Source organism: Phragmites australis, chromosome 17 (assembly GCF_958298935.1).
Source record: "Phragmites australis chromosome 17, lpPhrAust1.1, whole genome shotgun sequence".
NCBI classification, from domain to species: Eukaryota; Viridiplantae; Streptophyta; class Magnoliopsida; order Poales; family Poaceae; genus Phragmites; species Phragmites australis.
Window position 1 is genome coordinate 18179851 of NC_084937.1, and position 72089 is coordinate 18251939.

The 72089-nt window shown below is 43.6% G+C and overlaps 2 protein-coding genes and 2 long non-coding RNA genes across 6 annotated transcripts; 3 read left to right on the plus strand and 1 right to left on the minus strand.

The window, feature by feature from the left end:
• The first annotated feature begins 9320 nt into the window (after positions 1 to 9320).
• On the plus strand, positions 9321 to 10213 carry LOC133897777 (uncharacterized). Its single transcript, XR_009905964.1, has 2 exons — positions 9321 to 9354; positions 9856 to 10213. It is a non-coding gene; the product is annotated as an uncharacterized LOC133897777 (long non-coding RNA).
• Positions 10214 to 30522: 20309 nt separating this feature from the next.
• Positions 30523 to 32225, plus strand: LOC133897742 (uncharacterized). Of its 2 annotated transcripts, none has more exons than XR_009905956.1 (4): positions 30523 to 30651; positions 31628 to 31672; positions 31761 to 31844; positions 31959 to 32225. It is a non-coding gene; the product is annotated as an uncharacterized LOC133897742 (long non-coding RNA). The 2 variants fall into 2 exon arrangements; XR_009905957.1 differs by lacking the exon at positions 30523 to 30651 and adding an exon at positions 30885 to 31294.
• Positions 32226 to 33592: 1367 nt separating this feature from the next.
• LOC133897737 (RING-H2 finger protein ATL48-like) lies at positions 33593 to 36157 on the plus strand. Of its 2 annotated transcripts, XM_062338555.1 has the most exons (3): positions 33593 to 33798; positions 35694 to 35900; positions 35997 to 36157. In XM_062338555.1, exons 1-2 carry the CDS (start codon positions 33681 to 33683, stop codon positions 35879 to 35881), a joined length of 306 nt encoding a protein of 101 aa, XP_062194539.1. In that variant the 5' UTR covers positions 33593 to 33680; the 3' UTR covers positions 35882 to 35900; positions 35997 to 36157. The 2 variants fall into 2 exon arrangements, with proteins under 2 accessions (XP_062194539.1, XP_062194538.1); XM_062338554.1 differs by having other exon boundaries at positions 33596 to 33798; positions 35694 to 36099.
• An 11668-nt stretch (positions 36158 to 47825) lies between these two features.
• LOC133896583 (CST complex subunit CTC1-like) lies at positions 47826 to 56353 on the minus strand. Its single transcript, XM_062337180.1, is given in 15 exon segments — positions 47826 to 48193; positions 48303 to 48416; positions 48620 to 48822; positions 50122 to 50213; positions 50291 to 50890; positions 51013 to 51351; positions 51450 to 51710; positions 52921 to 53025; positions 53619 to 53819; positions 53904 to 53981; positions 54507 to 54566; positions 54693 to 54771; positions 54885 to 54959; positions 55036 to 55154; positions 55232 to 56353. Coding segments are annotated over 15 exon segments (3783 nt in total). The 5' UTR covers positions 56321 to 56353.
• Between the last annotated feature and the right edge of the window lie 15736 nt (positions 56354 to 72089).

The window sequence follows — 72089 nt, forward strand, 5'->3', positions numbered from 1 at the left end:
CGGTGGCTGCTTCGGGCAGTAGCACACGGTGGTGGCCAGAGCGGGTGGCGGTGCTCGTGCTGGAGTTGCAGGACCGACGAGGCGGGCGGCGTGGCGGCTTTGAACGAACGCAGCGGCGTGCTACAAATGGTGGTGGTGGGGTGGCACTAGTACGGGTCGGCACCTGCGGGGCCAGTGCCCATGCGGGGCAGCGTCGGCGTTCCTCTCGGAGGCTGCATCAGCGCACGATCTGGCGGCGCATGCAGCGCAGGGTAGCTACAAGGTGGTGCTTCGGGCAGAGATCCGGCGATGATTCGGCGACGTAGAAATTTCAAGGCGGCGACATGGAGGAGGCAGCTGGAGTTGGCGATGGGGCATGATGGAGAAGGTCGTCGGCTTCATACTGGTGGTATGCCTCCTTCTCCCTTTGTTTCTAATCTGTGTAAGGGAGTTTGGCCACCGGATTGCCGGCCGGCGGCACTTGGTGGTGGCTGTAGGCCCCACCAACTCATTGTGCAACATGTTCATGTGCTGGTACTGTTCACGTCATGATTGCTATTGTCGTGCAGATCGAAACCGCTACGCTATTCATGCATACATGATGCTAATGATCATGCGAGATGCAACACAGAATGATATTCATATGAACTCGCTACTGTTCTTACGAATTTGCTACTGTTCAAACAATTCAGATCTATTTTGATGGAAGTAAACTATAGCAGCGAGTATACGTACTGAACAGATCGTACCTTTCAATCCTTGCGAGTGAGACAATCCGATTCTCTAGCTTGTCTCCGGCAGAGTCTTATGTTGATAACATGTTGAGCAACTGCTGCTACCTGGTGTAGTCCAGCGATCCCTCAAGAGAATAATTACAGAAGAAACATAATGTATGGGAAAAGCTGCTTATTCTTTATTCATCTATGTTTACATGAGGGGTGTTGCCCTGTATATATAGTGCCAAAAACCTCTAAAAGATAGAATCAATCTCCAAGAGATAGAGACATATTCTAAGAAGGCAAAATCTTTAGAGATCGAGACGGGCCCAAATTCTATCATAAAACTCCAGGTTTCCTAACATATTCAAAGGGTTGCACTGATCCACCTGACGAGATTCTTAACGTTAGGTCTAGATCTTGTAAGACTAATTCAAAATCAAGATTTTTTAAAATATTATTATTTTATACATAAATTTCAAAAATAATATGCAAATTAGGAAAATTACAAAAATAATACCTAGTCCCGTTCTGGTAACGCGAGAAAGGGGTTCTCGCGTCCTCAGGATGCGAAAAAGGAGTTTTCGTGTCCTGAGGGCTCTAAAACCCTTTCTCACGGTACCAGAACGCAGAAATAGATTTTTTGCGTGCAGATTGTCCACAAAAATTTGTTCACGTTAATAGCACGTGAAAATATTCTTTTCAAGTCTTGACGCCGTGAAAATATGTTTTGCATGGCAAAAAATACTTTTAACGCCATAAAATTATTTTGCTTTTGCATTATGCAAATTAACACATTTGTTGTACGGAAAATTGGTAAATGTATTTAAATTTTATTGTATGCATGAAAAACTATTTAGCGAAAATTTTATTTCTATCATCAAAAAAGATATTTAGCGTGAAAATATTATGTCACTTTTTTATTTTGTGATTCAACTTATTCCTTATACGGAATAGGAAGATGAAAAAAATTGTAGAATCACTTTATCACTTGTCCAACAATGGGATGTAGCTGATAAATATTACATGGAAGGCTATAATTTTTTTTAACAATAGTAGTTGTAAAGCATATGTATCATATAACCCGGTACGGATGTTACATATGCTGATGAACATTACATAGGACATGGGGTTTACTATCGTAGCGTGAATGGACCCTAACAATAAAGAGATCACGACAGCAAACGTTGGCATGTATGTTACACCTAAACACTAATCTAATAGCGTGTTGCTGCTAAACCTAACATGTCTTAGGGAATAAAAAATAGAACGGGTTATAATAGATGCTATCTACTAAGTGCACCTAAGATATTTGCCCTTTCGTAGGGTATCAGGGCCCTCTGCCTTAGCGCGACGGGTCCTCTCTCATTTCCTTTCTCTCTGCTTCACATGCTTCAGCCACGACACGCTCCTTGACTGCTTCCTCATGCGCTCCTCCTCTTGACACTTTAGTTGTAATTCCTCTTATTGTTGATCATACTCTAGGTGTGTATAAGCTTCCTTCCTCCATCGTATCTCCATATCGATCTACCACTTCTGGTGCTCATTTTACTCCATGTCCATCCATTCCATGAAGTCACGTATAGGTGGAGGAGACTGGACAAATGAAATAAGAGTGGAGATTCGTAAGATAGTGCATGAACTCGTATGAAAAGTGTCACATGAGTGATCTATGTCGTTGTACCAGTGGGTACTCATACGGTCCATGTCGAGGTGGGTCGTACTTGTAGTTGGCACACATGAAGAAGCTTCTGCAATAGGTGTAGGAGATGTCCTATGACCTGCGAAGCCTACAAGGGTCACCACAAAAGCACATCTGTGGTTTGACCCCCTGGGGGATGAAAAATCCCCCAGCATTTATTGGGTAGGCTTGGTGAAGCTGAGGAAGACATTGCAGTTGAGAGGGCTGAGAAATGAGTGGTCTATCCATAGTTGAGGGTGGGGTTATTTATGGTGGTTGGGGCTGGTATATGGACTGAGTGCATGAGCATGGCTGGGCTTGGAGCACGGGAGTATTCTACACATGGAGTGGTTCCTTTTATATCGTGTAGGAACAGCCTCAAATAATGATCAATGATACAAGGGCATGTGTTTTGTCACCAATTGTGTGAGGTAAAAAAGGTTTGTAGCATAACGGTCGGTGATAATTCATTCAAGTAATGTTACATAACACAGTTATGTTTAGATGGTCGAGATGGAGGAGCCTTTTATTGATGAAGGACATCGGATACTCTATTAAGCTCATCATCGTGTGTCACGGCAGGAAAAAACCTGTGCATGATTCAATGCTGCAGTGTAATGAGGTGATGGGTCACCATAGTTCAATAATAGGCCGGTGCAGTCTAGTGAATAGACTTTTCATTGCTACCCTCTATAGGCCAGTGCAGTCTAGCCGATATGTTTTTCAGTGCTACCACATCTATCCACTACTACCAGAACTTCTTGTATGTAAACAAAACTCAATAGATTCTCTACTCACACATCTCATGATGTCAAATTGAATCGAAACAATGGAGTATCCTCATTCTCTCAATGGCCTCATCGATCCACCGTATCCACACCCCCATTTAGACGTCTATGGTAGAGATTACTATGGAAGCCATAATTCTTATCCTTGCTCGTTTTGGCCGCCATGTCAGAATGGAGATGACATTGTAGTCTAAATTTCTGAGCATTTTGGTGATGTAGGTCGTCGATTCTTTCGTTGTCTACCTTTTAGAGTACGAACAAATAATACTCACTTTCTTTCCTATTTTCTAAACACCATTTACTTACCTCATGTATCATTATTTCCATATGGATGATTGTGGATTCCAATACTGGATTGACCCGCGGGTAGAACCACACATTGAAGAATACATCTGTCACCTGCACATTGTTATCGAGGAACTATAGGAACAATTGCATCAAGAGAGAGCCAACAACGTCATAAGGCGCTATATCCCACCTCGCATACGAGGTCAGAGGAACAACTAGGAGTAATATAGATGTGTTCTAGCGGTCGAATGTACTGTTTTAACCTTAAGTAATATTTTCTTGTACCGTATTGTTTATAATTAAATGAATCATACCCCGCCATGTAACATTGTATTTTGTTTGCATGAGTAATAGTAGTAGGGTTCATAATGCGAAGGGTTTTGATTTGGAAAGTTGCAAGTGAACGATTTATTGCTTGATAGGACAACACGCAAAAACGTTCGAAAGCGGATAAGATTGCACGATGCTACGTTTTGGGATGGAACGAGAACACAAAAGCATGGCTGATAACATAGTACCGACATTAACATCCCACATGACATGACAACCACATAATAGAAATAACATAAAAATGTCCAAGTACAGTGTAATGGTACAGTCAAGGGGCTAATGAAATGGAAAGTTAAACAAATTACTTTTATTAAGCATAAAAGCAACACAGATTACTCCTGACCCTTACCCCACCCCTACCCTAGGCCCTACCTTTGGCATGCTTTCACTTACGTGCTGACACAAGAACATCTACCTCCTCCACCTCCCGAGGATGCTCATATGCGGAAGGTGTGTACCAATTGGGCGCATGGCGCTCATATCTGGGCAACTGGTGGAGACTATAGGTGCCTTCTGCCTCCTACTACATATCCTGAGTGAGCGGAGGTGCACTGTACAACTAAGAGGGGCCCATCACTTTGGAGGACCCTCTTCGTAGTTAAAGAACGGGTTCTTGTTAGAGTGCGGTGAACTCCCGAAAACATGTGTGGCCGTTTCCATGCGGATCATACCTACATTATATTGTGCAGAAACATGTGAGTATTGCCACATAATATGTAATAAATCAAACATTATGGAGTAAAGATTAGGCACATACTAGGCGCAGGAATAAACACAGGGGCGCCAAAAGCAGAACCTCCTAGCTGGTCAGTTCAGACAAGCTGAGGACTATCGTAGCCATGGTCGATCCACCCAGAGCCTCTTACTTGGTCAGGGCGCAGAGACTAAGTAGTAGCGTGGAGCTGGTGGCCGGTCCATCCAGAGCCTCCTACCTAGTCAGAGCGTGGAGGCTGCAGACAAGTGTACAAATGGTGGTCGAAGGCGGACGATGGTCGTGGGGTTATCTACGTGGAACATGCGACTGACGGGTCATGTACAATGGTGCACTCCATGATACGTCGTCCCTCGGTGACCAAACGGAAGAACGCTTCAATGATATCATCAATCGCCATACCACATGTGCCATGCTTGTGCAGTCTGGTAGATGAACTCGTCGCCTCCTCGTGAATCTCTCTCCCGGTGTCGGTTTGCCATAGAAATCATTACCACCAGTAGTTATGTGAATATAAATATTGATGAGAATTTGCACATTTCACGTACCGCAAAGTGCAGTGTCACTCATGCGTGTCCTGAGTAAAGGGCAGCAGTGGTAGAAAAGGGTTGATGTGGCAAGTCTCGACATGAAGAAGATGTGTGTGAATTCATGAAGTGTACCACTGGAGGTATTGCTGGTAACTATAGTTGTCGTAAGGCGTACCATACTCGATCACATTGTCAAAGCATGGCCCCACTGCTGCAACAAGGGTTGCAGCCTGTTGGGCATGTCAACTAAGCTCTTATGTGGTCCCTCCGTCAAAAACCTAAAATGTAGTTTCAATTAGACAAATGCAACACATAAAATATGATGAGGTAGATGACATTATAACTTACGGGTGTACTGTAGTAGGAACACGGTCACCTAACGGAACGGGGACCTCCTAGCGCCATCCAGACTAGCGCATAACTCGATGCACGGCGTAGTCCTTGATGAATATGTCGAACACTAGCTTCTTCCTTGTCATCCAAAACGCCAAGTCCCTATAGCACAGGGCGGAGATCCCACGGTCAGCGAATCGTCAGAGCACAAAGTCATTTTTGTACTACTCCTAAATGACCATCTCAGACCGCAGGTGGTCGAACTACTGTGTGAAAGCCTCATAAGCGAAACGAACCTGCACTCCAACCCACTGCAGCTACAAAATTACGGTTCCTCTAAGTTAGGGAATGACTACTACACATACGAACTTGCAGTTAGTTTGAAGGACGTACCTATCGGCGTGTCCAAAGTGATCCCATAGTTGGCTTGTCGATGTCGTCGCAGCCGTACATATCTAAGGTGTAGTGCATAGGCAACACAAGAGATCGTTCAACCTGAAATCGCTCGAATAATCACAGCTGAACTAGTTGAGGCATACCAATCAGAAGAGACATTGAGTGTGTCTTCACGCACGCCTCGCACAAGCCATGGTACGTGGCACGAAAAATTGCTAATCCCCAGGACACCTAAGGAACGTCATAGACGTCTGTGTCAGCAATAGCCCGGGTATAGGCTATCCAATGTGCATCCACGGTGTTGCCGTGGGTAGATGTGAACATCACCCAACCGAACAACCATAGTAGGTAAGCCTCCATGTGTCGAGCAACCGGATGGTTCGTGGGGTCCTCGACCATTTCCTCCACCTACATACTAGCATTGATTATTAGTACCGATAATAAATGTACAAACCTTTTGCAATATGAAATTAAAGAAGCAACTAACAAATATTACTAACCCTGAACTGCCCTAGCCACTACTTCTTCAGCATGTGCTTTTGATTTGCTACAATTGGTAACACGTCTCCTGCCAATGACTCATATAGAACTTCCTGAACTAATAATAATTGGGAAAACAAAAAAAGACGGATTGAACCAACCTTACCCAACCGACCACCAAGTAGGCCTGATCTAAAGCAGTCCATGTCATAGTCTTAGACCTTTTTCTTACATCCCCACCCCACAGCCATTCTCCCCTCCTCCCTCCCTCACCCCTGGCTGCCACCTCTCCTGGCTGTTGCTGACCTGCTACTGCTGGGTGACCAAGGAGCAAAGAAGGGAGAGAGAAGGAGGAGGCCCTGCTGTCCAGGCCGTCTCCTCCCTATGCCCTGCTACTGGCCTCCACCCTGCGCCCCTTGCTTTGTCCAGCACCACCCTCAGCTGCTGCTGCTGCTGTGCCTTCCTGCTACAGCAAGAGAAGAAAGGGGAAAGAGGAGAGGAGGAGAGAAGAGAAAGGGAGGAGGAAAAGGGGTGCTGCTGCAAGGATTTCATGGGAAACCCTAGTTGAGGTGCAGAACCATCTTTCCCCCTGCATTTGGATGTTTTTTATGGTTATCAGTCATGGGAATTAGAAGATTAGGAGAGAGATTAGAGTTTAGCCCCGTTTTCGGGTTGCTGTTTCCTGGAAGATTGTGCAGTTCGGGTAGGGCATGGTTTTCCCCTATCTTAGAGGTCAAACCAGTTTTTCAGAATAACTTGGAAGTTGTAGAGGACTCATTGAGCTTTTCAATGGTGTGTAGTATGTAATTTTTCGTAGGATATAGCTCCGATTATGTTGTTCTGAATTTCTGTTGTCGATTGTTGACAGAGTTCAGTGTCGAATGTTCAGAGCTTGTTTAGGCCATGATAATGATGTTTTCTGTAGATCAAAGTTATACCAAAGTTGAAGCTTGTGTTGTGATCCACATATCCACAAAGTTTTAGATTTTTTTGGTCGATTAGAACTTCAGTTATGGGCTGTTGAATCTAGCGGTCCTGTTTTCCTGTCAGATTCTGCAGCAGAAGTTCAAAGATGAATTAGATAACCTTGATGAACTTTTATGCACAAAATCATGATAACAAAGTTGTAGAGCATGGTGATATCTATCTACTGTAAAAGTCTCAGGTTTTTTGGAGCTATATTTTGGGCATGGTACTTATCTGAATGTTTCTGTCAATTTTCATGTACAGTTTCAGTTAGCAGTTTTCCACTGCAGATTAGAGATCCTTCATGATAGGATTAAAATAAAAAGTCTTCGTGAAAGTTCTACCTTTAATTCTCTAGTTTTCAAAGATGTTATGGTTTGCTATGTTTGATGCAGTAAAAAAAAGATATGAAATTGTGAAGCAGCCTTCCTGCTGTTGGCTTATTTTCAGTTTATCGGTATGCCGCTTTTTGTCGGGTTGCTTGGCTTGGGACCACGTTCCTTGTTGTTTATATGTTGTATTGTGTGAAGTGGTCCTGATGTATGAGCGTTGAGCAGGTGATACTACATCAAGGCGTGCATAGCTTGGTTTCGTATTCAGTATAGGGAAGTGAGCGTGACGGTTGTTGTCTTAACTTTAACTTGTTATTTTTGCTACCTCCACTTATAATAATGAAACACAATGATTATACTCATTAATTTGAAATATTATACCTAGTTGCTTTGATCTGTGAATTTAGCTTAATCTTTTGGTTATAGTTGATGGAGTCTTATGCAATAGTGATGATGCCATGTCGGTCTAGTCATTTCTAGCACAACCTCATCTTATGTCTAATGGTTAGTTTACTTGAGCATAATGATGTTGGTTATGTAGAAGCTTATAGAAGAGGACATACTTTGACTTGTAGGTGGGCATTTAATTCTTTTTTAGGGATATTTCATATGTCTATAACTAGTTGGAATATAACCATTTGAAACCCTATACATGTTAAATGATAAGCTAGCAGAAGCATAGTTGTTATCTTTCTGTGCTCTATATATAATTAAACTTGTAATATGTGGTTATAAAATGGGATAGGCCTTACTCTTTCAAAGTAAGTTTATTGTTGTTATATGTTTACGTTCATGTCATCTGCACTTTAACATGAAGATGGAATGGTGAAAGTGGCTTATATTAATTATCTAGAAAATACTTTTATGTTGATGTATGTTCATGGTTGTGGACTATGTGGTTTATATTCTATCATTTGAAGTATATCATGTGCATTGCACTGCATTGCATTTCATATGCATTGGAAGTTATGTCGTAATCGTACGTTGCTCGAGGAGGGGTGTGATGTAAAAGAAGACATGTTATTGTATTTCATATGCATTGGAAGTTATGTCATGATCTTAGGGTCACGACCATATTGGTACACATTGTACGTTGTCCGAGGAGGGGTGTGATGTAAAAGAAGACATATTATTGCATCCATATACGTTGCTGTATGGAATTGAATGTTCATATATGTTGAAAGTTGCATTGGAAGTTGATATGAGAAGCGATGCTTCTCCGTATATATCTATTGTGGTATGGCTTGCGGATTTATGAGGATATTGATGTCTTATGTGGATTTGCATTGTACATTATTCATGTGCATCATATTGCATTGCAATGATATTCCATATACAATTTGATTATGGAGAATTGTATACATATGTTTGAGTAGTCTTATTAACTGCAAAAGATATGTCGTTATGAGTGGGTCATTTGTGTAAAATTGTCATTTTTTATTAATGTGGCTTGATCTCTAGTCATGATAACTTGGATTGTGATATTCCATTACATGTCCTATTTACCTCTTAGAAGTTAAAGTCAATCATACTGTTGATATCTTGTCATATAGGATATATAGTTCTTTATCTAGCTTATGTTATAGTTAAGTTTGCTATGAACATGTGATTATTGAATTTTTAGGAGTAGCTATTTAACTTGCTTAAAAATGAACATGATAAATATTGTAATATCTTGTATACCTGTTTAAGTTTTAAATTGAAGCTTTAAATATTATAGTTTAAATAGCTTGTTAAAGTAGTTCACTTGCTGAGATTACACGATCTCACACTTGCATTTTTCCTCCTCAGTTTATCTTCTAGAAGCTAGCATCAAGGAATGGGTTAGCAACACGTCATCCACTTTTGCACCATCACAAATAATTTAGAGTGATGTTGTGATAATAAAGTAATAATTGCTAGTGTCGTTGCTCGATAGTTTTAACAATGTCCTCGAGCAGTTAAACTCTGGTTCTTTTAATGCTAGGATGTTCTAAAATATTAGTGTGCAGGTTTATTCATAAAATATATTGTGTTTTTTGGTTGCTTCTGCATTGCCTCTGTTATGAGGAGTTGCTACTGAATTTTTTTATAGTTCGGGATGCTTGAGGTGTAGTTGAGTAGCATTCTAGACAATTGTAGGACCTGAGGTGTTACAGTTGGTATCACAGTCTAGGCTTTAGGTCCTAGTTAATTTAATGCTAAACCTGACACATTTGCACCTGTAGGATAGGTATGTGTTGCATTTTATTGCATACGCCTTGTTTATCTCTGCTTATCCTTGTTTATTGCTTTAAATAAATATTATATTGAAGTTATTTAATTGATCCTTTATATGCATACAGGAGTTTGGCTGCTCACCCTGGGTGATTTGTCATTGATTCACTTGTAATGTGTTGTAGTTTGTTTATGTTGGAGTGGTGAGGATGTTGAGAGGTCAAAATGTTGCCACAACGTGTAGGACCTGAGAAGCTTCAGAAGACCAGTAGTATAGCTGTTGTTTGGTACTGCAGATAGGCTAAGTGGAGGGGCCCTATGATGCCTCTTTTGCACTATCAGGTGAGTTTGATCGAGTGTTAGGTTGTGATCCAAACATTCACATACAGAGCGAAATATTTTGGGTATGAGATGGACTGGCCCCCATGCCTTGTACCCTAATTATTCGTTCTCGAATGTCGGGGAGGTGGATCGATGTGTGTCTTACCTTAGAAGCATAGTGACAATGCTTCCAGCCTAAACCTTAGAATGGTCTAGGCATCTTCCTTGCGAAGTCTAGGCAGTCTTTTTGCCGGCCGTAGTGTCATGTTGAGAGTGGGACCAGAGTGATGTTCTAAGAGGTAGTCCCAGTCGTTTTGCTTTAGTTGTACCATAGTTGTTGTTTTAAGATATAGATGAGACCCTAGGTTTAAGCCTAAAGCCTTGCTTGTCCTCTATCTAAGATTTTCTATTGTTTGAGAGTTTTCTTCCGTAGTTTGATTGGCTATGCAGTTTTTGGTGTGGTTGACTTCTGTAGTCCTAAAGGCTACATGTTTTTTGAAGTGATGAAGTTCTTACTATTCTATACATGTTTGTTATGATGAATGATCATGTGGTTAACGTAAGTGAAGTAATGATGAAATGATGAATGAACATACTAACAAAAAACAATATCTACATTAACCAAATATATAATTGTAACAAAAAACAATACTAATAAAAATACATATTTTTTTACCTTATTCCTCCTCCTCCTTCCTTTTCCTCCTCCTCCTCCTCCTCCTCCCTCCTTTTTCCTCTCCTTTCTCCTTCCTCCTCTCCTTCTTCCTCGCTTTTCTCTCCCGCTCTCTTGAATCAAGCACTCAGCTGAAATCATAAAATGGCACCGAGGGAAGGCAGATGAGAACTACCTGAGCACGTGTCAAGTTTTCGCGCCCCCAGCCCGCGACTACTGACAAATCATTAGTTTTCGAGCTCCCAGCCCGCGACAATGCCTTTTTCATAGCATGGGGGAGCGAAATCTTGCTCACTATGCACACGTGGGAATTTCACAGGTGTTTTCGTTTTTCCAGGGCACGAAAACTCCTTTTTTGCATCCTCTGGATGCAAAAATCCATTTCTTGCAGTCCTTGCAGAAAAGAAAAAGAATTTCACGTTCTTCCTTTCAGGAAGGGAGGATTCGACGAAATTAATAAAATTCTCCGCAAACGTATTGAACAATATAATCAGTACCAGAACGTGAATTGGTATTATTTTTGCAATTTCTGTAATTTGCGTATTATTTTTTAAATTTACATATAAAATAATAACATTTAAAAAAAATCTCGAAATCAAACCTTTTTGGCTGTTTTGACTTATAGTTTATCCATGGTTTATTAGCAGCTCATGCACGCCAATGCCTCTCTTTGCTTGGTAATGTCAACCCAAGTACTACCACACAACTTTACCTTATTGAGGGATCCTATCATCTATGGGCTGGCCTACTACTTATTAGACAAAAATGTGAACAAAAACAAATTTTTTTAAAAAAAATTGTCTTTTTTGTTTCTCATTGTACAAGTCATTATTTGAGTTGAAATTTTTTGGAGAGCTGGATGGTAGTATCTTCTACACCACAACATTTTTTATGACTATTTCGATAGTGTTTTGAATTTTAAGAGTATTGTAACGTAATATTTTTTATTTTTAAACCTATCATCCGTTAGAAATTTTTAAAACAAGCATATATAGTTGTAATTTTTTATTTTAAAAAATAAAAAATCTCCTACCACACAACCTTACCTTTAATATTTGCAAGACTACACGCCTGTTTCAAGAAATGGTAGGAATAGGGTACCATAATCCGTTCATTGGGTAAGAAAAAGATGTCACCCGATGAATGAGCGAGACCATGTGGGCCCCGGCGATCAGGGCATTAAAAAAATCGAAGAAAGCAACTTGTCTCCCGTTCATCGGGTGAGACAAAGTTGTCGCTCGAGGTGACATCTTTGTCTCGCCTGGTGAACGGCCGACATGTTTCTTTGACCGAATTAACTTAATTTGCGGTAGAATAGGCAATTTTTTTGTTATCGAATCGTCCAATGCTATTAGATGTTTGTATGATATTTTGGATACCCGAATTTGACAGAAATAGATAGTTGAACATGGTAATTTTAATGGGAACTGCGACATATATGGGCGTTGGTATATACGGTACACGATCATTATACACCTGGAGGACACTTTTGTATGCATCGATTCGTGGTGCACCTGCCCGTGCCATAATAGGGATGGTCCTCCTCCGCCTCGTGCTCATGTTCCTCCTCCATCAATGCAATACAATGCTGGAAGTTATTGGGACTCAGGTGTCTCCTCGCAGTTCACTCTAAGTCAATACGACTAGAAGCACTATTAGGATAGCATTGTAATTTTTGCATCGTCACATCGATGCTCATGCTTTTTACCATCCCTAAGGCATGTTAGGTGAAACTCTGGTACACCACTAGGTGTATCGTATATGTCATTGTATGTTCAGTTGAAGTGTTTATTATGATTGTTATGGAATGATTGTGGTACAAGTTTATGGTACGAATAGGATCACAAAACAAAACATGATACATTAAAGATATTATAACAGTAACAATAACATAGTAGCATGAAGAAAATAGCATTACACTGGCACTATCATAGTACTATAACACCAATAATAATATAAGACCATGAAACTAACAATAACCTAATAACCTATAGGTTACGTCCACTCTTGGGGACGACCCCCTGGTCTCAACGACCCTTGGGACCCTATACCTCTATGCTCTCACCTAGTCAGCTGAGTACGTCAGCGGTTCCGGTGGCATGATCGTCCACATAGGCTATGCAGCAGGCGGTGGAGTGGTGTAACTATCCTGGGAGGGTTGTATCCCCGTAAGTGGCGTGCCAGGTATCTATGATGCACTGAGCTCATCACTCTCTCTGAAGATGTACGAGTACCCATGGACCTGAGTACCCTCCCTGATGAGCAACTCCATGTAGCTATCATTTGCCTATATGTCCCGTAGATCATCGAGCTCTGCACATGGAACAACAAAGATCACATGTTATCACCGATAAAGTGTTACTTACGTAACAATTGAATATGCATTAAGGCAGTATCGTACCCGAGCTGAGGACGCGAGAAGTCGAAGGACACGGGTCCACGCTGAAAGGCTGCATGGACCTGCTATCAGCGTAAAAGTTGTCACTGGCACCGATGAAGGCTGGCCTAGACTCTATGACACTGTAGCGGGGGTCACTGGCCCTGGAGAAAGAATGCCTAGCCCAGGCACCACAATAGTGAGGGTCAGTGGCCCTGGAGAAGGATTGCTTCCCCGAGGGGCCACCGTAGTAGTGTTGAGAAGTCGGGGTGGAAGATGGCCTCGACGGCTTGGTGGCAAAGGTCGTACGTACCGGTGGGTATGACGACTCAGCGAACGTCGCAAACGGATGTATCTGGAGAAGAGCGAACGCTCGTGCTTCTGCCTCAACTTCCGAGGATGACCTATAGCTAAGCGCCCATAACACTTTGTTCACCTGCCGGATAATCCAGCCTTCACCTCGTCCCTAGGGACCTCGAGGCCACTATCGATTTGGAGCTTGGTCACCCATGCCTCGACCTCAACCTGGTGCAGAATGTCCCTTTGTAAATAAAAGTTTCATTTCATTACTCAATTTTTTTGTAGCAACAAGTGTAGTAAATGAGGAGTCGCATAGTATTGTATGTAACTCAAGTGAACTTGTCTGGTCCCTGTGTGTCAAATACGTGTCACAAACATTGGAGACGTGCCATGGAAGCTTGGTCGATGTGTACGTGATCCGGGTGTGCGTCCTAGCCATGAACGAGGACAAGTACTCCGCGTACGCCTCCTTACGGTGCGGCCAATCCTCGTTGACGATGTTCTCGATAGCATGGTCCTATTTGTCAACCCACATCTACACACAAGTCACATACATGCTCGTGCTATGAGCCCCCATACATGTCAACCTGAAAAAACATAAATAAATGAGTTAACATGTTGCACTGTGTAAAATGAAAAGATAAGTATATTGTTACGCACTTGTGTATGTTGGTAGGCACCATCCTAGTAATCGGGAGCGGAAACGGCTGGAACTTTTTGAACTGCAGCATCACGCGTTGCGGTGAGTACTCCTCGACATAGATTTCATAGACAAGAGTGCACCACATGAGCTAGTACTCCTGGTCTCGTAAGCACATCACCAAAAGTCCAAGTGAAGCGCGTCGATGAACATCCTCCTTCGTGTACAACCCCAAGCAGATGTCGTTCACTGTTAGCTTATCGAATTGGTGAACGAAGTTCAGGTATGTACGGTGTGTCTGCACACTAGACTAAGATGGTTGTGCAACCAGACTAAGTTAGACAAATAAAGGAAGAAAGAAATTAACAAATATGTGTGAAGTTTAGAGCTCTTACTCTCTGTCTGCACCACAATGATCCCATCATTGGGTTGTCGGTCCGCAAGGAACATGTAGGCGCTATGGTCCACAAGGGTCTGCTGATGGTGATACGCTTGTAGGACCACATTTGAAGTAGCAAGAGACACCCAGTGAGAATCGCGTTGTCGTCTGTCTTTGTGCATGCATTGCACATGCCATGGTAAATAGCAGCAAGAACAGTAGAAGCCCAGCTATATTTGTGGGACCTCCGTCGGGTCGACATCCACCACCTCTCTGTTATAGGGAATCATGCTCCTCAAGACCGTGTTGCCATGGGTCTCGATGAACATGACCTACCTAAACAACCACAGGAGGTACGCCTCCAAATGGCGAGACACGTCCTCATTGCCTGCTAGTGGGTGGATGTTGTCCACCTGTCAAAAAAAAACAATTACAAATATCTTCATCCATTAGTAACATACAGGAGATGACAAAATAGTACAAAACATTTGTACCACAAACTGAACGAGAAATGTCTTCGTTGATCCGTGCTTCTCGATCCTTGGAAAAGCCTTGAACGGGATTAGGCCATCCTTCCGTTGAATAACGGAGAAGCATCCAAGCAGCTCATCGTGCCACGCCAGACCCACGTCCCTAGCCTCAACAGCAACACCCGCGCAAGGCATGACCATCAGGAGCGAGACGTCCTTGAGTGTGGGCGCCATCTCATTGTACGGGAGGTGAAATGTGTGTCTTAGGACACCACCTGTTGACAAGGGCCGCGAGCAGGGCCCAGTCGTAGCTGAACCTCGTGGTCACCTCCAAGCCCCCAACCAATGCATCCACCTCCACCAACCAACACAACGGAAGTAGCCCAGCAGTATGCAACCTGCAAACATAACAAAGTTAGCAACATTACATTGAAATTGTACAAACCTCAGCATACAGCACGCGTTAACCCTCATGAGATCCTCCAACACATGAGATCGTAGTACTGGGAGCTCCTTAGTCTATACCGCGATGCGATACGAACGGTGCCTAAGGTCAAGTTGAGGGTCAAGTAGCTCCAGCTACGCCATACCTACTTAGTGCATAAGTTATTTATAGTTTTATAAGGAACCAAACACAGAGTAAGAAGTAAGCGTCCAACATATAACATAACATAATTGATTGTTCAAAGAGTACACAAATATTTTAATGAATACCAACTTAACACGTTATAACCTCAAACATGCTCGCAATCTCAGTGCTACAATATTGTGCATATGAATATCCATCACAACATGAATTACAACATATAACTCAACGAAGCCGACAATCGACGACCACGAAGACGTCTCCCATTTGTACCTGAGTCAGAAGAACATGTTTCTGTGGGGTTAATACTTGGGACACTAACAATGCATTTCTTGTAAGTGTGCTCGGTTCTGTTGCACTTGCTGCATCATTTCACGTGACGCCCGACTTCTGCTTCGTCCATGTCATTACAGAGCCTCGTAGTCTTGTGTTGTTCCTTCTTGTGCTTAATTTTCCTAGGATCAAGGATGAAAACACAATCGGGCCTAGGTTCCTTCGTGAAAGATCTATAAATTTTGAAACTATAGACCTCATGGTTCCAGGTATTGAACAGAGCTTCCTTCTTGAAATAGTAAGAGATGTACATCCGAGTCCTCATCCCCGTCACAGCACACGCGGTAATCACATGTGAGCATGACTTTTTGTAAGACCCCCATTACCAGGATCTCATGTGCCTCTTGTATCAGATCCTGTATTACGTAGCTGATACACACAGTATAACAGTTATAGTATCACAGTCAACTTCGTATGTAAATAGTAAGGTTCTGGGTACAAAAGGCTTACAATCCATACCGAATATTATAAGCCTGGCATAGCGACCAGCAAAACACACAACGGAAGCAAAAGCCCAAGCCACAAGCAGCGAGGGGGCGAACGCGACTTCAGAGACTATTCTTCATCCCTGGCTTCACCTCCGGCGGAGTCGGCATTGGGTTCTTCATCTGAATGACAGCAAGAGTGAGTACAGAAGGTACTCAGCAAGCCTTATACTACTTCAAAGTGTTGATACATGCATAAAGGGTTTATTGAAGGATAGGCTTTACGGTTTAGATTTAAGCGTAAAGCAGTTTATGCAGATATCCAATTGTATGAATTATGATCGACTTCAAAACATTTTAAGTAGTTCAAAATCCAGTGACGAGCTGTAACTGGGGTTCCTCGATCCTGGGAGAGGCTATACCTCACTCCGCAGTCCCTTCTAATCACATCTGGTGTACCTCTAGTACCACACAGCTTCTGGCGGATCAAGCTAGGAACCTCATCACACGAACATCTAGTCCACACACTCACTCATCAAGACACACTCTCCCAAGTCTAGTCAAAAAGGTTCTGCCTTTGCATATCCATGACTGTGGACACGGCTATTCGAATAGATTTACACTTTGCAGAGGTTGTACAACTTTACCCATATGATATGCTCAGCCTCCAACCGTTGCAAGCGGAGGAGAGAATCATACCGAGACTCTCCAAATACCTTTCCTGTCGGGCTTTTCCACGAGACACGCCAAGTCTCAGAGCTGCATGTTCCGAAGGCCAGCCTCCCTTTTTAAGCCTAAGCCGGTCCCTGAAACCTCCAAACAGCGGGACAGATGGACCCTTGGCTGCTTGTTGCTCTCAGCCTCCTGGTATGATGCCCAACTCAGTCCGGTGAAGGAAAAGTCAAGTCCTACCCATACAGGACGCATGGTTGCACAGGGTCGCTAAGGCATAACAGCGAAATGACTCGGTCCTTAAGCGGTCGGGCCAGGCATCTTCATGGGCAATGAACACCGTCATGTAACTCAAGCCCCCAAGAGCATCCTCCCCATAAAACCACTCTACCTGCCCACGCCAAAACAGTTTTCACCTATTTTTACACATCACCCTCCATATCCCACATGATATCAAGGATTTCACAACCATCACGGAATTCATAACCATCAAGGATTCATGGTATATGAGTTATCATTGATAACAGTAAATCTTGTCACCAAGGAGAGGTGTTTTTAAAAGTGACATCTCCGAGGAGACGTATTCAATCCTAAGCATGCTAGATATCATGGCGTCGTCTATCGTTAATATATTTAACAACAGGTATTCCTAGGGTGATATGTATTCTAGATGATGACATGTAAGGCATGGCGGTGTTGATAGGATTAACTACTACAAGTAGTTTGAAAGAAAACGCAATATATAGCACATGCAATAACAAGTCTGGTTTTAGTTGATCATGTATATTATTTGAAAACATAAGCTCAATATGATCAAGGAGAAGGGGGGGAATCGGCCGGCAGCGAGGGATTTCGGTGGGGTGTCACCGAAAAGGTCGTTAGGGTTGGGTTTTTGCCGAAGTTTCACGACGACGAGCGGACGCCGGCCTTCTACGTGATACGGCGGACTTGACGGGGAGCATCTCATCGTCGACCGGCAATGAAGACGGCGCCAGGTCACCACCCAAGAGGAAACAGCGGCGTGACGCAACTGGACAACACCTCCCTTGCACGGGGAAGGGCCAATCCTGCAAAGAAAAGAGGTCTAACGCCTCTAGAGCACACGGCACGACGACCAGTGACCACACAGAGCGCATAAGCACGTCGGCGGTGACGTTTGCACGACAGCGCGCGGCAATCCCACGGTGGCACATGGCAACAAGCAAAAAAGGGGGCTCAGGAGATGCCTACATGCTATCTAAGGGGGTGCTAGGGGAACCAAGAGGCTCACCGTGTGCAAAAACAATAAGAAGCAGGACGGCGACAGGCGACTCGTCGAAGAGGTGGCGGCGGTGATGCTCGGCTATTGGCGCAAACGGGCTCCCGTCGGGCTCCCAGCGATTGGACGGCGGCACAAGGACGGTGAAGGCTCCTCGGTGCTCCCTGGCAACACGTCATCGGCAGATGGGCGACGAAGAGGTCGCAGCGGCAACAATGGTGACAGCGGCAACGCTGTGGCGAGGCGAATGGAGAAAGAGGGAGAGAGAGAGAGAGAGAGAAAGAGAGATGCAGGGCTGCTATTTATAGAGAGGGGGAGAGATCACGGAGGTGGTGCGCGCGTGACGTTTGGCGGACGTCGGTGAGCAGGGCGGCGGTGAGGTGGCGAAACTGCGCCCACCATATTTCCCGCAGTGTGGGTGCCGGCCACGCGCACACAGGCACGAAAGTCGCGGCATGGGCATGCGAGCATGGGTGGAGAGGGGATGGAGAGAGCGGAAAAGTGGAGGCCGGTCGGGACGCGGGATATTTCCCGTAGGAGAGAGAAACCAGCGGCCTGCGACGAGAGAACCGCGCTGGAGGGAGGAGAAGGCGAGAGGTGCACGGGCACACAGTTGGATCAGTGATGCATGGCCCAGCGGACCGTCGAGGACGCACGAGCGCGCGTGCGCGTGAGTGGGCTAGCATGGTGCGGCGAGCTGGGCAGCTCAGTGTTGCTGCAGGCTGGGCGCAGCGCGCGCGGGAGGAAGAAAAGGAGAAGCTGGGCCAAGCTAGCTGGGCTGAAAGAGAGAAGAGAGAGGAAGGGCCGGTGCGCGGGTGGAGAGAAGAAGGCCAGCTGGTGGGCTGAGAAATAGAGAGGGGAGGGAAATTCGGCCCGGGTGAAAAAGAGAAGGAGAAAGGAAAAGAGAAAAAGGAAAGAGAGAGGGAGGGATTTTGGGAATAATTCAAAATGGAATATTTTGAATTTGAATTTTGACTTGGGATTAAGATCAACTACATTTGGAATATTTGAACTTTAATTTAAATTTGGAATAAGATCTTTGGGGAAGGATTTGAAACAAAGGATTCGAACTCAATTTGGATTGGAGCTGAAAAGAATCTAAGAGTAGATTTGAAATTGAGAGACATTCAATTTCAAACCTCCACACAAAGAACCAAACAAATCTCAAACTAATGCATATTAACTAACTTAATGAAGAGACTATTTTGAAATTGATTCTAGTGCACTTTGAATTACCTATGCAACTTATAAATATGAATGTACATATATACTGGTATATATGCATCCACTTACCTATTCTCTTAACCCATAGTTATCTTAATTAATCCTAAAAAGATTTAATTTGGAGTGAATTTTGTAATTAATTAACATGCTCAAACTCAGGATGTCACACTTTTGTAGTAGCATCGGCTTGTAGCAAGCGCAAATGCACCTGTCATCAAAGATGGTGCACTTTTGGATAACTCTCTCACACTTGCCCTCCTCCTTCCTTTGTCCCTGTGCAGAACTTCGTATCTATGCTGTGCAGTTCCCATAATATTCACCCGGTGCATCTCTACTTTCTCCATCTTGTCTTCCATGTACTTAGTCTTTTTCATCCTTCGTCCCATAAATCAGACAAACATCATTCAACGTCATGTGCGCTATTACATAGCGTTTACTGAAATACTTGCACGTCTCTTGAAGTATGAACTCTACAATCTCCACAAGTGGTAACCCCCTCACACCTTTCATCACCTAGTTGTAAACCTCTGCTAAATTTGTAGTCATAATTATGTACCTAGCCCCGTTTATATCGTAGAGTAGAGCTTACTTCTCATTTTGCTCATTCTCAATCCACTAGCTAAATGACTTGGTAGATGATCCAATCCTCCATGTTATGCTAACTCCATTGTCTGTTTGTAGGGATTCAAGAGGTATTTGTTCATCCTCTGGTCCCCTCACGGGCCTCCCTGCATGCTCATATTTTTGCTTCTTCATCAGCTCATCCAGTGTCTTCTAAAGAGCATCAAACTTCCACTGCTAGTTCTAACCGCATAGCCTCTTGAACATGTTCTTGTGGCTAGACTCAAGTTCGTCTATCATGCAAGTGTGGTCAACCACAATCGACACCTCCTAATACTCAACCCACTTCCCCTTGAAGTTGTGCACCTGCCACGGGCAACTCTCCTACATGCACTTGACATCATATTCCTTCTTGCTTGACTTGATAACATAAAACTGTCATTGAAGCAATGTCTCCCATTGCATCACAGCATCCTTCATGACCTGATTGGTAGGATACCTAGCACCCTCGATGACCTCATTCTGCATATACTCCCATGACACATAATTCCCCTCATTGACCGCAAGGTTGTTAAAGTTATGATTGTTCCAGTCCGCGGGAACAGGAGCACCATCCTCATCATCCGAGATGTCATACATAGAAGATTCGTTAGCCTCAAGATCATCCTGCTCCATCTGTTCAATTAGAGAATGGATATGTTCTCCTATGTTTTCCTCACTGGTCGGTTCAGTCAGATAATCCGATGAATGTGTACCATCCTAATCAACATCCTCATCACCCTCCTCCTCGACGTACCCCCTCTGTGCATCTCTCCAACTGCATCCTTATTGTCGGAGGATTAACTCCAGTCGCAGGGATCCCGAGAGACCCCTTTTTAGAGATTCGGTCGGGGGGATGATCCTGAGTCTGTTCGTCGGAGAAATAAATGGGAATGAATGCAACAGCCGGTGGTGAGGGTGTTGCCTAGTGCAAGAAGAAGTAAATGCACCGGAATTTAGATAGGTTCGGGCCGCACGGGGGCGTAATACCCTACTCCTGTATGGATACTATAACTGTCCTGAGGGAGTCCCTCAAGGATGTCGCTGATTACAAGAATCTTGATCTATCTAAGAGCCTGGGGCTCCTTGTTCTTCAACCTGCCTAGTGCTGCTCACTTCTCAGCCGTGTTTCTCTTGCGCTGTGTTCTTCTCAGCCTCCCATTGCCTCTCAACGGTCGTATCTTGTGTCGCGCGTTTGTGTGTCGTCTCTTCTCTCTGTCCCTTTGTGCCGCCGGCTGCTTTAAGTACCCGTCGGCCGCAACGTGCCCCGAACGGAAGGGGGGCACGAGTTCCGAGACACCATAAATGGAAAGGGCGTCATCATTTCCTCTAGGCGAAGTGACCGGGGGTGGAAAATGCGTCGCACGCCCGGTCGTCCGTCACAATAAATGCCCTGGCAACGGGCGCCGTGGAGAGGGCCCACCGGGCAGCCGCAGAGCAGCCCGGCGTGTCCGCCCTGTCTTGTTCTCCTGTCACAGCAGCGCGGCAGACGGAACGCCTTGGTCCTTACGACGTTATCCTGAGACAGGCTGGATGGCACGGAACGGGACCCGTGCAATTAATAACCCCACGCCTCTCTGCCAGAACGTGGCAGGAACTGACGCTGAGCGCGGCGGGAGCAGTTGGAGGTGACAGGCCACGCACGCTCATTAAATGCGGCCTCGGGCCTTTGACTGGTTGACACCTCATCGGTGGGCCCCTCGGGGGCCTTTCTGGGTCGTCGGGGTACCGAGTGCTCGGGGGGTACTGTTCACCTCCTCGAGCACCCTCTTCCGAGAACGCCCTTTCTTGTCCTCGGGGAACCGAGTGCTCAGGGGTACTGTTCACCTCCCCGAGCACTCTCTCCCGAGCACTCTTGTATGGATCCTCGGGAAACCGAGTGCTCGGGGGTTGCCGCACGCAGCCCCGAGCACTCTCTCCCGGAACTTAGCTCTCCTGGTCGTCGGGGGACTAGGGTGCTCGGGGGTGACCGTACACTTCCCCGAGCACTTTCTTCCCGGTACTTGGATTCCGTGGATCATCGGGGAACTGGGGTACTCGGGGGCCACCGACTGTGGCCCTGAGCGCCTTCTCCCAGGACTCTCTCTTTCTCACCTCACAGGAGAGACCCCGCGGGATGGCGCCATGTGGCGGATGGCTGGCCTGGCCTCGGGATTTGGGGACCCCCGATTCCTGATACACCGACACTTATTCTTTCATTGCACAAGAAACATAGGAGATCAACCTTTGTACACAACATCCTACAAGTACCTCTTTCACACTTCATCTTTCCTGAGCAGGTACACCTCCCAGTACATACCGTCTCTCACTCGGTTGCCCACAATGCTAATGGTCAGCTCTTGAATCCTAGGGTCTATTTTGAAACCATACATCAACCAGGCATACAAGTGTATGACACTTTTGTGCATAGGTCTGGAGATACATTTTTTCATTAACTGAAATACGGACAGTACTACCCCTTCCAGACCATATATTAATTTATTGTCCCTATAAAAAAATGATAAGCTACCACAGATCAGACATACCTGGTGGCATAAACTAAAACCCTAACGTTATTGCAACAAAACAAAAATAATTATGTAAACTGCATCTACAATGTAAAATTCATTACAAGTATGACCCAACATGTATTCTATACTGCAACAAAATATTATCAGGTCGCTACACCAAACAACTTCAAATCCTACATCTACTACCTAACTTATGACTCGCTATGTCTAAATCATATATCTAATAACTAGCATATATCTAAATATCATCTAATTGCTAAAATATATGTACAAACATGCTCTAGTTGCTAAACTATTTATAAACCTAGATCTACATTCTAACATATGTCTAAGTAGCTATCCTACCGAGTTTGTAAAAGTCTCCTAGATCTAACCTCTAACCTATGTTGTAACCTAGCACTAGTGACTATCCTACCGAGTTTGTAAAAAAATAGAGAAAACAAACATACATCTTTACTTTGGTAGGACTTCGTTGCAAATTCTCTCTTCCCCTCCCCTCCCCTCTCCTCTCCTCCCTCTCAACTGAGTTCAAAGCAAATAGGGGCACTGAAGTCGATAGTGCCATGCCGGTCGAACTATATACCCAAAAGATATCGTCCACTGTTCAGACAAGATCTTTTGTAGACCCACGAACGTCGTAGAAAAAAAAACTCGTCCGCTGAACAGACAAGACCTTAAAAAAAACTATTTAATATGCTCTACCATTGAACCCCACAGAATCTCGCCCGATAAACAACCAATAATAGCATATTAGTACCATTTCTTGGAACGGATGTGTATATATATTGATGTGGTACCGATATGACATACAAAAGAAAAAGGTTGTTCATGGGCTAATAAGTAATAAGTGGTAGTCCGGCCCATAGATGATAGAATCCCGAGTTTTTTTTATTTTTATATTTTTTTGAGTTTAAATTTAAATAAATAGATTCCCGGCGAAAAGATTTACAAAAGTAGGCGCCCACCGCCCTCTCAGATGGCTGCAGCCCTCTGAGAGGGCGGGTACGGGTGCTAACCGCCCCCTGAGAGGGCGGTAGGCCTTCCCGCCCGGGCCCCACAGCTTACCGCCCCCTGAGGGGGTGGGTAGAGGTCCTTACCGCCCTCTCAGGGGGCGGTAAGGGCTCCTCCCGCCCGCCACCCCGCGCCGGCCCCCCGCGCCCTGGAGTCTATAAAAACCCCCGAAAAATGGAGAAAAAACCATAAAATTTGGAAAAAAAAAGAAAAGTTGAGAAGAGAGAGGAGAAGAGAGGAGAGGAGAGGGGAGGAAGAGAGATCGGCGAAGCCCTGCTGCATTTGGGCTGCGGATTTGGAAAAAAAATTCAGGTAAATCTTTTTATCCTTTTTATTGTTGTTAATTAGTGCAGTAGTAGTATATGACATAGATTTTAGATATTTATGATCTAGGGTTTAGAAAATTGTAAAATTTAGTTAGAAAATTGCACGATAATAGTTGAATATAGAATATTATTTTTAGTATATTATTTTCAATTTGTTACCTGTAGTATATTATTTTTAGTATATTATTTTCAGTATGTTGTTTGTAGTATATAGTTTATAGTATATTACTTGTACATGCGGACGTATGAGTCCACAGTAGATGATAATTTGCGAACCTAGGGTAGCATTTAAAAACTATTTTATCCGATAATCAGAAATATAGTTTGTTGTCTTAACATGTGTTATGTTTGCGGGTGTTTCCAGGAATAGCAGATAAATTAATTTTTCAGATATATTATGGTGAGGGTGAAATTATGTACGGTCCCAACGGTGTAGATCTCTCTGGATTTCGCCATGTTATGAAGGGGCTTAGTAAAGCTAATGAGAGGACTATTGTGGGGGTGTGCAAATGGCTCATGCGATTTTTCCAACTGGATCCGCAGCAATATGAGCTGAAGTTGAAAGGTGTTCTGAGCCGTGCTAGTCATGGATACTTTGGTGAGCTTGTTCCCATCGAAGCCACATCAACTTGGAGCAAGTATGTAGATATATGCTGTGAACGTGGCATGCCGCTTGTTTTATTAGCTGCGGCGTACCTGAAAGATCAAAATGAGGTGAACTCTACAGAAGCAGTAGCAGGACCAAGTGAGGCAGTGGAAGATGAGTCAGAGGCGGCTAATGTAGGGTCCAGAGAGGAGATTGGTGATGTTCCAGAGCTGCAGCCGATGGGTGTAGCTGATGAAGGGGAGCACATCCCTAGCATCATTGAAGATATGGATTTGGAGGATGAAGAGTTGGAGGAAGGCCTTGCCGATGGGGATTCTTCTGATGAGGGTAATGCTGCAGTTCCTGCAGAGTGGCGGGATCAAGAATTTTCGAAGTTGGTGGTTAGCGAGGCTGACTAGACACCGTGGCAATACCATGAGAATGAGGTGTCACAGGGTGCTATGTACCCTACAAAAGAGGCAGTTATTGATGCTGTGAAATTCTGGTCGTTGTCTCTTCGTAGGCAATTCAAGGTTGTTAAATCAAGTAAAAGAGAGTACGATGTGAAGTGCTTGGTTCCTTAGTGCCCTTGGCGGGTGCACGCATTCAGAGGGAAATGGGCAGACTACTGGCAATGCTCAATAGTTAAGGAATATAATTGTCATATTGAGGAAATAGAGTTCGCCCACCGGAACCTGTCTTCTGCTTTCATTGCAAATGTTATGTACGGAGAGATTGTGGACAACCTAAGATATGAGCCACGATCAATAATTCGTGCTATTGAGCAAAGGTTCCAGTACACAATAAATTATGCGAAGGCATGGAGGGCGAAACAAAAGGCTATTGAGATGAGGTTCGGTACATATGAAGATTCGTATCACAATCTACCTCGTCAATTAGCCACAATTTGTGCAAGAAATCCAGGCAGCTACTATGATATCAAGCATTACCCCTCTACTGATGTTGAGTACAGTGGAAAAAGAGTGTTGCAGCGTGCTTTCTTTGCATTCGGTGCAACTATCAAAGCATTTAGATATTGCCGACCCATCATATGCCTAGATGGAACATTCCTAACTGGGAAGTACAAAGGGCAGATATTGTCTGCAATAGGGGTCGACGGTAACAACCAAGTCCTGCCACTAGGGTTTGCGTTCGTGGAGAGTGAGAATGGGGACAGCTGGTATTGGTTCCTAGAGCGGGTGAAGCATGCAATTGTTCTTGACCGACCAGATGTGTGTCTCATTCATGATAGACATGCAGGATTGTTGCAGGCTTTGCTGGATATGCAACACGGTAGCGTGCGACGGGGTGTACCAGTACAGTGGCCAGATCTCAAAAGCAGGTGGTGCATGCGCCATATGGGTGTGAACTTCTACAGACAGTTTGAAAACAAAGAGTTAATGAAGCTCTTCAAGAAGTTGTGCAGTCAGAACCAGCAACGTAAGTTCAATGCATTATGGGCAAGACTTGATGAACTGACTCTTAAACAAACTGCGGAGGCCGCACCTAACCGTGAGGAACCAATAGCTCTCGGTCGGCTCCCAACCGATACTCCGCAGATTGTAAGGAGATCGGGCTCATCTATTAGGAGCTTTTCACAGTGGATACGCAATGAGCCGAATGAAAAATGGGCTCTGTTGTACGACAGTGGTGGTGCCAGGTATGGAGTAATGACTACAAACCTTGCAGAGGTTTATAACTAGGTCATGCGAGGAATGAGATCCCTACCACTAGTTGGAATTGTAGAAGGCATTTTGCATGGCACCTGCAAGTACTTCATTGATCGATTTACAGCTGCTAAGGTTGTAATGGAGGACAATCGTATGCTTTATGGCTGGATGCTATGTGAGTACATGGAGAAGGCAAATAGGAAGGCCCACATGCATCGCGTAAATCAAGAGGACACAGCAGAGCACAGGTTCAGTGTCCTGTGTCGGGATAAGGGTCGGAGGGGGGGTAGACGTGAGCGGCATGTTCAAGAGTGTGTGCTAAGGAGTGGGACATGCATATGTAGTTGTCAGAAGCCACAATTACTCCACAAACCTTGTACCCACGTCATAGCTGCGTGCGCAGAGCACCATATGCTTCCAAGGCAATATGTGTCACAATATTTCATGAAAGATCAAGTACTGAACACCTGGAACCAGGAGCTGTATGGTTACGGCATTGTTGACACTTTTACAAGTAACCCAGGGCCTTCAAGAATATATGTGCCTGATTTGGGAAAGATGAAGAACGCACCGGGCCGAAGACAATCTCGGCGGATTCGTAATGATATGGATGAATCCGAGGCTGGCCCTAGGATTAAGCGATGCAGTCAGTGCAATGAAGTAGGTCACACTTACAAATATTGTCCCAAAAGTGCAGGCGGTGATGCACCTGTTGTCTAGGTCAGCATGTTTTGTACCATTTTAATATGTGTTAATTTCGCATATGATTAATTTGCATTCGAAGTATATTGTTCTTGTATTTATTTATCAATGTATTAATGTATATGTCTTTCAAATGCAGAGATGGCTCAGCCTTCGACCTGGAGCTTTTGGACCCTGCCGTGGACAAGAAGCATCGGAGCTTCTTATCCGCCGAGCACCAGACGGAGCTAGGAGTGTTTCGCCCACGAGGCCCCGGAGAGCTGCTGACGGTAGACGAGCGCTGGACCCACAGGTACTTAGAAAAGCTGATGGTGTTACATATCATTTCGCTGCTGTTGTTACATATTATTGATGTACTGCAATACTTATAGGTTGAGAGCGGCCGGACTCCTACCGCTTTGCCGGTTGGTCGAGGCCCGATCGACGGAGAACCCTGAGGTTGCGGCCCGTCTTTTCTACTTCGATCGGTCGCTGATAGCAGCACTGGTCGACCGTTGGAGACCGGAGACACATACGTTCCACCAATCGTGCGGAGAGATGACCCCAACCCTGCAGGATGTCTCCTACCTCTTAGGCCTTCCTTGCGCGGGAGCTGCGGTTGGGGTGATCGATATGCAGGCTGACTGGATGAACGACATGCATCAGGGATTTGGGCCGGTGGAGCGAAAGGTGGATGCACCCCCCTACGTGCCTGAGTTCTTAGCCGATGCACGAGGGCCAACGAAGAAGTGGATCCTACAGTTCCAGGTACGGTAACATGCAACCTATCGATTACTAACAAATTATGTCGTAATGATTCTTTCTGACACCAGTCATATATGCAGCCGGCGTACATCCACCCACAAGCCAACGCATACGCGGTCTCGAGACATTTGGAGGCCTACCTCCTTTGGTTGTTTGGGTGGGTGATGTTCACTAGTGGCCAAGGCCACCTGGTTACGAGGACCCTTGTGACGTACGCCCGGTTGATAGCGAACGCGCATGCAGAGGACGTACCGCAGTTCAGCTGGGCATCAGCTGTTCTTGCTGTGACGTATCGGGCGCTCTGCGACGCATGCACGAAGAAGGAGGCGCTAGCCACTTTTGCCGGGTGTCCACTTCTTCTTCAGCTATGGTCGTACGAGCATTTCGCCATAGGTAGGCCGGTGGTGGATCGCTCCCCGTACCCAGAGGAGTAGTACGGCGAGATAGACGAGGACGCGCCGACAATGGCCTCGCTGTGGTGTCGTCGACGGGTACGTAATTTACATTAACAGTTTCATTCGTACTATGTTACTCTCTAAATATCTGTATTGATGTTTGTCACTCAGCCACACTGGGCCCACGAGCAGCCTCACAGCGCGTACGAGCATTTTCGTACCCAGTTTGATTACATAACCTACTCCAAATTTAATTTCTTAATTTCCTTACACCCCTTCTTTTTTTTTCTTCAATTACAAAAATAATACATTTTAATAGGATAAAATGAAAAAAAAATTAATTTTACATGAAAAAAACCCCTAGAGGGCGGCTAGGGGCTAACCGCCCCCCAGGGCCTAACCGCCCCCTGAGAGGGCGGTAGGCCTAACCGCCCCCTACCGCCCTCTCAGGGGGCGGTTAGCATCCGTACCCGCCCTCCCAGAGGGCTGCAGCCCTTTGAGAGGGCGGTGGGTGCCTACTTTTGCAAATCTTTTCGCCGAAAATCTATTTATTTAAATTTAAACTTGAAAAAATATAAAGCCGCCGGCCCATCCGTCCGTGCAGGCCGCCCGCCCGTCCATCCAGGTCGCCGCCCGCCCCGTGTACAAGTCTCCGCCCTCCCCTCACTTCTCGAGCTGTTCCTCCCAAGAGCTTGTGAGGGTGGCGTCCGTACATCTCGGGGAAAGATGTTTGCGCGCCGCTTGCTCCGATCTAATACCTCCGCCCCAGGTGACGATTCGTGTCCCTCTGTCGTTGTAGAGGTAAAAAGGCGAAATCTTTCTTGGGTATAGTCGGTAGAATCGCAGAGGCATGAAGCCGCCTTCTCTTCAAGTGAACTAGAATATCGTTTTCGAGTACGTTTACTGTCCTTTTGCCTTTATGCTTGTGATTACGTGAGTTTACTTACTGTACCTGGTTCTTTTCCATTACCTTTTCAGTTCCTCGTTTATCACGTTTATCACAGCTTTTAGGTGATATCGGCATTCGAATGGCTGAATAGTTCATTCGCAAAAAAAAAAAAAAAGAATGGCTGAATAGTTGGGTTCCCAGTTTTTTGGGGTCTGTCATTCTTTTATTTGAACTTCAAGTAGAAAGTGTGCAATGCTAGACATTGAATGGCTTGAGGTTCTGTGACACGAATATTCGACTACTTGGTGTCGTTCAGACTTTAGACATCACCTGCCAAGCAAGGTTTGCCGTTGTCACAGCTGACATATGATCCCGTTTCCTCCTCATTCACAGCTGACATATGTAACTAGCACTGGAAGTTTGCAGGGGCATGCAGATAGTTTGCCAGCAGCATCAGTCAGACATTTTAGTTCAGCACCCACTCCTACAAAACCTATTTTTCAAGACACCTAGGATTGATTTGTACAGCCGGTTCGTAGGAAAAACCGCTTGAGAAAGTGGCTGCGGCCCCGTGCCGCTGAGGACCGCCTGTGAAAAGTAATTTTTACAGGCGGTTCCTTACGTGGACCGCCTGTGGAAATGGGATCATTTCCACAGGCGGTCCACGTAAGGAACCGCCTGTGGAAATTACTTTGCACATGCGGTTTATTAAGTCAACCGCCTATGAAAATACTTCATAAATACTGCTTCTTCTCGGCCAGCTCCATTCAGATAGACTTACCGTTCGAAACAGTAAGCATTTACTGTGGCGGCCGATTTGGAAAATAGGGGGAAGGTTTTGTTTTTTATTTCCTTAGAGGAGCCAAATAAGGTATGTATATCTCATCCCTAGCTTGCATTTTTTTGAAGTTTAAATTTAGATTTAAGGCTAAATTAGAGTTTCAATGTGATCTAGAGATGCTCATGGTTCTTGCTATTTTGATCATCAAATTAGCTCAAATTTGTTGCAATATTGATTTAATTGTGTAGATTCATATGATTCTAGTATTATATTTTAAAATTGTAGCTAGAATGTGATGTTTAGTCTTAGGAGGTTTCATCATGCATGAATGAGGATATTTTCTCTAGATCTAGATCTAGATCTAGGGGAGAGGGAGAGGGAGAGAGAGAGAGTAATGAATTCACATTATTTTGAGTCATAAATTTACGTTAATGTAGATTCAATTGCGTAGACATATTATAATCATAATAATCTTTTTAATTCTGATTTTCAAATAATTATTTAATTAATTAATGTATCTAATTTTGTTGTTGAAGTTAAAGATGGACAAAGCATGGATGTATGATGCGCCAAGACATGGAGAAATATACATCAAAGGACTCTCTGTTTTTATTGAAGCCGCAAAGAAGGACGCTTTAATTAAGAAGACAAAGGAAATGTACTGTCCATGTTCTGACTGCAAGAACCAGAAATTGTGGGACAAATCAAGTGTAATCAAATCGCACTTGATCTTGAGAGGTTTTGTTGAGAATTACAAATGTTGGTCCAATCACGGTGAACAATGTACAAGCAAATCAAACCAGGACATCGCTGCTGATCAAGTAGATGGTGATGATGAGGGAGCAGTCGGAGAATTACAAATGTTGGTCCAATCATCCGTCCGTCCAGGCCGCCCGCCCGTCCATCCAGGTTGCCGCCCGCCCCGTGTACAAGTCTCCGCCCTCCCCTCACTTCTCGAGCTGTTCCTCCCAAGAGCTTGTGAGGGTGGCGTCCGTACATCTCGGGGAAAGATGTTTGCGCTTCGCTTCCTCCGATCTAATACCTCCGCCCAGGTGACGATTCGTGTCCCTCTGTCGTTGTAGATGTAAAAAGGCGTAGATGTAAAAAGGCGAAATCTTTCTTGGGTATAGTCGGTAGAATCGCAGAGGCATGAAGCCGCCTTCTCTTCAAGTGAACTAGAATATCGTCTTCGAGTACGTTTACTGTCCTTTTGCCTTTATGCTTGTGATTACGTGAGTTTACTTACTGTACCTGGTTCTTTTCCATTACCTTTTCAGTTCCTCGTTTATCACGTTTATCACAGCTTTTAGGTGATATCGGCATTCGAATGGCTGAATAGTTCATTCGAAAAAGAAAAAAAGAATGGCTGAATAGTTGGGTTCCCAGTTTTTTGGGGTCTGTCATTCTTTTATTTGAATGAACTTCATGTAGAAAGTGTGCAATGCTAGACATTGAATGGCTTGAGGTTCTGTGACACGAATATTCGACTACTTGGTGTCGTTCAGACTTTAGACATCACCTGCCAAGGTTTGCCATTGTCACAGCTGACATGATCCCGTTTCCTCCTCATTCACAGCTGACATATGTAACTAGCACTGGAAGTTTGCAAGGGCATGCAGATAGTTTGCCAGCTGCATCAGTCAGACAATTTAGTTCAGCACCATCTCCTCAATCTGACTCAACTGAAGAAAATGGGTACACAATTATTTTTTTATCTTGTCTGGAATTGTCTTAGTTTTATTCTACAAAAAAAAAACATGCATTAGGTTATCTACTGTGAATTCCAATATTTTGTTAACTCCTTTATGAACAAACTGAACTGTTCTGAAATTATAGTTGCTTCGTTCACCTCTCTCTCTTTACCTCTTCCCCTCTTCCCTTTTTCTACATTTCATTGTAGTGGTTCCACAAAAATACTGTTGCTCATGAGCTGAGAGTTGGTGTATTATGCAATTGCAAGGGTCCACATCAAAGACTTGAATCTTGTCCTTATTGCTTATCTTGAGTTATTTTATTTTCTATCAACAGGTTCAAGCAGTGGTCAAGTATGACATCCTTTTCATAGCAGATGAGGTATTTAACACTCCCATAAAATCGAACAATGTCCGAGAAAAAGATAATGTCTTTTGTGCAGATTTTGTTGACTGATAGTTCATTCTAGGTCATTACTGCATTTGGAAGGTTGGGAACTATGTTTGGATGTGATACGTTTAACATCAAGCCGGATCTAGTTTCATTGGCCAAGGTGAGTTTTTCAGTACCATTGTACATTTTTCAGTACGCAATCTTTTATATATTTTTACGTCATGTTTACTATTTGTTTTTATTACATAGAATGACTTATCTATATCTCTTTCAGGCCATGTCAGAGCTAAAAAAAATAGATTTGCACTAATGCAAAATGAAGATGAATTACAAATCTTGTTTGATGGTGCTTGAATGGCTTAGGAGGATATGGGAGGAGAGGGAAGCGTTAGACCTCATGTGATGTATTGCATGCTTGTATGTGTTTAGAATTTGTTTAGTATTGAACCATTTATCTTTGTTCATTTGTTGTATTGCATGGAAACTATTTTTATTCAGTGCACATGAGCTGTATTGTTTTATCTTAATTCATGTGGTCAAGTTCTGTTGTTGTGCTCATCTCTTACTTACACCATCTTTCTTTTTATCCACAATTGTTATTTTTGGTACTCACATATGCTTCCAAAGATTAAATTAAATGGTTGCTTAATTATTTACATTTCTAATATAACTAAAGCAATCACTAATACAATTAGTAAATATTAATAGCAATAATTAAAATAGTTTACAGAAACAAATGCATTTACTCCAGATAGCTAGGAATATTTCAGATATTGTACACTTCATTCAGCTCAAAAGCTATCAGCCAGACTGGGTAGTCAAACAGTCTATTAGCTTCTCTAAAACCATCCGTCGGAAGCAACTTCTCAGGACCATCAGCCAGAAACAGTTTTTAAAAAAATCTCAGCCCAACCAAATAGACTCTAATCTTATCCAACAAAATCTCAAACAGTACTGAAGTAAGAACCGAATAATAAATATGCCTTAATATTTGATTATTTCATATATTATGTAGTTTGTGGTACCCAGGAATCGATACGGTGACTACTACCGTACTACAGACCCCTGGTAATTTTTTGCACAACGTGTTAGTATACGAAACAAAATAATCAATGTCATTCTTTCAGAAGAATGATAATTTAGCATATCGCAAATAAAAATTTAAAAATCTATCTAAAAATTTCTGCTATATAAAATATAAGTTGATTTCTTACGTCATCTACTTCTTACTCCCACCTGACCCCTCGGTAACCAACAGAAAAACTGTTGCCTAACAAAAAGCCAAACTAACCTAGAATAACCACACAATTTGTCCCAATAACCACGTGAAAAAAGATTGCACCCCATGACACTCCATTTAACGGCAATCCTTGGCTTTTCCGGCCCGGCCGTTCCGGTCTCACAATGGTTGATGTCACCCCATTCGACAGTGTCTCCAGCGCCTATTCCACACACACCCACGACACCCCGTTCGACAGCGACCCTCAGCTTCTTTTGCCCAACCCCATCCCCACGGTGCCCTATTCGATGGCGGCCCATGCTTCTCCAGCCTGGCCCCTTTAGCCCATGGTGTTCACCACCGCCCCGTTCAACGACGACCTCTGACTTCTTTGGCTTGTGATCTTGCTATTTTACATTGTGTTAGTATACGAAACAAAATAATCATCATTCTTTACAGAAGAATGATAATTTGGCACGTCGCAAACAAAAAATTAAAAACCTGTCTGAAAAAATTAGTATAAGTAGGCGCTTTCTCGAAGCTTCTAGACTGCTGTCACGTCGAAGATGGAGAAGTCGGCTCCTCCGGCCCGGTTGGCAAGTTTGACACCACAAACACACCTAGGACCCTCCTCCAAACCCTCCACCCTTGGATCCCAAATCCAACGGCTCGTACACCCTCTCGTCGCTAACTGAAGAGCGGCGGCAACAACTCTTGGCTCCCTGCAGCGCCGTTCCACCGAAAGGCGCTTCTGCTTTCTTTTTCCCGGCGACGCGAATGGACAAGAGCAATGGCGCCGCCGCAGGGATTAGCGCGCCGCCCCCGCCGCCGCTCCACATAGATGAGCTGCCGTTCGAGGGCAAGAAGCCCGTCAAGAACCCCTTCGTCCCCATCGGTACCCCTCTCTCTCTCTCTCTCTCTCTCTCTCTCTCTCTCTCTCTCTCTCTCTCTCTCTCTCTCTCTCGCCGCCCGTTGCTCCCTTGGGGACGGCAGGAGTAGGATCGGTCGCCGTGTCCCGGATCCGTGTCGTATGTCGTGTGCTCGAATGTTGGGGTAGTTGCGTAGCGTTGATTTAGGATTGCGGGATGGTGATTCTTGGGGGTTTTAGGTGTGGGATTGGGGGTGGGGGGATCTAGGGCTGTTTTCTAGGATCGTGTGGTTTTGCTAGGACTGGAACTATGTGAAGAGCTTGATGGATTAGCCGCTGCGAAGAATTTAGTTGTGTGAAGAAAACGTATAAGATTGGCTGCCTGCTTCGTTGGTACGCTACTTCGTAAATCAGAACGGCTGTAATTTCTTTTTCCACCGCGTGCATTCTTGCTCAACGGGAGAAATTGTAATTTGAGATGGCATGCCGAAGGCTGAAGCCTTCTTTGTTACCTTCTCGGATGCAGCTCCTTGAATTTTGGTTTCATCGGCTGTGAAACCGAACAATGGGATGCAGCAGAGTACAAAAGTAATAATCAATTTCTAGGGACCTCTATGAATGACTTGATAAGTGGTCAATTGTTAAGGTACATGGTAGGATCTGATGATCATAATTTCGTATTATAGAAATGCATTTCGTTGATCTAACATCTGCTTTGGTGGATTTTAATCAGTTAACTAGATTGAACATAGCTCCTTTATTGGATAATTTACATTTTTTGTTTGCTACAATGCTATTGTCCCACTGATGTAAAGGTCTAGGGGAGGAAGCAAGCTAATCCAAGAGGGCTACCTTGGCTCCACTTTGTTCATATGCAGAATGCAACTGATTTGAGTCAGCTCTGTTTGGATGTGAGCAAAAAAAGTGTGCTCAGCACTGCTCATGTCCTAGCGACGCATGAGCTCGATTTCTACAGTGTTCTTATTTTCTCAATCTTGTTATGCAGTATCACTTGGTAAATTACTGATTGAGTTCTTATTTCTTAAGTGAATGAAGCTCATAAAGTTGAGAACAATCAACTAATGATAGCGCATCTAATGTTTTCAATACGTGTAAAGTGGGTTGTAAAGGTATATATCCTAGGGCGATGAGAAGAGAACGATGATGTGATTTTAGACCCTTTGGCGAAAATTAAAATGAGGTGTATTTCAAGTAAATTATAGGTGCCTTTGTATGAAAGCGTGCAACTTCATCTGGTTTAGGTTACATGCAGTGGGGATACTTCGGTTGCTCTAATGGCGCTTATGTACAGAATGCATGTTGGATTAAGGATGTATGGCACCTAACTGTGCACATATTCTCTCTCCTTGAGCACCACTTCAAGCCCATCCACGTTGAAGATGCCCACAGTATGTGTGAAGCTTCTTAAAGAGGCGGATGTTCTGGAACTTGTGAAACATTTTTTTACTTTTGATGCCTTTATCACAGTTCAGGTTATTTGACATCTACTAGCCAGTAGCCATCTAGTGCTTTAAGGTAACTCGTGAGTATATGATAGGCCTAAGTCCCAACAATGTTTATTTACCCTGCAGATTTAGTAGTAGTCCAATGAAGTCTCTGCTTACTTCTGATTTTGTTGTTCTTGCTTTGCTTCATTCTCATTTAAACACTTCAGAAAATTTAATCGCATATTTTACTGCACCTTCTCAACCTGGCAACCATACAATTTTTGGTATGTGTTAGAATTTCATGTCTCAGCCTTCCCGCTGTCAATGATCGTTTCTGTGTTGAAGTGGATGGAAAGTGGTACCGGGATACTAATTTGATGCTACAACCTAATTTATCTATGCATGCTTTTCCCTCCTATAATTGCCTGAATAGTTGAATTACTTGATGTCTTATTATATGTTGTATTATTTCAGGTGCATTGGTCACTGCCGGCGTTCTGACTGCTGGTCTGATCAGTTTCCGATATGGGAACTCACAACTGGGCCAGAAACTGATGAGGGCGCGCGTGGTTGCTCAAGGCGCAACAGTCGCTCTGATGATCGGCAGCGCTTACTACTACGGTGATCAAATCAAGCTGTTCAAGAAAGGGTCTAACCCATGAACTTCACTGGTTTTCATTGGTACATGGAATGTCATATATGCGCTGAAATTTCATCAGGATCCTGCTGTCCGTCCTCCCTAACATTGGGCTTAACCATGTCATTTTGGCCTGACAGGTGATAGCTAACTAGAAATCGTGATTGGTTCGATCATCTGGCGTAACAATAAAGCCCTTGTTTGTTGATGAAATTATACGTCATTTCATACATGTTTGGACAAGCGTGTTCAGTTGTTCGGTTCCCCGCACTGAGATGATGATCTTGTTGTTCTTTCTGAATCAATCTGAAACCGGGTAAACTTAATTGCAGGATTAACAGCTCAAGCGTATGTCATTCAAGACAGCGTACCAAACTAAAGCCGTCGTGATACGGTACCATAGCTAAAAACTGAACATGATGTGCACCTTCGAGGTATGCAATTTGGCTGTGACTAAGTTTGTCTTTAAGTTATAGGAATTAAGTCACTATGGTGCGTTTCCAGCTCTAATTCGTGTTTCCATCTCTAATTTTGTGAGGAGTGTTGTGTATAGAAAGTAGAGACTAGAATGGAGGATCTAAGTCATCATTATCCATTGCACTTATTTGATTCTACATTTATATAAGACGAAGGGGTGAAAGTTGTTGGGGAGACATTCCTTTCTAACAGTCAACGATAATTGCTAATAGCAGTTAGTAATTGATTACAACCTAAGACCATCTATAATTATATTCTCTTCATTTCGTTCCCTTCTCGATTTCATTCTTCGTTCCCATTCCTATTATTTTCTCTTATCTCTAACAGCTTCCTTTCGAGGGGGAATCATGAAGGGAAAGGAGAGAGAATCTCGTCCTGAAGGGAATGACTCTGGAAATCATTTCGTGACGGGAACCGTGAAAAAAAACTATTTAAGCGCTAAAGAGAACGAAAATCCCTTCACAACGGGATTTTCGTCCCCGACAGGAATCCCTTGGGCATAGTCTAACCGTAATACTCCCCTTTCATCAATTTCATCATTGGTATATAGTGCAATAAAAAATCCTCCAAAAAACATGTGAAAAAAATATGAGGAGAAATATAATTAGAATATACTATCGAAAACTTCTTAAAATTTTAATGAAAAAATATTAGGAGATGTTATAATCTAGGAATTTACTCCTCCTAAATCTTGTAAATCCCGATGTTGTCTCGTACCAATTCTATGAACGTATTTCTAGAATGTAGATGTTGGTAAGAACTTTGTAAATAAACCTACTAGATTTTTACAAGACTTTGTTTACAAAATATTAATTTCTCCACTTTTTAGTAATTCGTGGGGATAAAATAATTTTGGAGCAATGTATTTTGTGATATTTCTCTTTATATAATATGTTTCCATTTGAGCATGTTTCACGAAGAGAAACACTCCCTGAAGTAGTCGTTTGTGGCTTAGGTTTATTAGAGTACATACTATCGTATACAGAATAAATAAAAAGACAAACATTAGATGCAAGGGAAACTGCTCTTTATTAATTGTTCACGGAATTGTAAAGTAAGTTTCTCTCTGAGATTTACATAGTTTTGTGCCTAGGAATACATTTGACTAACAGGCGATTGTCGGTTTTATGGTTTTTGGTTCCTGTGGCCTCGTGAAGCCACCGGTTAATTACATCCACGGCATTGATCTTGGAACATCTCAAATTAAGTTGAGTTGATGGTCAATGTCTTGATGTCTCTAATTGTGCATAAGTTGTAACATAAAGAGAGAATGATAATAGCATGTCAAAGTCTCGTTGGTCTTTGGAAAATAATATCCGGCCTCATCGATCACGGAGTTCATTCTGAAGTCCCATGAATGTATTGGATCCCATGGATCACAAACCAATAGCATCATCGGCCTTAGTCAAACCTCACAGGCCTTAGACAAGCATCATTAACATTGTCACACATCGTCGGCCTAAGGCGAACCTCATCATCGGTCTCAGGAAAATAATACTATAGCATCATCGACCTCAAATAAATAAACTCACCAGTAAATATTATTATCGGCCTTGGATAAACATCATCAGCCTCAAACAAGTGTCATTATGGGATAAATAGCATCATCGGCTTCAAGTGAGCATCATCGGCCTCAAGTGAATATCATCATGGGATATAGCATCATCGGCCTCAGCAGTATTAGCATTACAGATGAAACCTATGGGGCTAGGAGCACGGCATTATGCACAGCATAACCAGTATCATAGATGAAAGCCCGTAACAAGGAGCACGACATTATACACAGCATCACTAGCCTCCCATGTGAATGTCCTCCTTGACCTCAGACCATCATCATCGATCATAGACACAACACTCTTAGCAAGTAACAGAGCATCATCATCAATTAACAAAGCAACCACATCACCACCCATCAAGCCAACAGAGCAAATGATAACGAGGTAACATCGTATAGCATCATTATCAGGCAACAGAACAACCAGCAATAGGGCAACAACATCCGACAAAGGACAACAGGTTCAAAGGCAACCATCAGCACACATGCATCGCCGGCAGCCAAGAGAGCAAAATCATCAGGCAACCATTAGGCCAACAGAGCGATCAACAATAGGGTGATAACATCCGGCAAACGATGATAGCATTAGATAACCATCAACACACATGCATCGCTGACAGTCAAGAGAGCAAAATCATCAAGCAACCATTAGGACAACAGAGCGACTGACAACAGAGCGACAACATTAGGCAACGTATGACAACATCAGGCAACCATCAGCACATAGGCATCACCGACAGCCAAGAGAGCAAAATCATCAGGCAACTATCAGGCCAACTGTAACATCCTGAGTTTGAATATGTTTATTTAGTTGTACGTTTAGCTCCAAATTAAACTTTTTAGGGTTTATTAATCTAACTAAGGTTAAGAAGATAAGTGTGTGGATGTGTGTGTGTGTGTCTATATATATATATATATATATATATATATATATATATATATATATATATATACACCTTCATGTACATTAGATGTGCTAAGTTGAATAAGTGTTCCAAATAGCACTAGAGTCAATTCCAAAGTAATCTCTGCATTAAGTTGGTTTGTATGCTTTGATTGAGATTCTTATGGTTCTAAGAGTAGGTTTTGAAATTGAGATACATTCAATTTCAAAACCTACTCTTAGATTCTGTTCAGCTCAAATCCAATTCGAATTCGAATTCGAATTCTTGGATTCAAATCATCTTCAAAAAAAGTCTCGAGATCCAAAGATTAGATATTCTAAATGAAGTTGATCTAAATTCAAAATCAAATCCAAATTCAAATACCTCAATTCGAATTTAAACTTTATTCTTATCCCAGTTATTCTTTTTCCTCTTCTCGGGCCGAATTCCATTCTTCTCACTTTCCCGGCCCACCGAGCCGGCCCATTCCTTCTCCCCTCTCCCCCTCTTCTCCCACGCGGACAACCCATTTCACCCGCGCGCGTGCCAGCGCTCGGCCCACGCCACCGCGCTGCGGCCCAGCCGCGCCTCACATGCGCGCCAACCCTCGCTCGCGCCTCGTCCTCGCTGCGCCGTCCACGCGTCGCCCATCCGCTGGCCTGTTCCTTCTCACTCTCCTTCCTTCTCCCCTTCCAGCACGACGACGCCTTCGCCGGTCGTCGTTCCTCCGGGAAATATCCCGCACGCGCGCCCGACCAGCCTCCGCTTCCTTGCTCTCTCTCTTATCTCTCTTACGCACTCTCTCTCTCCTCCCATGCCCTGCACGCATGACTTCCACAACCCCGCCCATGCTTGGTCGGCACAGTCGGCCCATGCCCCGGAGAAAGGTGGGTGCCAGCCGCCACCTCGCCGCCGACGTCCCCGTGACGCTAGCCCCGCCCATCGCCTCTCTCCGCCTTTCCCTTCCCTCTATAAATAGCACGTCCGGTCACTCTCTCACCCATTCCCCGTTTCGCCATCCACGCCACTGTCGTCGTCGCCATTACCGTCGCCGCGACCTTGCCGTCATCAATCCACCGACCACGTGCTGTCGAGAAGCCTCAGGACCTTGCCTCCTGTGAGGAACCGTCCAAATAATATTCTAATTAATCACCAGGAGGATCATTATTCATAATCACAACCTCGATGATTAACCAGAATATCATCCCGGTAGTCCCGGCACGTGTTTTGTGCTCAAGATCGGAACACATGCCTTTCCAACATGTACATCACAACAAAGTTTAAGAAAGAGCGAGTAATTAACATTATATTACAAGTTCTTAAGCATGCAACAAGTTATCAGAATTTACAGCAAAAGAGAGCTAGGAGGAGACAAAAACCCCTCAACTCCTAATCACAAAAGAACTACGCAGCGGAAAGTTAAACTTATAAACAACAAAAGAGAACGACGCCACATGCCCTTAGGCACCGTCCCAAAAGCGTCACTTTCAGAGTAGGATGCACTACTCTTGTCCACCACCAAGATCGGCAGGCACGAAATAGCCAAACACCGCCTCTTCCTCACCAGCAGCACTTGAAACGTAGGCATGAGTACGAAGGGTACTCGCAAGACTTAAACTATATAGAGCACATAAACATAGCTCGACTCTAAGGATTATGCATTGAGCTATTAGCAAGGATAAAGCCACATGGTTATGTTAAACATAAGCGGTAAGCAATCTAGACATCTATGTGTGAGCAACTAACTTAACCAACAACATGATTCTACCCTGCATATACCAACTGAACATAAAGGTAAATGTAACCAACATAAACATAAAACTAGAACCAACATGAGTATATATGTAACCAAGAACCAACTCGTCCATCTCCCACATAACCAACCACAACCACAATCGAAACTCTACGACCGGGTGCAAATGAAACAATAGCATGCTCATGACCGAGAGCTCGACATTTTGAAATGTTTATACACCCTGCAGGGGGATACTCCTGGACCCACACGACTCGGGGACCATACGACTTGTGCCACCCGCTAAAGTGCACACAAGAGGGTACCTGTGTCAACCTTTCCCAACCAGCCCCAACTGTGTGGGGCATGTATCGCTCGGCGCGGTGATACTAGAACAAACTAGTACCGCTTACAAGCCTGTCCGCTCACACCGTCGATGTCCACGCCCACAAAGCCACAGTTGCGAAGGTATTCGGCTCGCCTTACCATTAGATCGGCATGTGGTGAGTAAGGTAAGTGCTAAAGTCAACTACCCCGACGATCGGCCTTAAACGATGCAAGCGGCCTACGGTGTCCGAGTTCCCTTCCCGAACTACCCCCGGACTTTCCTTGAGGGCAGATAACACCCCTAACACCGCCCACATCTCGTCTCATACTCACCACTCAACCAACCATCATCAACCTATATCCAACATTGTGATTATGATAAAAGTAAATAACGCCTATGCTCGCGAACGATGAAACCATTCACCGCTCGACTTCTACTGAAAGACCTATGCATTGCTAAGCATTTCGATTAATTTGTAATCTAGACAACAACATATTCAAGGCGACAAGGGTATGGATAAACAACATCTCAAGGTAGAGGATATGCAATTCAACATAGGATCTACCCATTTATACCCGACAATGACTCACTAAACATGCAAATATACACAAGCATAATTTATCAATTTTAGACTTCATTCAATTCGATTAAACGGGTGCAATATGCCAACATAATAGGTTGCTTTCCTTGATGCACTAGTTCACAAAGGTGCGGCACCTCAGGATCAACCTTGGTCTCCGGGATCGATGGATCGGCATGTTCTAAGAAACATAACGCGTGCAATGATAAGCATAAATGAAATGCAACAATCTAAGCCACAAGGTGCAAATGATGAAATACCATGAAAATATGCTTTAAAATGTAGGAAAACATTTTTCCTAGCTATAAAAAGTCATAAGAAGACTAGCAAATTTGGTTTCATCCATTTTGAACTTGTAAAGAATTAATGGTGAATTAATAAAGCTTAAGCCTAATTAATTAGCCTCAAAATTTTAATTCAACATTTAATGGCTAGGGATATTTTTAATAGATATATTAATTTATTATGAAACAAAAAACTTTGTTTCATGATTTTTGGAGTTCGTATGAATTAATTATGAATTTTACAAGTTATCAGCAAAGGAGAAAAATCCTCTGATGAACAGTGCACCTGGATACTCCGGTAAAGGCCGGATACTCCGGGGTACCGGAGACTCTGGGAGACTCTCCGGCAGCACCCACTCTGTTATTTTCGGCTGGGGCTCTCCCGGAGACTCCGGGGAAGGTCGGATACTCCGGGGAAGCTCCAGAACTGGATTGTTTTGAGGAGAAAAATGCCCAGAATGAATTATGATCTTTTTCAAACCAAAAGAGAACATGTTTGAGCTAGTTCAAGGGTTCTAGAACTCACTTAACAACCTAGAAACTCCATTCCTAACTCAAATTCATCCAATTCCTTAAATTATGTCTAAAACATCCAAAATCCCAAACTTAACCACCTAGCTCCAAATTCGGATTTCGACCACCTAGAGGACTTACCCAAGGTGCTTTGCCGAGGTTAAGGACCGCCGGGCGAAGGAGAAAACAGTGGGAAATCGAAAAACTCCAGTGTTCTTCACTTTTCAACCCTAACACCAAAAGACATCCAAATCGGCTCAAATCCTTCGGGAATGAGCAAACAAATTGGAGGGATTGAATGCTTGTGAACTTGTGATCGCAATGGTACCACATGCATACCTTGATTCGGCTCCTAGAGCGCGGATTTGAGGGAGAAAGGAGAGAGTGCTTGAGAGAGAGTGAGAGAGAGGGAGGAGCAGCAGCTCCTGCTGCACAGGTGGGAGTGAGGGAGAGTGAGGAGGAGAGAGAGAGCAGGTGGGCTGCCCCTTTGGAGTGGAGGAGGTGTGGGGTCGAGTGGGTCCCACATGCTAGAGAGAAAGAGGTCTATTTTAACTGCGAATTTAATTCTTTTCTCTCCCGAATTTCTTTCTCTCATCCAATTGATTTCAAACAAAGTGCTCTAGTGCGCCAAAATAATTTACCTCAAAAATAGTTATGACGCTAATGATGCATGATTAAGCTTAATCACGCGATTATGGAATTTGGGACGTGACACCACTGTCCTTGTGTTGCTGTCCAATCGCCAGAAGCCCGACAGGAGCCCGTCCGCACCAATAGCCAAGCAGCATCGCCGCCACCTCTTCGACTAGTCGCCGGCCGTCGTCTTGCTTCTCATCGTTCTTGAGCATGGTGAGCACCCCAAGCCCCTAGCACCCCCTCCTAGATAGCGTCTAGGCATCCCCATGCTCTCTCTTATCTAGATGCCGCGTGCCATCGTGAGCACTGCTCGCCACCGCCGTGTAGCTGTCGTCGAATGCGTGTCCTTGCCCTGGGTCGCCGGCGGCCATCGCGTCGCATCGCCGAAGGGTCCAGTGGCCCCTTTTTCTTGTAGGTTGGCACCTCCTAGTGCAGAGGAGGTGTTGTCCAGTTGCGCCGCGCCGTTGTCTCCTCTCCGGCCATGATTTAGCATCGTTCTCATAGTCGGCAGGCGCCTAGCCGAGTCCGCCATAGCGCGTAGTAGGTTGGCATGCATTCGTCTTCGTGGAGCCCTGGCGTGAACGCTTCTCCAGAGAGCCTTCCAATGCGCGCTGCCATTGATTTCTCGCCGCTGACCGATTCTCCCCTCCCCTCCGCCACTTGCCTAGCACCAGCGTGCGCGCGTGCGTTTAGCGTGGCCTCGGGCCGTGGCTCGGCCTGGCCGATTGGGCCACGGCTCGGCCCAGTGGCCGGCTGGCCTACCAGGTCGGCCTGGCTACCAAAGGCCGAGAGTCCGTGGGCCGGCCCAGCTTCTGTGGCCCACTAAAACACCCAGCCCAAACCCGAGCAGGCCGACACTATGCAGTACAAGCCTGGCCCATCTAGGCCCGAACCCAGCCCATCCAAGCCCATTCGACCCAAACCCATACTGTTCATGTGGGTCCCACTGGTACTGTTCATGTGAGGCCAGGTTACTGTTCAGTGGATCCCACTCATGGGCCCCACCTATGAACAATGCTATTTCTAAATTTCCCGATTTAATTTCTGATTAAATCTTTCGAGAGCCATAACTTCTCCGTTGTGGCTCCGATTTCGACGATTCTTTCATCAAAATTCATATAAAATTGAGATCTACTCATCTGTCATGTTATGGTTTCCATTAGGGCTCATTTGACTTTCAATTTGGTGTTGATTTATTCTTCTTAGTATCGCCGTTATTGATCGTAGTCGCGATTTCAAGGCTACTAGATTTCTGCGAGTGCTACGCCGGAAGCATCAGGAGCGAGGAGGATCCTGATTACAATCAAGACTTCAAAGAAAATTTCAGAGAAGGCAATTCATATCTCCTTAATCATATTGAACCTATGTTTTCAAATAACTTACATGATCAACTAAAACTGGACTTATTATCGCATGTGCTATATATTGCGTTTTCTTTCAAACTACTTGTAGTAGTTAATCCTATCGACACTGCCATGCCTTATATGTCATCATCCAGAATACATATCACCCTAGGAATACCTGTTGTTAAATATATTAACAATAGGTGACACCTTGATATCTAGCATGCTTAGGATGGAATACGTCTCCTCGGAGATGTCGCTTTTAAAACACCTCTCCTCGGAGACAAGATTTACTGTTATCAATGATAACTCATATGCCATGAATCCTTGATAGTTGTGAATTCCGTGATGGTAGCGGAATCCTTGATGTCGTGTGGGATATGTAGGGTGATGTGTAAAAATGGGTGAAAACTGTTTTACCGCAGGCAGGTAGAGTGGTCCTCCGGGGAGGATGCTCTTGGGGGATTGAGTTACATGATGGTATTCATTGCCTATGAAGATGTCTGGCCCGGCCATTTAAGGACCAAGTCATTTCGCAGCTATACCTTAGCGACCCGGTGCAACCATACATCCTGTATAGGCAGGACTTGACTTTTCCTTCATCAGACTGAGTTGGGCATCATACCAGGAGGCTGAGAGCAACGAGCAGCCAAGGGTCCATTTGTTCTGCTGTTTGGAGGTTTCAGGGACTAACTTAGGCTTAAAAAGGGATGCTGGCCTTCGGAACATGCAGCTCTAGAACTTGGCGTGTCTCGTGGAAAAGCCCAGTAGAAAAGGTGTTTGGAGAGTCTCGGTATGATTCACTCCTCCGCTTGTAACGATTGGAGGCTGAGCATATCGCGTGGGTAAAGCTGTGCAACCTCTGCAGAGTGTAAATCTATTCGAATAGTCGTGTTCACGGTCATGGACATGTGAAGGCAGAACCTTTTTGACTAGACTCCGGGTGCGTGCGTCTTGATGAGTGAGTGTGTGGACTAGATGTCCGTGTGATGAGATTCCTGGCTCAATTCGTCAGAAGTTGTGTGATACTAGAGGTACACTAGAAGTGATTAAAAATGGACTGTGGAGTCAGGTGTAGCCCCTTCCAGGACCGAGAAACCCCAGATACAGCTCATCACTGGTTTTTAAACTACTTAAAATATTTTGAAGTCGATCATAGTTGATACAATTGGATATCTCCATAAACTGCTTTACGCTTAAATCTAAACTGTAAAGCTTATCCTTGAATAAACCTCTTTATGCATCTATCAACACCTTAAAGTAGTATAAGGCTTGCTGAGTACCTTCCGTACTTACTCTTGCTGTCATTCAGATGAAGAACCCAATGCCGACTTCGCCGGAGGTGAAGCCGGGAATGAAGAATAGTCTCTGAAGCCGCGTTCACACCCTCGCTATTTGCGGCTTGGGCTTTTGCTTCTGTTGTGTGTTTTGATGGCTGTTAGGTCAGACTTGTAATATTCAGTATGGATTGTAAGCCTTTTGTACCCAGAACTTTACTATTTACATACGAAATTTAACTGTGATACTACAATTGTGATACTATACGTATCAGCTACGTAATCCAGGAACTGATACAGGAGGCACAGAATATCCCGGCAATGGGGGTCTAACACCAACATAGGCGACGGGCATGTCGTACTGATGGGGTCAGAGGGTCACTATCCACAGGAGGAGAGGAAGTTGGTATTGTCGTGAGGATGAAGGTTGGTAGAGTGGGGGCTCGGATGCTAGCACTGCCACTGAGGTGGAGGCCATGCGGATGGCTACAGCACCACTGCAGTAGTGCCGAAGGTGTTGGAATCGCGTGACCGGCCGATCCAGGAGACAAAAGATGGCAGTTTCCAGCACCATCAGTGCGGTGAGAACATCTTCTATTGTTGAAGCCATGATTGGAGTGCTTACTGTTAGGGATGGCTGATTAACGAAGATTAAAGAGCGTTAGTGTGTGATAACATGTTGTTTACAGAAAGTAGAGTAGAACAGAGGATCAAAATCATCATTATCCATTGTACTAGTTTGATTGTACATTTATACAAGATGAGGGATGTAAGTTGCTCTTGGAGAGACACCACTTCCCAAAACATAACTGGTAATAGCAGTTAGGAATTGATTACAACCTAACCGTAACAAGGAGAACTGAAGTCTGATAATGAGCAAATACAACATTGAACATAATGCAACTGAGTAAAAATAGGTAGTAACATTGTATTGATTGTGGTAGGTGGACAGAAAACTCGACATTCATCAAATAAGGTACTTGCATTCATCAAAGCTGATCCTGCCGCACCACCAAGAAACACCAGCTGTCAGGTCGCGATCGTATGGCCAGCATCAGCTGAGCGGACACAATTCATTAACTCAAACAAACAATTTGTACTTGTTGAGAAAAGAAAATGTTGCTGCCACAAGATTAAAAAAAAAAAACTGCACAGTTTACTCCACGGGCATAAGCTAAATTTCTTTTGGAACAGCAACGGCTAACAGAAGATTCAGAGACTGACACACATGCCCCACGTTTCACCAATTACTTTGCAAGTTTGTGAACTTGGTACAAATCAGGCATTTAGTGCCTAATTTGATTCCGTTGAGACTTGAGAGTAAGTGCAGAGCATGGATGTAACATTGTAAGTTGCTCAAGCTGCCATTACAAATCATGGCCCCAGTGGGCGTAAATACAATAAAAAACTGCTCCTTTACAATCCCCATGCCATCCTGTCACCAGTACAACCCACAAAACATATTCACACATAAATTATTGCCCTCGCGTGAAGATCAGAATCTGCTGCAATGAAGTGTTCAAAATGAAGACTCAGCACCCTCCAATAAAAAAGTACCTTCTATCCCCTTATAGCACCGCCGGGTCATGCATTGCATCAATTCTGAAGAGCCTCATGTCCCATTACCACTCAGCACATGCAGCTAGTGAAAAAGGTTTCTGCTTGCAAGGATCTCAGCAAAGTGGCACTTACGCCTGGACAGTGTAGGATTCGCTGAATGCATATGCAATCCAGATTACATCACCAAGATACTTCGCACAAAATTATCCGTAAAGTGAAGTACTCGTCGAACAACATTAGCTGTTTTCCAGATCATCATATAGCCTGCGAGCCTCTTCCAAAGGATCTACTTGAAAGACTTCATCAATCCAAAGCATCTGCTTGTTGCGTACTGGGTATAAATCAGGGAGCTCTACATTGAACCCATTTAAATCATCTGGATTTAGAACTGACGCGATAACATTCTGCAAAAGTTAAAATTCATCAAACTTTCCTTCTAAGAATTCGAGTATATCACTGATAGGTTTAGCACCTGACCAATCAGTGCAGCAATTTTCTAAGTCATTATGGAACTATGAAACATATAAAGAAAAGGAAAATTAGGTGTATATCTCATGAGACACAACAGAACACATAGTTAACATGAATACATATGAGCATACGACACAAATCACATGACTAACGGCACAAACAGCTCATTTCTTTTCAAGGGTCTTTTGTTACAGAACAATTCACAGGCTGATAGAATAATGTCAATGAGTTTCATCTATATAAAATATAACCTCTTTCCAAATCATATATATAAAAATATATTTCCGTAGCTAGAATGCTATGTAATGTCCTAAAAAGTTGTTCTGAACTCAAATATGCTTTCACAATCAATGGATAGATAAACTCACCAAAGTTCCCTTCCAACAAGTATTAAGGATAATAAATTTCAGAAGTTTCTCTTCCAAGCGACTTAAGACTTTATCCAAAACAGAAGATACCTCCATGTCTCGGCAAGAGAAATCAGGAGGAATTCCATAGTTTTTTACAATGACACTTGTGTGCTTCTTTAACATTTTTTCTAGGCAAGAACCAATGGTATTTTGTAAGTTTGTGCTGCGTCCATCTTTTGAGAGCTTCAAATTAACAGAAGCATCCAGATGTGCAATTTCCTGCAGTCTAAGCAACAATTCAGCCCTTGCATCATCAGCCCAGCAACAGCACAGGGATGATCCATCATCTGCTAAAAACACAGGAAAAATAATATGATCAGATCAGAAAGTAAAACATCCGCATGCCATTGGAATTATTTTGAATTTTAATCTAGGATTGAGCATGATGTACGTTACCAAGAATAAAACCAGCAAGCCGAACTTTTACTTTTGGTGTTTTACTGTGGTCAATTGATTCTGGAGTTTGGAAGTCATTTGGACAATTGTCCAACATCAGCATTAGGACAGTTGCTACCTGTATCAACAAAGGCGAAGATATCAAATGACAAATTTAAAAAAGAGGCCTGCATGGAGTAAACCAAAAGATAAAATCGAGCTTGAAATCACAGAAAATACATGTACAGCGTTAAGCCGTTGTCAATGGACCCAGAAAGAATAAAAGGCAGTACATCAGTAACCTATGCATGGGTCATCAAATATAAGCATAAAGCAACCTACCCTGCAGTGGAATTGCATGGTTCTGTTGTCTGTAAAATGCTTCCGATGAAAGAACAAACAAGGCGAAACTGTGCTAAGTGAACCATCTCTCAAGCAATTAGACATGGGTGGTGAAATTACACTTTCTTCAATCAGGTCAGCATGGCTGATGGAGATAACTTCAATGTACGTCACGGGGATTAACAATAATTCGTGCCCGCTGCAAGAAAACAGAGAGTATAGGAACAGAGCAGACAGATAATGTGATTGCATATTTACAAAGCAATAAAATGTATTGTATTTCTGAAGTTCAGCTTTAAAACTTTTAACTTGACATTATGTAGGAAGAACATGATCCCAAGCATTATGCGGGATGAATTATTATTATTTGTAAACTTTCCCAAGAAGGATTGACAACAGTAACTTAATATTTCTTTCTCTACCGTGTTTTATATAATATATTTACCACAGTGGGGGATTCCCCTGCTGTTTTCCTTTCAAAAAACAGTAACCTACTAAAATTTTGCAGGCGATAATGTACCAAGTATTTTTTTTTCATTTTTATCCTATTATGAGTTAATGGCCATATTAGTCCTTGAAGTTTGGTCAAAGGGTCAAATTGATCCTCCCCAAGTTTAAAAAGGTCTAATCTAGTCCTTCGTGTTTACATTTTTGGGCCAATCAGGATCCCACCCACTTGACATGCCACGTGGGGTAATGACTCAACACCTAATCACCACCCCTCGTATTTTGCTCTCACAACCTGAGGAAAGATCAAATCATCCCATCCACTTGACATGCTTTATCATGCAGTTCGGTCTTTCATGGGCTATGAGTCACCCAAAGAGGTATGGCTGAGTCAGCACTTCATGTGGTGTGTGACAAGTAAACGGAGGTCCCAATTTGGCCCAAAATGTAGACTTAGGGCCTATTTGGATGGGGCAAAACCCCAGCCCATCCACATGGATGGGCCAGGATTTTAGTTCAAAATTCCTGCCCATCCATGTGGATAGGCTGCGATCAGGCCCCTTAAGGGACCAGATTGGTCCTTTTCGAACTTGAAGTACCCATTAGACCTTTTGGCCAAATTTTAGGGACGAGATTACTCAATGGCCCATTTAGTATTTGAGAAATGAGAAGTAATAAGTATTTGCCCTCACATTAGCTGCATAATAAATCATACAACATTGCTCATTCCAAACTGTTTACCTCTACAAATAAAGCTAAGTAAATTATTGATTCAGTTCACTCTTAGGGAGTGCCAAAACCTACATGGCCAATGAATGTTATTCTATTAGGACTAAGGTGCAACTCAATCTATTCAGGGCACCATCAATCTACTATCTTTACAAAGAAAGCAAGTGTAGACATCAATTTTCTAGCCAGATCAAGGTCATACATCATATTAGAGATAAAAGCTACAACTGTGCATACAGGTAAATGAGGGATTTTTGCTGCAACCATCCTAACAATACAATGGAAGAAACATTTAACGAAAACTAGAAGGAAAGGAACAAACTGTGTCAAAAGGACACGGTGGAATGTCACTGTTGCCCCCGGTCCTATTCCAACATGAGAAGAATATTTGCTTAAGTACCCATGGAGACATACCTGCAAAGGATGACATGAAATGGATTGCCAAACTAAAAACTAAGCACTAAATCAAAAATTATGACCTAGTCATTTACCGTATGATTATTATCAGAAACATGGATACATATATTGTATTTCTCATCACCAAGCATACATCTTCCCTCCTTACAGACATGTGAATGTACATGTTCTACTTTTCCCTGTAATGATATTAAATCTCCTTGAACCACTTCTTCAGTTTGCAAGTTAGCAGAACCAGAAGCCTCTTTAGGCATCATGATATCAATGCATGATGAGACACTTAAAACTTCACTTGAGGAAGCACACAGCCCATTCAATACATGACATACAGTGTTATATTCTTCCATCTCTTTGCTTATTGCCTCACAAGAAAAATCCAAACGGAAATAAGAATGGTGGCAGAAGTCATTCCAAGGCTGTACTAATTTTAGCTCATCATGGATGGTGTTTCTGGAAAAAGGCTCATCCATCTTCATTGAAGTAACTTCAATAGATTGATCCCCAGTGGTCCCCTTGATGCTAATATTACCATCAAAGGTAATGGCAAGGCTCCAAAGTTTATCCTGAGAATCTAGTGAGACTTTACCACCTTCTAAACATCCACAACCTTCCATGGTAAAAGATTGATTTCCACTGGGACATTGGAGAAGATAGTAACCACCGATCCGCAGTAACTGTTAGTTGATTAGATTAAGTAGAATTTAGAGATGCTAGCTATAGCACCACAGCTAAATGTGGAGAGCAATGAAGATTGAAGTAACCATAGCCCTCAAAAAAAAGATTGAAGTAACAATACCTGATATTTTATAAAACTTCCCTCCTTGAACTCCAATAAAATCCTTGATGTGTGTTCTCTTCCGGATCCAATAGGTTCATTTAGAATAGTACCATCTGATCCACAGGAATAGCTAGACACCAGAGTACCACAAAGATTGGTGCTCCCGAAGCTTAGCAAACACGGAATGTTACACAATTTTGCCATAGAGGCTTCAGAATTACCTAATAAATGAGTGTGTGACATTCTAAAGCATTGAGCATGCTCAATGCATTCACCTTGCCCAATAAACTGCAAATCATATGGCAGTATTACAGCCTCAGCATACAGACTAGGCCCTGACATGCTATGGCGTTGAATCTGCAATAGCAACAGTGAGAACATAGACACTACTTATGGGCATGATTATGCTAAAAAAATCTCAAGATTGTTTGTAGATGAAAAGAAAAAGGGCTTACATTATTATTTGCAGGAAATATGTGCGACAACTTCAGCATGTGAAATGACCTCAAACTATGATTAATGTGCAAAGGAATATGCAAGGAAGGGGCAATCTGATTCAATTCCCTCCAGCAGACTATAACATAGATATTGAGGTGATGCACTCTTTTTCTGTAAGAGAGCTGCTGAAACACAGCCTTACAGGACAGGGGATCAGCAACACCATAATGATCTAGGTAAGCCACTGGACCTTCAAGGGCTAGTTTGTAATCATTGATCTGTGTGACAAAAGGAGAATCAGACAATAGTGTTGAATATATGCAGCCAAAAAATGGTCATTTTACTATTTGAATTAGCTGTAAATTTTGTTCAGTGTAAAGCAGAAGATAATATAAGTCTATGAAAGGCTTCTTGTGGAAGAAGATGCATATGACCATTTCTACTACCAAGTTTTCTTTTTAGTGCAAATAAATGTGAAATAAAGAATACCGCCCTAACTAGCAGCAGAACACAAAAAAATTGCAAGCCAGCACTTATAGGTGTGAACAGTTATTCCAGAAAACACCATTACAGAGATTCTACATGTTTAAATTGAATCAAATAACTTTGTTTCCCTATACAAAACTTTCAACTTCTCGAATTACATAATCTTGGGAACTTGAGGCTTTCCTGTCAAATTGATAGCTTGTAATCTCTACTTTCCTGGCACTAAGTGCGTAAAGAAGCTAACAAAAGCATATAAGACATGCACTCTTAGAACTGGAAGTACAACATGTCATTCTTCTGTACATTACGTCATTATGTCGTTTTGATAAACCCTCTTAGGCTACTAGTATGTTGCAATCCAACTTAAAGAATCAGTCGCTGGTACTATCACTAGAACCATCAACTTGCAGATATATATTGCAAAGCATTTCTACAGAACAGAATTATGTTCCTGCTTTTAACATATCTTTATGCCATCCTTGGCAAGATTGTGCAACAAGGGACCGAGCCCTGCACCAGCAACCACTTCTGTAGCTGCTGAGAAGATAATACAGTAATTATTGGACTCTCTTTCTGCACTGCCACCTCCACCATGTCACCAGGTTGATGAGGCCGGGGACCGATATCCCCCACCTCACAGTACTAGTTGCCCATCGATTCAGGGGGACACATCATCCACCTCTGCCGGATTTCTTAACCAATCAGTGAGAATGACTTAATTTTGACATCCAAGTGAATGAGTAAATCATAAACTTTACTGCAAGGCAGGCAAGGCAATTGATTACCAAAGGATTTGAGTAAATCATAAACTTTACTGCAAATCATAAACTTCTGTACATTACGTCATTATGTCATTTTGATAAACCCTCTTAAGCTAAATTCATTAGATGCATCACCTATTCACAACAACAACAGAGCCTTACTGTTCCAAGCAAGTTCGGGTAGGCTAATGCATTACATATTCACATGTACAAATATTGCACAGTATACTATGGTCATTACCTCATAGATGCCATACAAACTTTCATTCTGCGGAAGATCAGGTATAATAACATCTATACATCCAGTCGAATCGACCAACTGCAGCCTCCCTGACAGTGGAGAAGCCTGTATGGAATAAAGACACAGGCATTTCAAAATGTATCCTAATCCAAAGTTTTAACACTTAGGTCATGAAATACTATCATCTATGCAGAAATTTTTTTTTCACTTGTCCGTACAATCAATACACAAACAAACTATTTCAGAAAACCTCCTTGCAAATACTAAAATGTTCAACATTTCTCAAACTCTCTGCCTTCAAAAGTTTCATACAATATTAAATATCAAGCAAAATGAGATTCTCAAATGAATTGACCATCTACTTATTGAACTGTCTACAAGCAAATTATATCCAATACTACGCCTGCAAAAGTAAAGCCTCTGCAAATTAAAATAGATGAATTCGAACTGTATATGTTGATTTCCAATAAACATGTACCACAGGAGAATTCATAATCAAACAATGAAAACAAATTTCAATAACAAGGAGTAATAATCCAGCTATTAAGAAAATGCAGTGACAAGGAAAACTCAGGGTTGAGGAATCGTAAGAGAAAACATTCCAGGTATCACATTTCTGGTATCTTACGACTGGATAAAAGAACAATGAAAACAATATTATTAATGTCAAGTAGATAACACAAGAAATTAGGCATAACCTTGATGCTTCCCACCAATACAAAATCCAGATCTTCACTCAAAATTATTCTTTTGGTACTGCCAGGATAGGACAACCCATCACAGAGGAATTGGTTATGTCCCTGGTTCTTGCCCACTTCTTCAGAACCATTCCAAAATTTGAGCATAAGTGATATCCACAGTAATTCACCCTTGCAGATAAAATTAGAGAATGGTATGGCCTAAAAAAAATTAAATCGGATTAGTAAGGAGGATAAACAAAATCAAAAGTAAATTTAGTTTCAAGCAAGCAATAAAAGTATTACCAATTTGCAAGCTTCCAAGTTTGATCCAAGGCTAGACCTGCCACAATTATGACTGCAGAATTTCATTATTAAACTTTGCTGCACAACCAACTTCAATTTAATTAATTCAGAAGGAAAAGAGGTTTGACAAGAACATTAAAAAGGGTAATACAACAAGCATAAGTAAATTAAACACCATGTAGAATACCAAAGTTAAGTTGGAAAAACAGTAAAAAGGAAGAAAATTATAAGTGCCACACGCGGTAGTGCTACTTTGTTTCGTCCATAGACATGCCTCGCTCAAAATATACCTACTCAAGAGTTTGTAATATTCTTTCTAACTTGTGTAAAAACCTTTTCTAGGCAACATACTAGCCAAATCCCTGAGGTGTATCACAAGATGCTCAGAATTTTGGCGCCTCATGCACGTCTTTTGAGGGAAGTTAAAAAAACTAAAACTAAAAGAAAATAAGTCAAACAGATAGTGGAAATTAAGGGCACTACAGAGGCTAGATTGATTTGCTTGAGGCAGCAAACCAAACAGTTGTTAATCACACGCAACACTTTCCAGCAGAAATCATATGAATAGACTCAGCGAAACAAAAATGCTACTAACAAACTTGCCTGAGGTTGGCACTTTGAAGAAAGAATTTTAGTAGCATAAGCGTGAACCACTCCTTGCTTCTGTTGGTACCTTGCAGTACAGGAGTTTCAGTTCAGTACATTAGCAGCCAATACAATGGACTGACAACTAATAACCACTCCAGTCTATAAACTGTTTTGATGATGCAATACAAATTACTAACGTACATTTTGTGAGCCCAAAATCTCTTTATCAGAGAATAATTTTGTGAACTTCTGTTTAAAGCATGATATCAGAAGTAACATCCTGAAATAGAAGAAAAAACAATGAGCATGCCTTGAGATGAAAATTGTTTGTTTTGTCAATCATTTATCATGGTAAGTATATCTCATAGAAGTAAAACCATAACACATTGATACCAAAATCTAGAAGGCATCTCCAAGGAGTCAACAAACTTTCCCAAGAAACTCTTGCTCTCTGGCTTCATATGACTTCTGCACCAAGAGTAGAAACTGTTGAGTGATATCTGTAATAGCACATACTGACACGTAAATATAGTTGTTGTCTTACTTGGAGTCCACTAGGGAGAAAGAATTTACAGTAACGCAAGTTTTACTGCACGTTGCAAGCAGAACAATCCCCGTCCAAGCAAATTTTAGATGCATTGCTCGAAAGTTCTTTACAGAGACCTGCAAAGAAGTAGAAGGGCTATAGTGACATCTTAAAATGGAAGTTTTTAAACTCAAGGTAAAGATTAGCAACGTACAACAACACCAACTCGAAAAGAATGTGGTGGTGGAAGGTGCTGATCATCAATCAGCAGCCACACGGTGTCATCCAGCTCAACCACCACGCCCTGCATGTAAATTCCAGTGATGACCCCAGCGTACACTCCACCGCAATTCTCTGGCAAGCCATCCAATGGCAGATTTCCCCTGTAGGATGGGCACCATGCCAGCACTGTTTTTTCAGATGACACCAACATGGTGTGTGAGCCTTTCTCCCCAACAGAAACCATTTTTTTCTTCAACCCCGAGACATGCACCAGCCTCCCTACAAGGCGCACCAACACAGGTCGCCACGTACTTGTCGACTCCACAAAGTAAAGAAATTTCACCACCTCAAACTTATGATCCTGGTCAGCTTCCGGCGGGGATACCCTGCACCGGCGACACCCGCAGCACAAAATCTCCGCTAGAAACCCGACTGAACTGCCGCCCCCATCGGCCGCCTTGCTCTGCGTCGCGCGCGGCATACTGAACACCACGCTCACCGACCTCACCACCCCAAACACGCAACCGCGGGTGGCCAAGTCCGGCTCTTTAGCGGTGCAATTGAGTGGAATCGTCGTCAGGAAGCTAGATTTCGGGGCTGGCACGGGCTCATCCACGAGGCACCAGCGGACCACCTCGAGCACGCCGGCGGCGCCGTGGAGGCGGACGGAGGGGAGGTAGTTCCACGCGAGGACCCGGATCTCGTGGCCGAGCGCGGCGGGGTCAAAGTCGAGGAGGCAGCAGCAGACGGAGGAAGCCCCAGGGGAGGAGGAGGGGTCGGAGAAGGAGAAGCAGTTGTTGCGGCAGGCGGTGGGGGAGGCCGCGGAAGGGAGGGAGAGCGTGCCGGCGAGGAGGACGGGGTGGGAGATCGGCGCGAAAGGGACCGTGCCGGTGCTCGAGGCAGGGTTCGGGGAGGCGGCGGCGAGCTTCGGCTTTTTGCGCGGCGGGGAGGTGGAGGCGGGTGCGGAACGAGAATGGAGGGATGAGGCGCCAGTGGTTGGGCGACGGAGGCGGAGGAGGTCGGCGACCGTGAGGCGGCGCGGGGTGGGCGTGGGGTTCGCCGCCGCCGGCTGCGCCTCCATGGCTAGGGATTGGGGTTTGCCCGTTTGGGTTTGGGAGGGGAGGGGAGGGGGAGGCGAGCGGGCGGGAAGTGGAGCGGCAAACGAGGAGGCGAGGAGTGGGATGTGGGGCCCAAGTGGCAGTGGGTGACGTGTAGGTGGGTGATGGGCTGGGCCTGGTATTCTTGAGTCGGGTTCGGTGAAAAAGAAATGAAAAGGGAAGAGCATGGAGTCAGCTATCTAGAGAGGAATTCAGGTCCTGTTTGTTTCAGCTTCGGATTCTGGCTTTCAGCTTTTATAATTCGAAGCTGAAACAAACAGGCAGCTTTTAGTTATAGCTTTTTAAAATCTACTGGTTGGATTGTGAGAATCTGATAAGCTGGTTTTTCTTAGCTTTTGATAGATTATGAAAGTCCATTTTACTAAACTGTCCATTAAATTTTTTTAGAATCTACAGTCTAAAAGCTTTTCACAATCCAGCTTTTAACAATCCAGCTTTTATAAGCTGCTTTTCAGAATCTCTAGCTGAAACAAACAGGCCCTCAATGTGCCTGTAGAAGAAGTTGCGATTGAACTCGCGCCAGGAAGCTGTTTGTTTGAGTTTTTTTTTAAAAAGTTATGTTTTTAATTTATCTGAAAAGTTATTTTTGAAAATAGGATATTAGCTTGTACAATAAATTTTTAGTTTTTTACATATAGTTTCTAAAAAATCGTCTCTCAACGAGTTTTTCAACTTTAATTTATTTTTCTCAAAAATAGACTTCTGATTTTCTACAGAAGTCACTTCTCTTAACCCTGTTTGTTCTGATAGTAACAGAAACAAATCCAAAAGTAGGAAACAAATAGAGCCTTAGGACCTGTTTATTTGGGTTTTTGCTTTTAGTCTTTTCTGAAAAACTGTGTTTTTAGCTTGTTTGAAAAGTTACTTTTAAAAATAGATTGTTGACCTTTACAATAAACTTTTTGCTTCTTAGCAGGTAGTTTCTCAGAAAAACATCTCTTAGCAAGCTTATCAGCTTTATTTCATTTTCTTCAAAAGTAATCTTCTAGAGAATTCTACAATTCTCTAGAAGCCACGTCTCCAGAACCTAGAATCTTGTTTGTTCTGACTCTGTTTGTTTTCTACTTTTGGTTCTACTTCTACTAATGTTAGAAGTCAGAACAAACGAGGTTGTTGAGAAGTGGTTTTTGAAAAAGCTAGAAGCTTGTTTATAAGAAAAATGAATTAAAAGCTGATAAGCTCATTGAGAATAGCTTTTTTGATAAGTTATATATTGAGGAGCCAAAAATTATTATATAAACAATAGACTATTTTTAAAAATAGTTTTTCACAAAAACCAAAACATAACTTTTCAGAAAAACTAAAAACAAAAGCAGAAAAAAAAAACCCTTAACTAAGAGAGAAAATGGAGATGGAACTACTGAGAGCACTACAATATTACATCACTAACATATTATGCAGCTAACTGTTACGAACAAGTCATCAACACTGATAACTACTTTGGCAGTTGCTGATATCCATTCGGAAGGGATAACTTTCGAATGGACATAAATATGTATATTTCTCTTGTATAAATACATGATTCAATAAAATGAAACTCTACGAATCTCATTTCTAGAGTTCATCTCTATATTTATAATGTTCTTTACATTCTGGTCCACAATACTAACAACTAAGAAATCTAGACGCCTTGTTACAGAGAGAACATTGTATAGAGTTCATGACACTTAGGATGAACAACCAGAGAAATTGCACTCGTACGTAGCTTGTGCGATGGCTCTACCCAAGAGCCTCGCGTGCCTGCTTCAACCACATAATCGGTTACACCTCAGATCTGATCCTCTGCCAGAAATAGAAACCAAAACGATCACGCAAGACATGAAGAAAAATTAATATCCAATCCTGGTCACGCGACGAGGGCCTCCGGTTGGCCGGGTCGTCGCCGTCCGGCCATAGTACGTCGACGACGGCGACGGAGACACTGGCGAGGAGGCGACAGGAACAATTGATTCCTGGGACCCGTTCGATCGCGCACTGCGTACGCTGCTTAATCAGCTCCCTTTTTTTTCATTTGTTGGAGGTCCCATGTGTTATCACCAAAATTGTTGTGTGGTATTTAGATAGTATGGACGGACGTGGTACAATATTAAGGTATGTTTGTTTGAGGTTTGTTTATGACTTTTTTTTACTGTTAGAAGTTAGAAGTTTAAATAAATAAAATTGCTGAAAAATGGTTTTTGAATAAGTTAAAAACTTGTTTACAGTGAAATAAACTAGAAGCTGAGAAGCTAGCTGAGAGTAATTTTTTTGGTTTTGGTGTGCTGAAAAGTCAAAAAATTATTATAAAAACCAACCGCTAAAATATAAAAATAGTTTTTCAGAAAAAAATACAGCTTTTCAGAAAAATCAAAAACAGAAATTTAAGCAAACATGCCCTAGACCTTTTTGGGACGCAGCAGTTTTAAAAAGAAAATTATTCCTCATGCACCAAGTTGATAACTTTTGTAACACATTCTCTAGTAACGAATCCAGAACCGGAAATAGAAAGAGTTTCTCACTTCTTATTTCTCTACCCTTTCTCTCTTGTTCTTTCATGTCTAAAATTGAAGGGAGCTGGGGATAGGGGCTTGAGCCCTCCCCCCACCTGCCCCTGCCTTCTCCTGATCATTAGTGTTTATGTGAGCTAGCAAAGCCATGGGAGCATCTGCTCCTTGTCCGGGAATAAACATTATTTTTTTCTTGCGAGGAGGGGTAGCTCATAATCCAGGACACTCCATTGTTAATGTTTTTGTAGGAAAGGTGGGAAATTTAGAAAATAAAAGTGGTGAGGTTAGCCATTTGATCATCTGCTGCTCGATCCAATTATGATCTTATACTTTACCCTCCAGGGCACGGAAAGAAGTAAACCAGCTACTGTTCCTTTCCTCGACAAAAGAATAATACTGTAATAATCAACGATCCTTATTGTAAGTGGGTAGGAATCGCTGAGTGGTCATCGCATAACAGCGATCATTTTCCTGTGGTTGATGACGAATATATCATATTATGAATTATTTACGGGCAAGGGTGGGGCTTCAGCAATCAAACACAGAAAAAGGGAAGAGCAACTTGGACAGACATCTCTCTCGTTCGCTCTCAAAAATTGCTGCTGATGCTTTTGAGGGCGAACGGCAAGGAGCTCAGTGGTGGAGCCGAGCCCATCAAGGTTCATCTCTCGGAGTCGTATTAAAGACCTAGGTAGAGTAGGCCGGTGTAGAAAAAAAAGGACGAAATTGCTACTGTTGACGAGCACGAGAAGCGAAGGTCTACGGAAAAAACTTGTGCCTGGTGGTGCAGGTTATGACCGGAATCCAAGTGCTTTCTTTTTCCCGTGATGAAAGAAGCAGCAGCGGCAGTTTTTTTACCTTTTTATTTTCTTGTGCCTGGTAGGGGCATCTTTTTTTAATTTTGGGGCAAAATTGCAGAACCACTCATGATAGTCACTTCGATTTTGATATTCTCTCAAAAGGCGTTTTGCTGCGAAAGTCCACCCATTTTCTTGGTCCAATCCGATTTCCACCCTCTCCGCGTGCATGCTTAGCCGATTCAGCCTATCTTCACTGACATGGACCCGCGTCACGCCAGCTCAACCGAGTCATGCTCAATCTAGCTCAACTACATTGAACCCAACATAAGTTCGTCGATCTTCTTGTCCCTCTTGCCGACCGGCGTGGTCAAGGAGACGAGCATCACGCCGAACGAGAAGACCTAGGAGCTAGATAGCAAGCACCGGTTGTCGCCCTTCCCCGCCACCTTGCGCTCTCCCTATATGGCCCAACATGAAACCGCTCAGTTGACACCAAGCTCGCCATCTCCTCTCCAATCCTTTCCCTCGAAACAATCGAGCAACACCTCCTTGGCGAACCTACAAAGCCATATGCATCTTCTTCCTTTTCCCTGTTTGCCTCCTTTCCCTCTCATCGAGGTTAGCTTGTTGCTTGTCCCCTTCCTTACCCAAGCTTGGTGAGTGACTATTGTCACTCTTTTTAAATCTGGTTGAACCTTAAGCCCTTCCTATCACTCTTTTAAATCTGGTCGAACCTTGAGCCCTTCCTCAACATCAATCATATCAAAGCTTTCCTCCCTCCTCTGTTCGGCTCCTCGTGAACGCGGATGCTGCCTTGTCATCAGGGTTGGCCGAAATCACCATCACAATCATGCACGCTCCGTCAAAGTGGTCGCGAGCATGTCGTTGTCAATCTCCGTGACATGGCCATCCCAAACTTGTTACATGAGCCGATCGACTCGTTGCCGCCAAGCAGGTCCATGAGGGAGTTCCTCAACCCCAGGGAACTGCTTGTGCTCCACCTAACTGTGCTGCCTAAGCCACCATATGCCATTCATGGTGGTGCCAATCGAGGAGCTAGTTGTTGCTCCTAATGAGGGGTGGTGGGGGAAGAGGGGCTTAACTATGCTCGACACTGGACTGAGGGGCGACTTAGCTGAGCTGGCACAATGTGGGTCTATATTGGCGAAAACGAGTTGAATCGGCTTAGCACCTATACAGAGGGGAGGAAAATAGATCCGTGAAGAAAGTAGGTTTACCTTTGCAACAAAACGGTTTTTAGGGACAATCTCAAAATCAAAGTGATTTTTGGGTGGTTTATGCAATTTTACCTTCTTTTGGACATGGATAGCGGCATCTCTTTGATTGATCTGATGTGGATTTGCTTTGCTTAAAAAGCTTTTTTAAATAGGCAGTGTTATTTATTAAGGAAAATTAATGAAGAGGTTGCATTCCCTTCATGTCTTTCGACACGACACTTGGCACATGCCTAGAAGCTGGAAACATTCAAAACTTCGACTTGCGGTTCTGTGCAGACCATTTTGATTGATCGGTAAAGGATGTCACCTTGTTAATTTTTAGAAGCCGTAGCGTGATTTTTCTCCCTATGCTTTTGCTACGATAAGCATTCCCGTTTGGCTCATCATTTCAGCTGGATGCTACTTTAGAGCATCATTGGTTTAACCTTTTTTTTTTTGACATCATTGATTTAGCTTGACACGGTAGTACTACAACACTAAACTTATCGAGTTCTCGGGAAAAAAAGTAAACGTGCGCTAAACTTATTGGACAAACCTTTTTTTGTCACGTACTGCGGCTCAGGTGTGAAAGGTGGGAGTCGTGTGTGACGTGGAGGCCTTCTGCGGCACAACCCCGGTGATTGGGCACGTGAGGTGTCCAATATCTGACGCATGGCCCAATTGACTCCACATGGACGCGACAAGTGGCCACTTCTTAGCCATGGGCCCACGTCATAATGATTCATTGTCTATCAGAAGGTTCTGGAATACTTCACTGAAGAGAAGCTTGCGTTCAAAAAAGATAAGTGTGGCTGCCTTGACAGGGGACGTGCAGGAGGAGCCAAGCTCAAGGTCAATAGATGCAGAGATTTTTAACCAGTCTCTCTGCACATTTCTTTGACCCCTTCTTTGCAACCTCCAGGATAGGAGTCGACAAAAGCAGTAGAGTAGGCATGAAGGTCTGACCAAACTACCTCGTTTACAACGTGGTACACGTAAATGAGATCAAGATGGGAAATTTTCGATGTAAACAAATCATTCAGTGCAAATATTAATTCTCGTCTGTTCAATCCGAATCTATAGACAACTCTTTCTCTCATTATTTTACCGAGATCATTTTGCATAAAATCTCTATACGGCCCCATCAGAAATTAATGCAGATGACATGGTGGGGGGGGGGGAAGAGCTTCATTTTGATTAGGATCGGACAGATACGAATCAATATTTACACATTTAAATTGAATGATTTGTTTGTATAAAACTTTCCTATAAGATCAATTCCACATCTCAAAACGATTTTTTTTTTTACTATGCCGCTAGTATAACTATCCCAAGCACGAGTGCATAGATCCACTGAACTTTCCTCGACCATGACGTGAAACCCATTTAGATTCAGGGACCGTTTGTTTCAGCTGTAAATTGTAAAAAGAAATTTGTAGATTATTGATTGTAAAAAACTAGATTGTACAATCTGTATAAGCTGGTGGAAGATAGATTATTGTATTGTTACAATCTAAATATAAATTGTTACAAATTAAATCGCACAATCTACATATTTATTTTAGCTTACAGATTATAATAAAAACCCATAATCTAGCGGTTGAAACCAATTGGGCCTCCTTCGCGATCAGAGCCCCACGTGAATGCGAAACGAAACCAGCCAGGAAAGAAAGTTTAGCGACACGTGTCCCGATAGCTTACAAAAGCGAGAACTTGCCCCCACACGCAGATGTTTTTTATATTAACCTATTTAAAACTAATATATTAATAAAAACATGTGGTTAACTAAATTTTCAGGAAATATCCTTTTGGTCACGCCAAATGTATTAGTATGACTCCCCACATGTGTCACGTCAACTGCTTTGGCGTGACCAAGGAGCCACAATGGCGGTCGTTCCTGCGACGTGCCACATGTCGCCGATGTGGCAACCCTGAGTCACGTCAGGTGTCTTAGTATGACCGGTTGTCACACCAAGGGGATTGACGTGACTCAAGTGCATACAGAGAGTCACGTCGGCCCTTCTCTCCAGTGACAGCTCTTTCTCCTCTCGAGTCTTGCTTTCTCATATCTTCTCTCTCCTCCAAATTCTTCAACAAATCCATCAATTTTAGACCCAAATCAAAGGAGATTTCATGAGAGAATACTCATTGAAGATAAATACTCTATTACATCCATTCAATTCAATTTTTCATGTACTTTTAGTTGGTTTGGGTACCTAGGGTTTGGAGATTAGGTGATGAAAAATTAAAATTTAGTTAGATTAGCTATTATTTGTTTGTTGTTCAGTGTTTAATGTAGCATGTTTATTATTCTTGTATGGAGACTATTTTACTCTTGCCCGTTGAAATCGTAATGGATTGGTATTCGTGCAATTATATGGTATGACTTCTAATTTGTAGTGTAAGTAAAAGTGGACACATATCGGTAAAAAATATCTCGATGTTAGTTGCAAGGATGTCCCTGTTCCTCCTGGTCTTCCTGTCCCGACTGGTGACTATGATAAGCCTATTATAGTCCTTCAGTCGCTACATGAAGGTATTGCTGACCGTGCTTACTACCTGTGCAAGAATTATCGTGTGAGTGTATAATTATTTTGGGTTAGGGTAGAAGCATGTCTCATTACTTTTGCTGACATTGTGATTCAATACTTTGCAGGAGTAGGAGATGTGCTACTTCTTCTAATAGATTGATGGGTCTGAGATGTACGACACATGATTCTGAAGGTGAAACAGTTTACTCAGTATCCGAAGCCATGACAAGTCTGTTTGTTGGGTTCCTCCTCCACCAAATCCTCCAAAAATGACAGATAAAGAGAAGGGCGAAGTGAGCAGAAGACGTCTAGCGGATCCTCCATTCTGTAACTACGGGAAGCGTAGCGTGCTGTGTGAACCTTCTGGGGGATCTCCTTACTTCCATTGTGAAGGGATGACAAAGGTAAAAATTATGCATATTTGGTGTTTACAATTTGAGTGAGGTAGAATTAGATATCATGTACCTTATATCATGAATTTGAATGCAGCACCATTGTGCTACTTGTAACTTTCAAGATTTATTGTATGGTCCCGATGGTGAATGGATAGAAGAGGACCACAACCAAGTGAAGGTGAATAGGGTGATAGAACCAAGTCATCCAAAGAAGTGCACTTGTGGTGTCAATGCTCGATATGGGATAGTGCACTCCAAACTTGGTGTGGGGTACTACTGCGGGCACGTTGTTAGCAAGGACATGGTTTGTTTTATGCATATTATCTATATTTTCTGTTTTGATATCCTATGCTGGTTGTACCTTATTAATGAGAGTTCATATGAATGTGTTTTTGGGAATAGAGTACACGGAGATATTCATGGGAGGAGTACCTTTATAAATATGAGGTGGATCATGAGATCACATGGAGATGTAAGCATCATCCGATTGTGCTATCAAGCTATCTGGACAACCGTAAGAAGACAACTCATGATTTTTACCGTGCTATGTATCCCCAACACAAGAGGAGAGCCATGGAGGGTGAAGAGGTAGTGGCTAATGCGGTGCAAATGAAGACAATGAAGGCTTTTGTTGCTAATTTGCATGTGGTTGTCCTGGACAACAATGATGATAATGATGATGCGTTGCTCTATGATGGATCGGACGATTAGCATGCGGGGTCAGTTCGATGGGTATATGTTTGGTGTCCTATATTAACATACTATGTTATGAACTATTTATAAACTTCATTTATAATCATTATCTATTGTACTATGTGAACCATATGGATTGTTTTATTTATGTCTTTGATATGTTTATTCGTGTATTGTTATGGTAATTATGCGCATCACCTATGGTAGGATTATGAAAAATATACTTTGAAAATAAAACATGTCTGGCCAGTATAGACCAAGCATGTTGGTCATCGATAAAATGTGTACTTCTTACGATCTGAGACAAAACGAAATAAAAAAGAAATATGCTGTAAAGCTGGTGAACATTGTGTCACGCCAGGTCTATTGCGTGACACATTGTGCTGTCATGCCAAAGGCACCCCAATTGCAGTGGCTCACTGGTATCGAGGGCGGAGGAAAAGGGCTGACGTGACGCCATGTTGGGTCATGCCAAGAAACTTGGCGTGACCAAAGTTGGAGCCGTGCTAGCCTGTTTCTATTTGTAGGGGAGCACCACAAGCCATGGATGGAGGGGACCTACGATGTGATGCCATGTTGGGTCACGCTATAGGTCTTGGCGTGACCAAGAGATCTGTCACAATAGCTATTTCGGTGTGACAAGCTTGGAGGCTACTTCGAAGCCTGTACAGGCTTATCACACCAAAGCCTATTGGCGTGACTATATTACTAGTCACGCCACTATACATGGCGTGACAAACCTGTATAGGCTACGTCAACCATGGTTAGGCTGAGTGGCATTCCAGGATTTAAACAAAATTTCAATCTCACAAATACATTTAATTCTTCGAAGGTAACAATTGTTGGAAATGCAGTTGATATCTGTCGGTGATATAGGAACCGGGGGTTCTTGAGTCCCAAGGCCAGGACAGCACAATGCCACATGGCACCATCCCTCGGGGACCATCTCCCTGAGGGCCGAGAAAAGACAGTTCCGGGAGGAGTGCTCGAGGCCAAGAACAGTTGGTCCCCGAGTACCCAGAGTTCCCCAAGGACCCGAGAAGAGCCAGTTCTGGGAGGGGTGTTCGGGGCCATGAACAGTTAGTCCCCGAGTACCCAGAGTTCCCCGAGAACCTGAGAAGAGCCAGTTCCAGGAGGGGCGCTCGGGGCCATGAATAGTTGGTACCCGAGTACCCAGAGTTCCCCTAGGACCCGAGAAGAACCAGGCCCGGGAGGCGGTGCTTGGGGCCAAGAACAGTTGGTCCCCGAGTACCCAGAGTTCCCCGAGGACCTGAGAAGCCCCTTGCTGGTGGATCCCGCAAGGGCTCCATGATGAGGTGTCAATCGATGGGAAGCTCGATGCCGCATTTAAGAGGGAGCGTGGCCAGTCACATCCAACCACTCCCCCCCATGCCTGTCGTACTGAGTACGTCAGTCCTTGCCACCGCCTGGCAGGGAGGTGTGGGGACAATTAATGCGATGGGTCCCATCGCACGTCGCTCTGCGGGGCCCATAAAGGAAGACGACTTGGAGATATCGTCGATGGGCTTGAGGCGTATCGCCTGTCGCCTTGCCGATCAGACCGTGTCAGATCTGTTCTGACCGGACAGGCATGCGGGGATATTCAGCGGCTGGCCGGTGGGCCCCCCTGCACCTGCTAAAGTTGGGGCGTAATGACGGATGGTACCGACCGAAGGGCGCATTTTCAACCCCTGTAACATCAAACTGTAGACCCATAATGGTTGCTTTACATTTATGGCTTACGGAAACTTATGCCCCCGTTCTGGGCACACCGAGCCTCCCCCCAATAGGATAAAAGGGGGGAGCACTTCGTAGAAGAACATGTCGAACAGGCTAGAAGCAAGTTGAAGCTAAGAGGTCGAATAGAAGTTCAGAAGCCAAGCTGAGGTTCAACAAGCAAGAAGCAAGACCGAAGCTCGAGACTTAGACAAAAAAAACCTTATAACACAGAGATCTAGAAAAATGCATTCCAAGAGCATTAATAGCACATCAAACACACAGGAGTAGGGTATTACGCTCCGTGCGGCCCGAACCTGTCTAAAATCCATGGTGCATTTACTCCTACTAGCCGACGATCATCCGTCCCGCCTAGATCTCATACATTCGCATTAACCCCACATACGAGGTAGATCCAGAATCAGCCCCCCGGCCGAGTCTCAAAGGGGGTCCCTCAGGATCCCTGCTTGCGGTGTTCATCCACCGACAATATCCATTCTCAAATAATCAAAATGCAATTGATATCCTTTCACAAACAATCAAAATTCAATTCAAATGTAGAACACATATTAATTTGACGACAAAGTGTTACATGGTTCGAAACAACATTTTCATCAAATGTTATTGTTCGAAACAATACAAGTGCTTAATACATAGAATCCACATAAAAGCATCACACGCATGAAATTGTTCAATAGCTAAGCAACACGACGGGCAATCCACACATTCTTCACAACTCAGCCCCTAGGTATGTTTGGCTTCTTCTTCCTCCGTTCACGCCCTGGTTTGGTAGTTAGGACATTCGCACTCCCAATGTCGGTCCTGTCATGTTGACACCACGGGTGATGTGAAGGTTGTGTTGATAGAAAAGCGCCTGCGAGCTGCGAGCTCCCAATCTCATCGGCCCCGTAGGATGGGTCACCATCCTCCGAGCTGTCTTCATCACTCTCAGAGGGTTCCTCATGTTGAGCCTTACCTTTCCCACGTGCAACCACACCCACAGAGGCAAAGGCACTCCTTGTGCTAGAGCGCGATGGCGTGCACATAACATTACCACTGTGACTGTGGGCTCGAGTACCATAGTGCACCAATGTTTGCAGTGTTGAAGCTGTCGCGTGGCTAGTAGATGGTTGGGAAGAAGTACCATCTGGTGCTAGAGCCACATTCGGCATTGTCATGCATCTCATCTTGTACGCCAGGCAGCGGCAGCTCCTACGAACCCTCTACCATCAAGTAAGTGAAAACGTAAGTGCGTACTCAAATGCAGGAAAAAAGGGGAAAACTTAGGATGATGCTTATACGTGAATTGTTACCTCCACAAAGTCGCGAAGGTGGCCAACCTCCTCCTTGGAACCCTGTGGGATTAGCAATGCTTGTCCAACCTCATTTGCAAGGCGTCCAAGCTGCTAGCCCTGCAAACACGATGCAATACATCAAGTGCGGTACAAACCATGAGTCAGTATGATGAACCTATCATCAATTACAAGTACCGTGTAGTTGTGAAGTGGGTCACACTTAGGCTAGTGACCGTGGCGAGTGATCTGATCATACTCATCTACCAGGTCATCCTCATTGTTGGAGTCTGGCAAATCTTCTATTTAAACCGCAACTTGAGGTGGTTTGATTGACAACTTGGAATTATTGTTGAAAGTGCATCTAGACCCCCTATGTGGGTTTTGGATAATTGATGATAAACGATTAAGAGACTAATGAGTTTAATGAGGTTTTGGACAGGTATTAGTCCCTTTGAAGAAGTAAAATGACATTGGCGTCCCTCAAAAAGAAAAGAGAAGCAACATATAGTTACTCAATAGATTTAAATTTATTTTATTTTCGAATTTAAATATAGGTGCACCGTACTATCAAGAGGGATGCGTTTAGATTGACTTGAAGTTGTCTTAGTGCTCAAATAACTCTTTTAGAGCAAAGATGAAAGACACATATCACCCCACAAATACCGGGTGTTTTAAAAAGTTGTCGGGACCCGGAGTCTTCGAGTTGACCCGAATACTCCGGGTGACCGTAGTCTCCAAACAATGATCTGGCGGGGGTTTTCAGTCTATGGTTGGAAATCAACCCAGAGTCTCCGGGTTGGCCCAGATATTCCGGGTGACTGGAGTCTCCGGACAATGCTTTGGCAGGGGGTTCTCGGTCTGTGGTTGGAGTTCAACCCAGAGTCTCCGGTTGACTGGAGTCTCCGAACGATACTCCGGTAAAGAGTCTCGATTAGAGCCTAAAAGGTTCACCCAGAATCTCCGGGTTCTGTGTTCATCCGGACCCTCTGGGTTGGGCTATTGACAGGCTCGTTGATGTGCGATAAGTGCCAACCCTGAGTCTCTGGGTTGACCTGGATACTCCGGGTCAGTATAAAATATACTGTAATGGCTTGTTTTGGAGGGCTAAGTTTAAATACCCCCTCACTCCCTCCTTCATTTGCTGCTGAACCAACTCGAGACAAAAGCATTCAAAGCTACTTTAGAGCCCTCCCACTCTTCTAGTGTATTAAATCTTGCAAGGATTTGAGAGTTGGGATTGGAAAAGTGTGATTGAGTGCTAGTGAGCAAAATTCCATTGTTTGATCACTTGAAGTCTTCATCAAGTCATCAACTCGTGTTCTTTACTCTTAGAGCTTGAAGCTCCTAGACGGCTAGGCGTCACCTGGTGAGCACCCAAGCTTGTGGAGTGCCTCAAAAAGTTTGCGATGGTCATCCTCACCTCCGCAAGGAAAGAAGAAAGTTGAGTAAGCCCCAAGCTCGATCTTCGTGGTCGCTCGGTGAGGATAAGGGTTGAGAGAGACTTGGCTCTTTGTGAGCACCTCAACGGAGATGTATGATCATTTGATCCGAACTTCGGGAAATAAATTCTTGTCTCATTTGATTTCTTTGTTGTTCTAGTTTTTTTGGGCGATTTACCCCGATCTACGTGTTTGTGTGTTTTTAGCTACAGGTGATCCTTTGAAAAGCCTTCATACATCATTAGAAACTTGTGGTAACACGTGACATCAAATATATTTACTTAGAATTTCATAGCCTTTGATTTCCTGTTTCATCCGGACTATCCGGGCAGAACCCGGAACCTCCATACCCGGAATATCCGGGTTGACCTGGATTATCCAGAAAGTTTAATCCGCTGCAAAGTTTCAAATTTCAGGAAATGCCTATTCACCCCCCTCGAGGCGACATCTCGTACATTCAGTTGTGCGACCACCTCAAGTGGTCGTGGTACGGCCCCGAGCGGTGAGCGGCCCCACCTTGCACGATAGTCTGCTCCCAGCTAGCCCACTGCATCAAGTATACTTGGTAGATGTCCTGCCAATCTCGTGTGCCCCGTTGTTTCCTCCTGTCAATCCTGCAAGATGGCACAATCACAAACAAATGTAAAAGTGCACAAACGATCCTTGTAAGCATTATCACAAATTAGGTTGACAATTAGATTAACTCACTTATGCAAGGTCACCGACGTGGAGATCTTCTCTGGAGGTGTACGCTGCAACCTCCCAAACTGCCGCATAACACGGTTTGATAGATGGATTTCAACAAAGAAAAAACAAATAAGCAGCACAACAGAACACCATTACGCCACATCTCGTGTGCATAACAAGCTAAGTCCCATGCCTAGGATCTCCTGCCGGTCATAAGGCTCCCACGTGACCTTGAAATGAACAACGTATAACAACGTAAGCTGGCTTGTACAAGTATATGAAAAAAATACCCATCACTTTGCACTCACATGGCTTTGCATAATGCAGTCGAGCTCATTGGTGTAGAATAGGTACCTCCTTGCTACATTGTCATGCATGGACTTGACATTCTTCCAAAGGAAAGCAACGGTCGGCATCGAGCCTTCATCCTCGTACTCCCAAACCTACAGTTATAATATAGCATATGACATTTGCAAATAATGAGGGAAAATACAATGTAAGCAGAAATGAAACTACAAACCCCGAGATGGAATCGGTCCGGTCTATCAATGGGTAACCGCTCTCACATCCACACCTGCAGCAGGTACACGCATCCCCCAAGGTTGCCATAGTCGCCACTGCACCTGCATGCATCACATAGCTGCCGGTACAGCTATGCAAGTGTGGCGGATCCCTAATTGTACCGCCCGATGTTCTCCTAAACCTCACCAAGTATCAGCAAGAACATCCAAGAAACTGTGTTGCCTCTCCCGTTCGGAAACAAGTAACCACCAACCAGGTGCCACAACCAAGCGCGAGCGTACCTCCCAATGACCTCCTCCGCTACATCCTCAGGGCACTCCCAAAATATGCCAGCCAACCAGGCGGAGCTGACGCCAAATGGTTTCTTATCCTTCGCGTCTTGCTCTGGATCAGGAGGCCTACTACCGAGGAGCGTCTCTACTATATCGCGCCATCTAGCAGGCTGCACCATCCCGCACAAAGCCTGTCCATCCACTGGTAGCCTGAGTATCATGGTCACATCCTACAGCGTGATAGTGAGCTCGCCACAAGGGAGGTGAAAGGTATGTGTCTCCGGCCTCTAGTGGTCCACTATTGCACTCAATGTTGCACCGTCAAACGTCGGTAATCCTGATGTCACCAACCTGGCCAACGACAAGAAGCCCGCGCGCCAAATGTTTGGGGTGTACCTCTCATCCCACCTGAGAGAACTGTGAGTGCATACCCGAAGAGGTTTCAGCACATGAAAGATACAATTTAAATTGAAATTGTTATTTACATCTGCACCTTACTTAGCAATTATACGTAGTAGTTATGGACAAGTGGTACCTCGCTATTGTCGACAATGAGGTGTGCTCGGTGGTCCTGATTGTAGTACATCTCAAGGAGCGGGGTAATCAGGGTGAGCCATCGCCCTGCAATATAAATCGTCACGTAGTCGTTAGATAAAAATCAGAAAGATCATAATTGGCGCCATATAAAAAGATTTAGACATGGAACAAAATGCAATATTGAATAGATTATCTCTACCAAACAGCGATTTACTTCCCCCCTTCTAGAAGTCCCCTTTTTTCGTACGAATTGCTTGATTCTTCGGGCCCTCCTTGTGTTGTTCCATCCTATGGTCAAACCGGTGGCATATTGAGCAACATATTTTTATGGGCACCTCATCAAAGTCGCCAGATCCGTATATTTCATCACCATAACCATTATTGGAATCATCCATCTCGTTCTTGAGTTGTTTTCTCTTCCTCCTCTTTGGTTTTTGTTTCAGTAGACCGCAATTTGGTACATATTCATCACTATTGTAATTCGGTCATTGTGAAGAATCAAGTAAAGGCTAGAAGGTGGACTCTCACATCTTCAGAGCTATTCTCTTAGAATACACTGGGGTCAAGTAGTTGGAGGATGTGTGGTCCACTCTTCTCATCCGGCATGTTGTGATAACATTAGAGCACGAGATATGCAACAATTGTGGGGTCTTGCACATGCACTCTGGTGTAGTTAAGTCTATTCTACATATCCTGCCGCAAGATCTCTCACCCCTTACGGTGCTCCGGAATGCTGATGTAACACTGTAAACATAGCTCCTTAGATCAAAGAGTTGTGCTTCTTGGGTAGTAGATATTTTTCCCTGCTTCGTGAGGTGCTTAGCGATGGCTTTTCCCCATATCTCACCACCATTGAGTACGCTACGTGCTTTCTTCTACTGATTGACAAAATAGAAGTTGCATTTGTAGAAGGTGTACTCCATGATGGCAGACACAGGCATTGCACGGATGGCTTTAAGGATGTTGTTGAACACCTTCGAGATATTTGTAGTCATTGTTCCATACCTATAATCACCCTCATCATACGTTAGCATCCAATTTCACTTATTAGCCATTTTGCTCTTCAACCACTCTGTCTCAGGCTTGTTCAAAACCTTCTCCAATTCTATAAACCTTTTGTTGAACTATCTCTCCTCTTTAAT

Coding starts and splice junctions, on each gene's coding strand:
- LOC133897737 (XM_062338555.1), top strand. CDS start 33,681: ATGGACAAGAGCAATGGCGCCGCCGCAGGGATTAGCGCGCCGCCCCCG. Junction 33,799..35,693: donor GAACCCCTTCGTCCCCATCG/GTACCCCTCTCT, acceptor GTATTATTTCAG/GTGCATTGGTCACTGCCGGC.